We start from the raw sequence: 59,403 nt of genomic DNA, 5'->3' as shown, positions 1-59,403 counted from the left end.
ATAACTTATACAAAAAAGCAATTTCACCGAATTGCTTCGGAATTAATTTTTTTAGGTGTATCTCATCAAAATAAACACTTTTTCTCTCTTGATAATTTTTCGAAAAATACTTCCTTTTCGAGTTATTTGCATTTTTTTGTTGAAAAAATGCCTTAATTAGTGATTTTTGGGATTTTTTTTCTAAAAAACTACTAAATGAATTGCAATTCTACAAATAGCTTTATAATTTTTAAACCGTCGAGTACAAGTTAGAATATTTTGACAAGGATAATTTTTTTCTATCTTGCTAAAAACGTGGACCCAAATATTTCGAATATGCCTTTCGAGCAGTCTACCGCTAAGTGTGTACAGCGGTTGCGGCGATACAGGCGTGCGGCGCGTAGAAATATTTGTTTAAATTTAAAAAATTAATTCAATACAAATTTTACGTACAATTTATTAAAAAAAAGATATTTCTAATTATTTTTATATAGACGTATTATAATTAAAACAATTAAAATTAATTTTTTACAATGCTATAATAATGTAATTTTTCTTTTAATATACGTGGTAACTATATTATTGAATGTTTTATTACAGTGAAATACATTAAGCAATATATAATTAATTTTCATTGAAAAATATAATAAAATTAAAATAAAGCACGAATATTAATATAGAATTAATAAAAGCCGTCAAAGTGCTATACAACCAACCAATAATAAAGATAAAAGCGGGGACACAAATAACAACAGGATTTATAACATCAAAAGGATTAAAGCAAAGATGTTGCTTGTCTCCCACTTTATTTAAAATATACCTCGAAAGTGCTTTAAAAAGATGGAAACAAAAATGCAGGACAATGGGGATACCGCTCACCAATACTATGGTATATACGCTTAACTTTGCAGACGATCAAGTAATAATGGCTCAAGATTATGACGATTTAAACTATATGGCACGAAAATTAATTGAAGAGTATGATATATGGGGTCTAGAAGTAAATAAAAAGAAAACCGAATACCTGTGCATTGGAGCAGAACAAAAAGATCTCATATTAGACGATAACACTACGATAAAGCACTGCTGTGACTACAAATACCTAGGTATCACTATTTCACAAGATGGAACATTAGACAAAGCCATAAGAGAGAGAAATACGTCAGGGAGAAAAGCCATCACAATGTTAAACACCATTTTATGGGACCAATCCATCAGCAAAGAAAATAAAAAGAGGATATATGAGACTATAGTAAAAAGTATCACTTTATACAGCTGTGAGGTATGGCCACTGAAAGAAAGAACACTGTCAACGCTGAAAGCGACGGAAATGGATTTTTGGAGAAGAGCCGCAGGAAGATCTAGAAGAGAAAGGATTACCAACGAACGCATTAGAGAAATAATGGGAATCAAACGAACAATCACAGATGACCTAACAACAAAACAACTTATCTGGTTCGGACACTTACAAAGAATGGACGAACAACGAATGCCAAAAGAAATACTAAAGTGGCAACCAGAAGGAAAGAGAAAACGAGGTAGGCCGAGGAAAAGTTGGAGCGAAGGAATAAATAAAGAACTGAGAGAGAGGGCCATAGAAGAAGATCTATGGAACAACCGGTCTAAGTGGCGATTGGAAGTCGGAAAACGGCGGAGAACGTTATAAACCGACAAGTAGTAGTAGTAGTAAAATATAATATTAATTATACATCGTTTTCATTGTCAATAATTTGAAAATTTTCGTCAACAGCAACAGGATTTCCATCTAATAAGCTGATTTCATTGTCTTCAATAGAGTTGTCTTTAACATTTTTACAATTCTCTGGTGTACATGCACATACTGCGCAGCATTCTAAATTATAGGAAATACAATTACAATTTTTCGTAGAACATTTTCCGGTACATGAGCAGAAATACTTTTGTAACATATCTAAACTACTTTCGCCTTCAAAATAAATAAAATGGAAACAATTATTTTCCATTATCCAACCATGGGTTACTGGATCAAGAGATGAAATAATATTGTTTTTTGCTTGAATCCATTCATTTATTTGCCACTTTGCTCTTAAGTAATGTTGTAATAATGCTGGTTTCGAAGGTGGTCATTTTTCATTAGATGCATTTTTTTTAATGCAATATTATATCTTAATTCATTTATGGATTCATGATATTTTTTAAACTTATTTTGAGGGTCATACAGTTTAGATAAAAATAGAGTCAAAACTGTAAGTCCTTCATCTAAAGGTAAAGTAGGCAAATTTCTTAATTTTTCCAATTGACTATCAGTTAATTTCTGCAAAGCTTTATAAGCCTTCTTTTTTCCCATATCATAAAATGAACTTGTGGTATCACAACCTGTTATAGAATGCATTATTAGGATACTGTTGCACATTATTTTTCCAATTTCTTTTGCAATTTGATGTACAGGTATATATCGAGAACGATCCACATTTTTTACAATATTTCCTGTGTAAAACCATAAAAGTGGTTCACTTGTGAAATCATGATAATGAGATAAAAGTAAAATAAATATATCTGTGTCTGGAGATTTAACAATAATTTGAATTTTTTTATCCAAATGCTGCTGTTGTAATTTAAAAGCGTGAAAAATAACCCTAGTATCTGCTTCTAAGTTATTACATTCTAAATTTGAATCATAATACTGATTATTTTCTATCACATATGCTTTACTTCGAGGTTCGAAAGCACCAGAAATTTGGGTCCACGTTTTTAGCGAGATAGAAACCATTTATCCTTGTCAAAATATTCTAACTTGTACTCGACGATTTAAAGATTATATAGCTATTTGTAGAATTGCAATTCATTTAGTAGTTTTTTAGAAAAAAAATCCCAAAAATCACTAATTAAGGCATTTTTTCAACAAAAAAATGCAAATAACTCGAAAAGGAAGCATTTTTTGAAAAATTATCAGGAGAGAAAAAGTGTTTATTTTGATGAGATACACCTAAAAAAATTGATTCCGAAGCAATTCGGTGAAATTACTTTTTTGTATAAGTTATTTGTTAATAACAATTGGCGGCCCACTTGTAAAAATTTAAAAAAAATACATTTCATCTTGGAAAAATATATAGAATCGAATAAAAAAGGTTTGGTGCATTAGAAATGCAAAAAGAATTTTAGTCGGTTGATGCTCTGCTTATAGGGGTAAACCGCTCGCCTAATACAACTTTCATTGTTACTTAAGAATGTTTTTAATTAAACAAACTGACAAATTATATCTTTTTAGTACAAATCCCAATACTGATAAGTGGAGCTCATACGGTATGGAATTCGCCAACAATACCTAACATAATCTCAAATGACACTACAATAAATCCCTTGAATCAACCAGCGACAATCATGGATATATCGATGATAACAGGAATACCACATCTACCTGGCCTTGCAGGAACCCTTATATTGCCGAAGCTTACTGATTTTCTGGGACGAAAAAAATTTTTACAAGTTATGATATTGAATATTTTATTGGGATCAATATTGTTAACATTTAGCACTTCTGTAACTATGATAATAATCTCAAAATGTATTATTAGCATATTTTTAAGCGGTTCATTTGCAATTGTGCCAATTTATATTACAGAAATATGTGAAGATCATAATAGAGCAAAATTCGGTTGTTTTATAGGTCTGTTTCATCAAATTGGCCACTTTTATAGTTTCGTATTAGGTCCCTTGTTCAGTTATAAAATATATAATCTTTTTATAGGATTCCTTACTGTTCCGTTTTTATTATTTTTTATATTTTTCCCGGAAAGTCCTGTTTATCTGATTTCTAAAGGTAAAAAAGATGAATGCAAGAATGCTTTAAGAAGACTTAGAAGTAATAAGACTACTAACGAGATTAGTAGAGATATAGAAATTTTAGAGGCAAACGTAAAATCAAAACAAAACACTAAAAAGACCGTTACTCTAGTAACCGTATTTAAGACCAAAGAGGCCAGAGTAGGGATATTGCTAGCAATGTTACCACTTGCTGTACAGCATCTTTCAGGGGTTGCCGTAATTATGACCTTCCTAGCTCCATTTTTTAATTCAGCCGGTACTAGCTTCTCTGGGCATAAAGTAGCTGTAATCGTCTCCATAGTAAAAATGTCTTCCTTTACATTTACTTCTAGTGTAGTAGAACGAGTGGGAAGAAAAAAAATGTTATTAATTTCTAGTGTTGGAACAGGAATACCACTCTTTTTCTTAGGTTGCTTTTTCTATTTAAAACACATAAACTCTCCATTAATTCATCAATTTCAGTGGTTACCAATCATACTTATGCTCTCAAATGTTTTAATGTATTCTTTGGGATTAGGTCCAATACCTATGGCAATAATGCATGAAATTTTTACTCCAGAAATCCGAGCAGTCGCTGGAAGTTTTGTCATGACTATAGTCGGCCTAATAGTACTCTCTTTAACGTCCAGCTATCCCATAGTTGCTGCTACTATCGGCACCCATTGGGCAGTGTGGTTATTTAGTTTTAGTTGTTTTGTAGGTACAATTTTAATTTATAAATATTTACCAGAAACAAAAGGTAAGAGTTTAATAGAAATTCAAGAAATTCTAAAAAATTATTGAGTTTGTACAAATTTCCAATAAACATTTTATATCATTTGAAAGTTTATTATTATCCTGAGACAGCTTATGCAGTGTAAAGATATACTAACCAGACATATTTAGGACTTGGAAAACGAAATGGAAGATGTAGATCAAGCAAATAGAGGCGATAACCATCAATGATGGTTATCGCCATCAAAGTAATGATCAAACAACACAGGAGGAACACCTAAAATAATTAAAGAAAACAAAAGTTCAAAAGTTTTAAGACAAAATACGAACAAGATATGTAAAAAATAGGAACCAAATATTGAAACATTACTAAGGATAGAACCAAAATCCTTAAGGTTATCGAATCCTTTTATCGTGAAATTTATGCGAGCACCGACGAAAGGCAAGATCAGCCGCTGCACAAAATCATAAACTGGGGATCAGAATTAATGCCAGAAACAACATCACACAAAGTTAAAACAAATCCCCTGTCGATGACGGAATGGTTATCGAGGCGATCAAACTAGGTGAAAATAAAATTATCCAGATTTTGGCCAAACTTTTCATTGAATGCATCTTCCGAGGAAAAACTTCTTCTTAATAGAATAATGCAGGCATTGTTTTATTACATAAGTAAGGAGACATAACAGATCTAAAAAACTAGCGTCCTATCAATTTGCCCTCACACATATATAAAATTCTTATACACATTATCAAAAGAAGGCTGGACGGTAATTTAGGCTTCTATTTAGGAGAAGGAGAAATTTAATTAATATGGTTGTTTGTGTTTTCCTGTCTTAAATTCAATTTTCCTCGCACTCTTCTTTTGCTTTCTCCATTTTCTTGTACGTATCGTACATATCTTGCTGAATAGGGAAGGTTTGGTTGAAAGTTAAAAACTTTCTATTTCTCGGTTTTATCAACAGGTCGATCATATCTCTTTGAGTCCTGTCCCACCTCGTCAAAACTACGTTCGTTCTAATAAAACCTTGAACACTACCAGCAATTGATCAGCAATTGCCAGCATAACTATAGGAACAACCGAATAACTCCTACAGTAAAATTTGATAGACCTAGGATTGTTTTTGGTGGGATGTGTAAATAAGGGTCTGTAGGGATCACCGAGAATTTTATATATCCATTTTTCAGACATTATGAAAATGCAGAAAGATAAAAAATTTTACAGAAATTTTGATAAATAATATTTTTAAGTCACTACTGATCTGACAACAAAGAAATTATCAGAGAAATTTAAATCGTGTTAGAGACATAGTCAGGAGGAACATTTCTATACTTTTTTTTTATTTAAAGGCAGCCGCATCAACCATATGGGTTATTAGCGGATGAATTTAATAACAGTTCTATACTTGATCCATCAATGTTCCAAAACTCATCTGGATTCACACGATTACCTTTCAGACGTGCTGCGTAATAAATTACGATTACGAACAAAGTTATTTCTTATTGAGTCTATATATTTATTCGTACTTTACACAATGATTTCTAACATAGCATTATTCACAAAATATTTCCAAATATCACTGGGAGTCTTCAAGTTACGTGTAGGTAATCTCGACATCGGCAAACGTACTACGTAATTTTCTTGTCTTGTTCTAACATTTCTCGGTGGAACAGCCTTTTTCCATCTGGCAACTCCATTTTTTCCAATAAACGCTAAGATATTACTTCCACTTTCTTCTTCCTTGTCTGTCACATCTTGTTCCTATTTACTTCCGCCATCACGTTTCTCAATTTGATCGATTTCGTTTTCAATTCACTCATCGTCAAAATAATTTAATTTTCATCGTCGGTAGGAACCATTTCCCATAATTCCAGCAAACGTTTTTGTTCGGCATCAAAGGACGTCTATAAATAAGAATTGACAAAAACTTACCGACACAATGCAATATAGATGCTACATATTTACCGGATCTGCAATTTATGCCAATAAGTAATAGCCACTCCGTTAGTCGCTACGGAATCTCGCACCGAAAATATCTATAAACTTGTACAATCGTACCCAGGCAGATGACAATGTACAAGAACACGAAGTTAGTTGATAGGGAGAGATACACAAACTGGCGATAGAAAAACAATAGTTATTTGTAAACCCCGAATGAGTAATTCTGTCGTCGGTGTGTGACACCGATAGCGACTAACGGAGGGTTAAAAAAATAAATGAATGAAATAAAATATTTGACTAAAACTATAGTTTATTTTTATGAACGAGAGAGTAATTAGCATAATTTTAACTGGTAGCTCCGACCACTCCATGGGCGTGCTCAAGATTAATTGAAAAATTACTTTGAATAATTGTAAAAAATAAATGAATTATTTCAGTGTTATAAAGTGTTATGTGTATGTAAACAAAAGTGACCTCTTTTATCACACACTATATTAGAACTAACTGGCCTACATTAAAAAAGGTTTTAAAAAATTCACATTTTTTTTAATTTTTAAAAATTACAAAAGAGAAAAAGAGTTTTTAAAACCGTCTAAGGTATGTTAAATAGATGAATAAAAATATTAATATAAAACTTACAGCTACTTGTTACAAATCCAAATCCGATTCAGAAGATGAACTTTCAGAACCAAGATTTATAATAACTGGCTCGATCATTTTATCAGTAATATTGTCCAGCTTCCACATTTTTTCCTCTTCTTTAATAGTGTGATTTACTGCCTTTTCCCAGTTTTCAGGTTTTACATTATTTACAGCCTCCAAAAACAACTGTTTAATATCATGAATTTTAAAAGTGGTATTTTTTCTTGAAACTTCACTCTTTATCTGTGCCCATACCAGTTCAATCGGGTTTAATTCACAATGATATGGTGGGGATCTAAGTACTGTCATTCCACGATTTTTGGCAATTTCATCAATTTTTTTTAACCACTTGGTTGTGGGCAGTCCTTCTATAAGTCTGGAGTGATAACTTGCATTATCCATTACTATTACACAGTTCTTAGGAAGAAGATCTATCATTTGTTCGAACCATTCTTGAAAGACATCAGCGTTCATGTCTTCATGGTAGTCACCGGTACGAGTTGATTCAAAAGTTAATAAACCACCTTCAACAAAACCGTCTGAACTGCCAATGTGTACTATTATCAGCCTGCGTCCTTTCCTGATGGTGGGTTTAAACCAGTAGATAAGTTATTTACAAAAGCGTGCCTTTGACTTGTAACAGTTTTATCCTGCCAAAATTTATTTGGTGTATGACTCTCGTTGATCCATGTTTCATCAAGATAAAATATTTTTCTTTTTTGGTTTCTCATTTCCTTTATGGTTCTTAGAAAATGTCTTCTCCATATGACAATATCGCTTCTTTCTAATAAAATAGACTTTCTGGGATTCTTTTTCCAGCGGAAGCTTATTTCTTTTAAAAGTTTCCATAATGTACTTCGACTCATTTCTGGGTAATCCTTATCATCTCGAACTGAGACAAGAACTTTATCCAATGTTGGAAATTCTTGTCTAAAGAAGAATTCATGCACTTTCCGTCGAAGTCCTTCTTTAAAATGATATTCTATTTGAAATTTTGGTTTCCCTGGAGCATTAAGTGGCATTTGAAAACTACCACATTTCTCTTCTTTAATAACTCTGTAAATCGTAGATTTCCCAACACCAAGTGTACTGCTAACTAACTCAACGGTCTCATCAACACTTTCACATAAACGTTTGTCTGTAAATGATTTAAAACAATTAAATATTAATGTTTTTTCATTAACTGTTAGAGGACCAATTTTTCGGCGTTTACACGGCACTTCCAAATTTTCCATAACACTAGTATACACAATAAACTGCACCTTGCAACTGAAGTACCTACTTTTAGTGAACTGTTAAGAATTTTGAATACGCCACTTGGACCTTCCTATATACAAAATGGAAAAACCCACTATCACATTTTCTGTGGAATAAGTTTAGAAGGTAATTATCTAGTCAATTACTGTCGTAGATTCCTGGAATTAAAGAATTAAATGTTTGATTGTTGAAACCCTTACTTCGTGGAATGCACTCATTTCAGATAAAATAAAACGTTTTATTTTATCTAAAGAAATAAACTTTATTTTGCAAATAGATAAAATAAAACGTTTTATTTTATCTAAAGAATTAAACTTTATTTTGCAAATAGGTAGGTACTTATTAAACTTTTATTGGTTATATATAACCAATAAAATAAACATCTTACATTTCTTGCAAATTCATTAGTACCTGTTAACCTCCATCACTCCGACACTGGCAACCTTATTTAGGGATTAGTAAACCTCACAACTATTGTATTCTATTCTGCTCCAACCTTTATACCTGGTGGTCATACTCAATTTAAAATTGTTTTCCTATATACTTCTGTAAACTTGTTGACAAATATCTGTTTTTCATTGAATCACCCGTATCAACAGTTTAGGGATTTGCATACATAATTTATTGTTTTATTACTCTCTCATACATAAAAATACACTATAACTACTAATAATTATTGAAATAAAAATATTTGCTGCCACTTTTTGACTGGCAACCTATTATCAATGTACTCTCCTAATTTTAAATGTATCTAAAACTGTGAGTTTGTTGAACCACGTTATGAACGTAGTGATCCTTTAGTGGGATCTTGTACTAATATATTTAATCACTATTTTGTGAATATTTCGAACAAATATAAATCTCTGAATTGCAAGTAAAACGCATGAAAACATAATAGTTTTTACTCAAAACGAGGAAAAAGCTATAGGTAAGCATAGAAAGTAAAATAAGCATTAACACACTGCCTTTTTGGCAACTTTTTATTTAAATTTTTTAATTTAAATTAAAATTAATTATTTTATGATTTCGTTATTTTTGATTTAAATCATAAGTGTCTTGAGTTATATACTATTTGCTTTTAATATTTACAAAAAGAAGAAGAACTGAAAATCCGGACTGTAGTAATCAAGGTCTTACGAATTAAAAGTTACATAATTCATAATATCTTCAAAACTGTAGGAAAATAATTAGTATTACCTTCAGTAGCAACGATGCGGCAACAATAAATCTAAATTAATATGTATATATATATGAATATTCAGTACAAATACTGCGTATATTAGCAATATATCATTTAATAAACAGATTATTCGGAAACGTGTTTTACTGATTTTTTTGTAAAATTTACAAATCTATCCCTTTGCCTATTATAGTCCAACAATCAAGTAAAGAGGGACTCATTGTTAAAAACGAAATCTTATACCGTGAACTATTGGGCAATTCCATAATTTCAGCGCCGTCGTTGTTTTATTATTTTTTAGGATTGCACTATTTTTTTACGACTGAATTATTTTATTAAAAATTTATTTTTAATTAATTAGAGACATCGTGATGACTCAAGTCTAATAATTTTTAAATCTAAAAAATTTATATTGTTCTGAAGCTATATTCTTGTGGCATTTTAAAATTAATTACTATTTAAATGGGAATAAGCCACAATTAAAGGTTAAAATACGTTTATTGACGTTTCAATTTCCACTTCGGAAATCGTTCTTAAAATACAAACATTAGTAAATTAAACAAATTTTGTTTTTTGTTTCTTAGTGAAAAATTCTTCTAATAATTTAATTTTTTCTGACTCATCTATATTGACAATTCAGACATACATTATACATTTTAAAGTAGACAAATTTAAAATGATATTGCCAATATAGTTGAGTTGCGTTCCTGGAACGACTTTACTTATAAGATAGTTCATTCGATTACATGAAATCAACTTTAGCTTGAGAATATCCGTCAGAAAAGATCATAACATGTAATTCGTCCTTAAAAAGACAAATACATGCCATGATGACAGTAAAATTTCCTGTTAGTGATTCCATAGTAAGTTATGAGGGAAAAACCAGGAGAAAACCTCATAATACTATCCCGACATGGTAAGTATTTGATAGTGCATTTAGTTTACCTTCAATAAACACCAAATTCCGATTTTATATGTTTGTTATTTAAAAAACATAAATGATGTATTTTCTATATGTTACTGACTTACCAATACTGGTATTTTCCTTTTAATAACTTCCTCTTTAAAATATGGGTAACCAGATCCTACTACATTCTGCCGAGGAATTCGCGACACAATTGGTCTCATTTAGCATAATTAGAGCCGCTTCTTTGATTTTTCTCTTTTTACCATCCGTTTCTTTTAGGACTATATTTGAATCATTCCATTGAACCCTATGTTCATTATCCCATGCGTGTTTACATATTTGAGATCTATCCAATTCTCTATTTTTAATATAGGATTGATGTTCACTAATTCCAACATTTAATGGCCTTGATGTTTCACCTAAATAAAACTGATCGCATTCACAAGGTATTTTATAAATGCAATTTCTTGTCCTTTCTTGTTCATTGTTAGGTTTGGTTTTGGACAAAATAAATCTCAATTTGTTGTTTTGAATGTTGTTGAAATGTTGAAATTATTTCCTATCCTTTTAAGCTTTTTCGATAATCCTTTTATGTATGGTATTGTTATTTTCCTCGTATTATTCCTTGTATATGCTGTAGGATCTCGTTCTAAGTTGTTTTGTTCTATTCATCGTTTGTTGGAAATTCCTTATTTATAAACGATAAAGGATGATCATTTTTTAATAAAATAGATGTTAACAAATGTTTTTCCTCCAAGAATGAATTTTCGTTAGAACAAGTAATTTTGGCTCTATCGTATTAGGATTTAATGATTCCCTTTTTAATATTAATATTGTGATTTGATTTGAAATTTAAATATCTGTTGGTGTGTGTTGGTTTTCTATACAACTGAGTTTCGTATCCAGTATCGTTCTTAGAGATTAAAACATCCAGAAAAGGTAATGTGTTATTATATTCCTTTTCCATGGTAAATGTTATTGTCTCTTCTTTATCGTTTATATCATTTAGGAATGTGTCCAACAACTCTGATCCATGAGGCCATATTGAGAATACATCATCTACATATCTCCACCATACTAACGGTTTTAAATTTTGTTTAGAAATAATATTTGTTTTCTTCTATTTCTCTTCGTATAAACTTCTAGATTATAGAGTTCCACCTTTAGGTGCTTTGTGTACCACCAGTGGTACTCGTACCACAGTTTGAGTACGGTGCACGGTACGGTGATAAGTCGTGCACTGTTATTTGCATATATTTGATTAATAAATTTAAAGTAGTCCTGATTTATGCAAATTGCAAGAAGATGTAAAATTACAAATGTAATTATTAGATTTGTAATATTATGGTCTAAAAGGTTTTTTTACTGTTTTACAGTTTATGTAGGAGGAATACTAGAAAAAAAGATTTTTCACGTCAAATAAACTTAATCTGGGGTTTTTAGGTAATTAAGAATGTTGTTTTTTGTATTTTTTACGGTTAATTATAATAAATTTTGTGCAAAATAAAAGAAATCAAAAGGAACAAGTAATTTACTGCATAAAACTTTGACTGCATAGATAATGACGTATGAAATGTGTATAATTAAAAAATATTATCTTGGTAATCCTCCCTTCTTAGTATATATCGTAGAATACATAGTTAATCATGAAAAGTCTACTATTTTTTAGTTATAACAATGAACTTCAAAATATGCAATTAATATTTTGCAAACAAAGCTAAAACGAGATTTAATACTATTTTTAAATTTTACAATAAAAATAGTTAGTTTGGTTTAATACCAGTTACCTGAACAGACATGTTAACTTCCCATAACTAGTGCGATAATAAAAAAACATATAATTTAACCAGGACTAAAGGTTAGTCTATATTTTCGTTTCTTAAGCTTTTTGAATTATATTTTTTGATTTGTGCAATATGTTAACTGTAAATTGTAAGGAAATAATTGTAATTTTGCAATTGCTCTTCTACTTAACGATGAAGAATGTAAAACTGTGTTAAAAAGAAGTACATCCAATGCAAAGAGAAAGGAAGTAGGAATGTGAATACAGGACTTTATACAGAGAATTAATTGATGACGATAAAAAATATTATGGATATTTTAGAATGAATAGGATTCAGTTTAAATATGTTTTAAATTTAATTACACCTTCAGTTAAAAAACAAAATACTACATTTAATGAAACCATACATATCAAACCAAAAAGTATTTTTAAAAAGAAGAGGTATCACTTCCGTACAAAAGTCCTAATAAGTTTTATAAATGACAAAATAGCCTCGAAAATTATTTTTTTAAATACTCTGTATCAAAGTCAAACAAAGACCTAAATAAATAACTAGGGGAAAACGACGGACATCTAATTAACATTATCCTTACAAACCGGTTACGACTCGTTACGTAGCCGTCGGCATCAGTAAAATATTGTTTTCGAATATACTGAACGGAAACGTTAAGTGTCTGAAACGCTATGTTCCGGACAGTGTGCGTTGTTCATATTTAAAACCATTTAAATTATTTTTTTCGGAAACGCTATGTGCTGGAAACGCAACGTGCACGATAATATGCCACGACCTTTAGTGTCACAGAAATGTAAGTGCTGTTACATTTCTATCTTACTATGTTTTCGTACTGTAAATAAGATGATATTGAGTTACATTTTTGTGGCATACATTTTATTGCACTGAATAGTGGTTGCAGGTAGCAACTATGGATTTGATAATTTGTTTATTATGTTTAGCAGGGTGGTCCGTTGTATTTACAGTTCCGTAACAGTTGTGAAACACGTGAATTAGTTGATAATTTGTTTATTATATTTAGCAGGGTAGTCTGCTAAATTTCCAGTTCTGTTACAACTGTGAAGACATAAATACGTGAATCAGTTTTAAGTTAATTGTTGTAGAGATTGTTATGATAATCGTTATAATACTGTTTTATAATTTTATTATTACACAATAATGGATTCAAGAGGAAAGAAGTTAGTTTTGTTAGCTCTTAACAAATCGGTACGGGATAAGTAAGTATAGTCATAATTTACCGCTCTCATCACAACAAGTGACATATTCAGACAGTGCCTCTCATGTTTCTACCAATAAACCTAATATATCAGGATATGAACAACGTGAGGATATATTTTTTGGTGACTATTAAGAATAAGTGGCACATGTGGTGGCCAAAAGCGCAAAGTAAATGTATCCGCTGTTGATTTACGCTATTCAGACATTAGAGACTCCAAAAATTGACCATTGCTTTTTTGAACCTGGCCATTCGATGATGGAGTGTGACTCGGTCGATGGTTATATTGAGAAAGCATAAAAAAATGTGAACAGATTTGACCCCACTGGCTGGTACTCCATTGTAAGAATGGCGCAAAGAAATCACAATAGACTGTACACGAGATTGTACAGGAAGAAATTTATGACTTCAAAGCTTTTGCCCCAATTCTAATAAAACGCAAAAAAGTGGACATCGATGGTATGTAGTAGTATAAATTCGCTAAAATTAACATGGCTGCAGTACACAGAAACGATAATAAACATATATTTTTTAAATAAAAAAAGGAAAATGAAAATTTTGGGTCTTTTCAAGTCATCCGAAAAGAAACTAGGAAATTTTCCATGTCAAACTTAACAACAGCATATGAAGGATGGGCCAATAAAAGTGGAAAAATGTAAGAATTTAGAAGAGCTGTGCAATAAAGACATTCTTCCTTTCCAGTATCATCTCTTCGTCGTTGTTCACCAACAATAAGGACAAACAATCAGATGTGCCAAGTGATTGACACAATTAAATTTATTGTTTGAAAATGTTTTCAAAGTTTATGTTTAATTAAAAAAAAATATTTTATGATTTTAAATAAAGTTATAAACATCTCGATGGCAATAACCACAAAATATTTATTAAAAAAATAAACTTTATTGACGTTTCGACTTCAGAATTCAGACTAATTCAGAAATCGTTGTCTAAACATTTTATAAAGTTTCTTTTTTTAATAAATATATTGTGGTTATTCCTATCGAGACGTTTAAATAGTATTCATTGCCACAAGAAAATAGCTTCAGAACAATAAAAAAGTTATAAAATGAAATATGATTATTATTTTTATTATTATCAATAATAAATTGGGCAACCCTCAGTTGTGAAATTAGATTATAATGCTACAGCAACAAAGAATTACAAGTAGGTACCATTTCATTTTAGAAAAGCTTAGTCTTAATCCAACTACAAAGTCATTAATTTGTATTTAAATTGCGTGGTTAAGTTTTTGGACCAGGTAAAGATTAATAAATTTTAATCTATTGTACTTTTAATTATTATACCTGCCACTCAGTATGTTCATCTGTTTATTACTCAAATTTATCGTTATTACTCAAACACAAATGACTTTGTAATAGAATTAAGATTAAGCTTTTCTAAAATAAAATGGTATCTACATAAGTCTCTATGTATAATAATAGACTTTTCAGTTAGGGACACAAAAATGTATCTCCGCTACTTTATCTAATTGTTGATATTTTGAAAATACAATTTATCCATTGTTGCGTATGATTGTATTATCGTAAAGAATACATTTCTAAGATTAATAATTCGGAACAAAAAAGGTGAGAATAAACTACAGGTCATTACAAAATGTAAATGATTTTTTTAAAAACCTTAAATAAGCTCTCCTGAAAAGTAGTCATTTTTGAGATACATTTTTGTGTCACTAAACCAACAAATTGTTTGGTCATTTCAGAACGTGACTCCTATAATAACAAAGTTACATCTTTTTTAGAAGATAACAATGTCACATCCTTATCTGTTGATCCTTCTAAGAGATTTATTTCTAAACTTGTAAAAAAAAGATAAAAACAAATTTCTGATTTTTTTTCTAACCATGATGCACCATATTGGAAAATACCTAGTAACCTGTTGATCGCAAGGTTGTATGGGTAACCCAAGACACACAAAGTTGATATTCCTATTCGTCCCGTTGTCAGTTTCATCAATACTCCAATGGCTATTTTATCTAAATTCCTTCTCAACACTATCAAAAACTTGACTAACTTCACTCCACAATTCTCAGTACTAAACTTTTACCAATTGGTTGATAAACTGCAACGCATTAATCTACATCCTGACATTATCATGCTTTCTTTTGATGTAAGCAACTTATTCACTTCAGTAATCAAACAAGAAGCAATTGGTCTGGTAAAATCACTCTTAATTAACAAATCCATTCAGCCTTATATTATTTTACAGATAATAGATATTACTAACTGATATATTAGATTACCAACTTGGCTTCTATTGGATGTAGAAGGTCCTTTATTTGGTTGAATATGTATATTTAAACTAGTTTTTGGCCCAGCTAATTAAAAATGTATACTGGAAAAAAATTAGAAGTTCTAAAACAAAAATTTGATTTGATTATTAGCTAAAAATACCACTTTTTTAACGGCTTATTTGAAGGCATTTTTTGTTTTGTTTTACTTATATTTTTTTTATGCAAAAATTATTAACTTTAATTTGAAGATAATTTTTTTGCCATTAACTTGGCACATTATTAATAGTTTGAACCTTAAAAAATTCAAATTAGCCGTCTCTTCATAACATAATAGATTCTTCATACAAACGGGGCCGGGACAAATCCTTTGGTAGGTAAGGTATGGAGATGTGGTGCTACCGTCGAATGGTGAAGATAAGTTGGATTGAAAAAGTCACAAACTTTAAAGTAATGCGAAGGATAGGAAAATGCCCAGAAATTTTGTCAACGATCCAACGAAGAAAACTCGAATATTTGGGTCACCTGATGATAGGACATAAATACGCATTACTTCAAAATATGATGCAAGAAAAAATAGAAGGAAAACGAAATTCAGGCCGTAGAAGAATGTCATGGTTGAGTTATTTGAGAGAGTGGTTTGGCTGTACCACTAATGAACTCTTTAGGTCAGCTGTAAACAAGGTCAGGATAGCCTTGATGATTTCCAATCTCCAATAGAGGTGGCACAAGAAGAAGAAGAAGAAGGTATGGAGGTTGCACCAGTTAAATCGTTTAAGTATTTCGGAGTCTAGTTGTCGGAAGGACTAAGCTTCGGTGTACACATCCAAAAGACGGTAGAGAAGGCGAACCGAAATCTGGAGGCGTTGATACGGCTGATGACAAACATCGAAAGCCCAAGTAGCACCAAAAATGTGTGCAAAATGGAGTTTGCCAGTAGGTGGTGTATCGTCCTGGCAGCAACAATAAAGGAGTGACAGAGAGTGGAAAAATGATAGCGGAAAGGATAGGTGGAGAAAGGAGCTTATTCCCGATCTGAGGCCGTGGTAAGAATGTAAGTTCAGGAAACTAGACTACTTCCTGAAGCAGTTTTTGACTGGACATGGTAGTTTTGACACCTTTACAAATAGAATAGGCAAATTTGCCCACGCAAACTGTACCGTTTTTGGGAAACCGGGTGCTACTGCCCACATTTTTAACTGCCAGAGATGGGCAAATGAGAGGTAGACTTCGAGAGGCGAATGCGTTACAGGATAGATGAACGAAACATGGTAAACCTAATGATGTGAGGAGAGAAAGAATGGAAAGAAGTACACTGTCTGATCTCTGAGTGATAAAGAAGAAGAAGTAGGAGGATAAAGGAGAAAATTAAACCAGCTTTTGTTTCTTTTTTCTCGAGAGCCAAGAACCGGTAAGTACCAAAATTAGTTGATGACCTCCTAACATTTTCGTTCTTTTGATTTATTTTGTTAATAGGCAATTCTTAAACAATTTTATTTCTGATTTACGGTGATGGGTATGGTTATTTGTAAGGTTTTCCTTAATATGATATAGTTATTTTTCTTTTAAAGTAACGGTTAATATAAGGATTTTAGTTGTTTATGGGTGGCAAGACCACCACTCTGGAACGGTGGTTAAGGTTTTAACGAGAGCACGGTTAATTCGGCACTACCCTGGGGTCTTCTGGCCTCGTATCATACTGGACCGAAAGATACCAGGTGGTCTTCCTCCGTGACGTTAGAAAAGATTTCCCCCTGCTGTTTCAGCCAGAATACAATGTATACCTTTTTAGTTTCTTACTGGAATCTGGCAAAAAATATTCTTAATATAAACATTGCGCCTATTATAATCAAAAAACGCTACAGGTAAAAAACTACATTTTTATACTTTAGCCTTTGTTTATAAGAAAGGAGGACCGACACGACAGAATCTCAAAATGTACTTTTCAATAACTATTTTCCCGCTATTATTTAAAACATTAGGTACCTGTAATATTTTTTTCACCAATTTTATTTTTATATACTGGGATATTTACCTTTATCGAAGGCTAATCCAAGAAATTATATTTTGACAAAAACACAATCTGGTAATCTTATTTTTCTCTATTTAAAAAAAATGTAAAAAGCTACCACTTATTATCAATTTTGTTTGCTTACACAAAACATAATAATTCTATAATATAAAAATTTTAAAATATACTTCCAGATTTTAAAAAAGTGGTATATTTTTAATTTCTTGTGATATTCACACATGTTTGCGATTGATCACGTTGCACCGCTCTGTATATGATCATTAATATTGTATAATCTAATACTAGCTGCATTAATAAATGCGCCTCATTTGTTTATGAAACTTGAATCTATAATATTTAATGATAAAGTAAAGTTATTCATATTAATATTTAAATTTAAAAATGAAGAAAAAATGGATGTTGTTTACAGAAGACTTAATCACTTTTGTATTTTGTTAAACTCAAATGCGCAATAAAACAAGTATGCAAATATATTGTGGTGGATGTTTAAAGATGTGGTGGCGTCATCGATTTTTTTTAATAATATGGTCGCCTATGTTTCCTTAATATCTTCTTCTTCTTGCAGTACTCTATCCTCATTGGACGTTGATAATCACTCTAGACCACAAAACTGTATTTAGGTATTCTTCTTAAGAAGGTGCCTTCTCCATTACTGAAGGTTAGCTATAATTGCAGCAAATTGCTTTCTATCTTGAGCTGTTCTTAGTATCGAATGTGTGTCCATGCCTGTCCAGTCTCTTACATTCTTCAACCAGGAGCATTTTCTTCTTTCTGGACCTCTTCTTCCTTCCACTTTCCCTTTCATTATAAGTCATAGGAAGTTATATTTTTCTCCTCTGTAAATATGTCCTAGATAACTTCAGGTATTACCATTAATAATTCCAAGGAAGTTTTTTCTGTCCACTGTCTTAAGTTTTTAATCCATGAAACAGGTCGTCCATCTGATCCCATTTTATTACCTTTGCTTTTCACAATAAGTTAAAAGGTATGGTATTGTTCGTTTCGCAATATCTGATCCAAGTAATATAAATTGTTTTTATATAGGGTAACAATACGATATTTGTAACATTCTGCGGTAGTACCGAGTTCCTAAATTTTCTTGCTGGTGCCTCTGACAAGGTCCAAGCTTCCATGCCATACTGGGCAATTTTAAACTATTGCTAATATTTCATTACTTCATGGTTCGTGGAAAAAAATGCATGGGTAATGGTATGATTGTTGCTGATGATCAATACATTGGTTTTGCTGATCTTAAACGAATACAATATCCTCTGCTAACAGCATTTCCTCTGTCAATTAACCGTTAAAGTCTGTCTGAACTGTCGGCAACTAAAACGGTGTCATCAGCGTACCTGAAATTATTTATGGAAATCCCATTAATTACTATTTCCTGTTCAATGTTGTCTAAAGAGATATTCAGAGTAAATGTTGAATAACATGAGCATAAAGCAAAAAACTGATAAGGGACCATAGGAAGGAAATGACTCAAACAAGGAGCAAGGCAATGATTACTGGTTATAATGAGTTGAAAAGTATAGATAGAAAAAATAATAGAAAGGAGGAAAAAAGATACCTGATAGAGGAGCTTAAAGAGAGAAAATGCACAAACGAAATAATTCTAGCGATCTAGAACATTAAAGGTTCTTTTTATGAGGGAGTGTTAAAAGAGCCAACCAATGAGATACAGAAATACAAAATAGACGTTATGGCTCTACAAGAAACTAAACAAATGGGAAATGAAATAACGGAAGTTAAGGAAACAGCGCTAGTTAAGAACGGTCTAAAAGACAGGATACTGGGAATAGGTTTTACAGTTGCAAAAAATTTTAAAGAGAAATTTATGTTCTTCATACTGATCTCAGACAAAATACGCGTAATACGAATGAAGGGTGAAAAAAGGAGTATAAGTATAATTAACTGACGGATCAATATAAGCATCTACCAAAACAAGACAAAAATAGTAATCGATGATGGCAATGCAAAACTATGTGTAAAGTAGTAGCTGGAATATATAGCAAGCATTAAGTGATAAATAAGACTGGCCAAAGGCTTATCAGTATTGCGATAAAAAAATATGGAGGTAAAAAGCACTCAGTTAGAACGAAAACAAATACATAAGGAAACCTGGATCTCTTCTGATGGAAAAACGGTTAACCAGATTAATCACGTTTGCTTAAAAAAACCAGAAGAAATTTATAAAAAATATAAAAACTATGGGAGGAGACATATAACCAGTATAAATACGGACCATTTTCTGATTAGAGCTATATGTGGAACGGTGCAAAAAGATTAAGAAATAAGAAAAAAATCTTTTGTTTCTTCTTCTTTTTCCTCTTTATAAGCAGTTCTGCTTTTTCACTGGCGGACTAATACCTCTATGGAAGGTTGTCACCCCATCTTTTGCGCAATCGTCCGATACTTCTTCTTCTTCGTCCAGTAAACTAAGTCCTAAGTCCCTCTTCTTGTAAGGGACAAGATGGCACCTGATATTTTTCACAAAATATCTATGAACGCACCGCTTAAAAATAGCCTAAAAACATTTATTTTATTTTGATTCGTTATTTTTTTTATTCTTGTTTATTCTTTCTATTGCCTCATTTATTTGCTTTATTTATGCTTTATTTTTGTCTACTTCTTGTCTACCAGTTTTCTCAATTGTTACTAAGGACTGAAACGTTTTCTTTCTGTTCCTGGACTTGGATATCCTCTCTGTCTTTTGCTATGACAATCGCTTCTGGTTTCCATTTGTTTATGTTTCTACCCGTAATAATTATTGGGTATGATTATACATATACTGTTTCATTTTTCTGCCATTTTGTAGTGCATATTGCAGCATATTTTGGCTTTTTTTTGTAGAATACAAGTTCAAGTTTTGAAAGAATCCATATTTTTTTTTATTGGTTTATGGTTTTTCTGCTTTGATAGATCTCTCATTCTTAAGATTCTAGAACTTTTGATTTTGAGATTTTGATATACCTCATACATTGGATCACATACGTCAACACCGACAGCCAACCGTTACCACGTAACGTCATCTGTTGAAGGCTAGAATAATCTTAAACCACTCTGGTACTCCAATGGTTAATTTTTTAAATAAACTTTATTTATTGCTATTAGTATTAACAGATATGTTTTTTATGAATATAATAGCCTTAGTGTTAATAAATTATATCTATTTCTTCAATGTAATTACTGCTTTACTTAGTAACTTAAATAATTACGCGTGTCAATATTGTATTTAAATTGTTATGTTTGTGTTCACATAGCTTTAATTTAGATTTGTTTCCAAGAAATAGAAATTCTTTTATGTAAAAACATATCTAATCCAATTATTAGCGATGTAAAGAAATTTTTCAAACTTCTATGGAAATTTTCTTGTAGTCAATTAGTTTTCTCTTGATATTAAATAACAGTGTATAAAAGCATTGAAAATTTTTTTATGACTGAAAATGGAATATTTATTCAAATGGTAATAATTTTCTGATCATTTTTATTTGGTATACCATTTAATTTAAATATTTGTAAATATTTGTTTACTCTGTTTAATTACGACACATTTAGATTTTTATCAATGGATTCAGTACTCACAAACTCTACAGATTTTTGTTTTTTATATTAGAACGATTCACATTTTTAGCATACGAACGATCCACACATACACACATACACACACACATATATATATATATATATATACATAGTGTGTGGAAACCGCTTATGGAATAAAATTATTTATGTCCTTATTTTAGAAAATAATAAAAAACGTTGAGATACCTTAACTTTTAAATTTAAATGTCCGCTTTTTAAACATAAATCTGAATATACAAGGTGATCCACGCAAGTCTGGCAGAGGCCATAATCTGTATTTTAAATGCAACATCCTGTATATTTTTATGTTTTTAAAAGCTCCTTAACAACTTGATCTCAACGAACTATATCATGTAGGGTCTATTATGAATAATACAAGGTGAAATTGTGAAATTAAGTAGAATTTTTTTCAAGACAACTAATTCATAGAATACACGAGGTAATTGATTGGATTACATTAAAATAAATGCTCAAAATATTCTCCATCTTATTGTTGGCAATAATACAAACCCCTATATAACTCTTCCCGAAATTTGTTTAAAGTTTGAGGTGAAATATTCCATATTTCTGTAGTTATGCTTTCTTTGAGGTCTTCAATGCTAGTTAGTTGTGTTGTATATATTTTGTTCTTGAGATAACCCTACAGAAAAAAAATCCAAAAGCGTAAGATCTGGCGACCTAGCTGACCACTCAATAGTACCCCTTCGTCCAATCCATTTATTGAAGAAGATTTCATTTAAGTAATTTCTCACCATTAAAGCATAATGGGGTGTTGCACCGTCCTGCCAGAACCAGACAGTTTCATGCGATAGGGTCGGATCTATTGGATTGGGATATAAGTTAGATAACTGAGGAAGAACATCGTCTCTTAGCATGCTTAAATATTTTTCCCCTATCTAGTTACCATCTACAAATAGAGGACTAATAATATGATCTCCTTCTAAACATTCAACTTTTGAGGATACTGAATGAGGATCCTCTGCTGACCAATATCTACACCTTTATTGGTTTACCTCTCCGTTCAATGTAAATGTTGATTCATAAAAAAAAAAGAATTGTGCCAAGAGTTATTCCATTTGTGTTAATTTTATCCATCATTCTTTCGCAAAAATCCATTCTACAATCTGGATCGTCTTCCGTTAGCTCCTGTACAAAAGTCAATTTATATGGATGAAGTTTTTCTTCATGGAGACACCTTAAGACATTTGTTTGACTCACATTATTTTGACGTGAAATTGGCGTTGAATTCTCTGCGATACTTAACAAAATATCCACTTTCACCTCATCTTCAATGAAGTTTGGTTTTCTTTTTAATAGTTTGATATGTCCAAGTTTTCTGAATTGTGTATAAATTTTAGACACAGTACCTTGTGCAATATTAGGCAACTGAGGATATCTCTGAATAAATAAGTTTGCTATTTCAACTTGACTTCTACAATTCTCCCCCTAACTGACCATCATTGTAATCTCAATTCTTGTAGTTGAATCTTTTTTTTTTTTGGCTAAACATATGTAATTTTATAATTTTAAATCAGATACTTAAATAAGAGACTTAAATAGATAAAAAAAACTTCCCTAAACCCATGCGTATATATGTGATACACACTAATATCCAATGTTTGAAGATCTGTGTTTGACTTGGGCTATGGCGACTACATTTTACGTTCAGTTCGAAATTTGGGGAAATAATTTGGCAACAGTGGTACATAATATTAATGACCTCAACAAGTGTATGTTTTGTCTTGTTTGAATCGATAGCAGTTATTTATTGCAGTCTGAAGAGTAGTCATTGTTCGCTTATATCAATAATTATGTCTAACAGAAAAAATAAAGTGCCTTCATCAAGGATACTCGAAATAATAGCTGAAAATTTAAGTGAATTTGAATTTGAGTTTGAAGACGATAATGATTCTATCAATGATCCCTGGCATTCAAATAGTTCAGATAATTCTGATGAACAAATATATAAAAAACGAAAACTTTCGGATCGTAAAACGTTAAAATATTATGCGGTATGTCAGATACAGAAGAACCAGAAGAGGTAGAGCAAGAAGACCAAATTCAAGATGAAATAACTATAGCAGAAACAAAAGAAATGATACAAAAGTTTAAGAAAGATAAGGTGGCTGGATTTGATAAAATCACAGCAGAAATGCTTAAAAACATGGGCGACAAGGGCATTAAACTGCTAACGAAAGTATCTAATAGGGCATGGAGTAAGAGCCAAATACCAAAAGATTGGGAAGTGGGAGTTATTCTAGCCATTTTCAAAAAGGGAGACAGACGCGAATGTAGTAACTACAGAGGAATAACACTACTGAGCATCCCATCCAAAGTATATAAGAGAATACTAGAAAAACGTCTTTTACAAGAAGTTGATTCTAAAACGGAACAATCACAGAGTGGATTTAGAAAAGGCAGAAGTATCCAAGATCACATTTTTACTATTAAGAAACTAATACAAAATGCACGGAACTCAAGCACTGAGCTATACCAAGCCTTTATAGACTTAGAAAAGGCATTTGATAGTACTCCAAGGAAGGTGATTGACATATTTGAAAAAGAAAGGTGTGAAAATCAAACTCAGGCAAGCCATCATGAGTATATATAGACATACAAGGAACAGAATCAGAACCGATAATATGGAATCCGAAGAGTTTACAGTAAATGAGGGTCTACGTGAAGGAGGAGTCCTAGGCCCCATACTGTTTAACATTGTCTTGGATAACATAATTAAAGAAACTAGAGCAGAAACATTGAAATTATATACCGGATATAGAAATCTAGATGCAGTGTGGATCTCAGAGTGTGCATACGCAGATGATCTAGTGATATTTGGGATAAATGAAGAAGCACTCGATCGAAATTTACAAATATGAAACGCTGCACTAATTAAACGAAATTTAAGGATCAATAATAAGAAGACGAAAGTATGGTATGTGGAAAAAATAGAAAACAAACGAAGATAAAACTTAACGAAAATACACTTGAACAAGTCGATACTTACACATATTCGGGAGTACAAATAGAGAACAGAGGAACTAAAGAACTACAGTAATCCTGTCCTCAGATCAATCAAATGGTATTATAAAGTAGGTATTGAAATCCTTACCAGTACCGCTGTTGTAACCGCACAAATCATTTTAAATGCAACTTTGAACACTACAATGGACCTAACGACGTTCAGAAAAAAAACTTGTTGCAGAAATGTGCCTACAACATGAATACGCAACAGTACGGGAGGTGTCACATAAACTTCAAGAATACGACAAACTAGGGCGTTGTGTTGTATACTACAGATACTTTTTTGAGAGGTACGGAAGAGCTCATACAACCAAGAATTCTAAGCAGTGTAATACCAAGTGTACAGGTTGTCTTGAGAAAGTGTGTTCAAATTGTTTTTCTTTACGACATAATGTTACCCTAAAATAGTTGCTTGCTTCATTTAAACATTAATGTGCAATATTTTTAATAAAAACCTGTGTATCAATTTTAATACACCTAGGCTATTTGGTTTGTAGTCGGTATTTTCGTGCCTTGTTAACCGTGTCTATCGAATTTGAACACAGCCTAAATATCCCTTAGAATATTAAATCACTATTATGTAGTGTAATATTTTCAGCTACAAGAAGAAAAAAAAATATCTCGGGCTGAGTGAATATTTTTTTAAATAGGCCTTGGGAGTCAAAGTGTTAAAATCTGATTAAGGATAAGAAACACCAAATTTTTGACCCAGATACAAATTTCAGATATATTTTTTGTAATATTAACCGAAGAAAAATGTTTAAACTATTTACTGTTGTCATTAAATAACCTATCAATACTAGGAGTGTTGTTAAAGTACAATTTTTGAAATTTGTTGATGTTTTTTGTCATAACATTTTCAAACACACAATCAAAAGATTACTTTAAATTGGCTACGAAATCATATAATTATATGGTTTGCAACGGTAAAATATTCTGGAGTATAGATCTAACTTTACTAATCGATTAATGTTAATATATTTAAATTATTGCAATAAATTTTTATTTCTAAAGCTAAAGTTTTTCACATAATTGTTTAATGAATGTATCTACTGTATTAATCATAATTATGTTATTACCTGTATATAGAATTATTTGAAGATTTTTATAGTGTTCTAAACGTGGTTAGGAATAACTTAATTAATTTTACATCTTACATCTTAGTAAGAATATTCTACTGTTGGTCATTTTAGCAGCTTTAATTTAAACTGGTCCATCATTTCATCCACTTGTTATCTCGTTTCTATACATTGATTGAAGTTTTTGATAAAAACGATTATTGATTTAATCGATAATCTCACCAGTTTTGCTCTATATCTTTATATATTAAAATCTCGTGTCACGATGTTTGTCCAAGCTAATATTCAAAAACCATTGAACCGATTGCAATAAAATTTTGTGAAAGTGTATTTGTATATTTGGGTTAGGTAAAAGAAACGAAAGAGGAGACAGACTAGTCCAGTACTGCCAGGAGAAAGAATTAGTCATAAAAAATACATACTACCACCTACCCTTACGAAGATTATACACGTGGACTTCTCCAAAGGATAACAACAACAATATAATCGGAAACCAAATAGATTTTATAACGATTACCAAAAGGTTTCGTAATGGAGTACAAAGTGCAAAAACCTATCCAAGCGCAGATGCAGATACAGACCATAATTTATTACTAGCAAGCGTCAACATTAAACTCAGAAAACCGGAGAAAAAAGTTAAAACCACCAAAATAAACATCAAAAACCTAAAAGACGACAACTGCCAACAGCAACTAAACGCAGAGATAAATAAATTAACTGAAGGAAGCGTTGAATGGGCAGATATGAAAAAAGCCATACTAAAAGCGGGAAAGGGGGTCTTAGGCGAAGAAGAGAAAACCACTAAAAAAGACTGGATAACACCGGAAATAGTTGAGCTAATAACTGAAAAAAGAAAATACAAAAATAAAGATAAAAATAAATATAAAACCATCAAGAATAAAATCAAATATGAAATCAGAAAGGCTAAGGAGGAATGGATGAACAAGGAATGTCAGGAATTGGAAGAACTCAGCAACAAACATGACACCTCAAACTTACATAAAAAAATGAAACCACTTACAGGCAATACCAGACAAAGAAGAACACTTATAACAAGAGATAATAATGGAGGAATACTTACTGAAGAGAGCAAAGTAAAGGAAGTATGGGAACAATATATAATCCATCTGTTCCATGACGAGAGGGAAAATGAACAAGATATAGGTGAAGAAGAACAATACCTAGAAATTTTACCCTCAGAAGTAAAGAATGCCCTACAGTTGAACTGTTAAAAGCCTTAGATGACGGTAATATAAAGAGACTCATCCGAATTCTCAACCACATATATGTAGAGGGCAACATCTCGGAAGAATGGCTTAAATCGGTATTTTTACCTCTACCAAAAAACAACAATCCCAAATCATGTAATGACTATAGATTGATAAGCCTAATGTGCCACCCTTTAAAGATTCTTTTGAAAATTGTTCAAAACCGAATTTATAAGAAATGTGAGGAGCAGATAGATGAAACTCGGTTTGGCTTCAGAGGAGGCATGGGTACAAGAGAGGCATTTTTTGCGTCTCTTACAGAAATGTCGGAAATATAACAAGAGTGCATATGTATGCTTCATAGACTTTAGGGAGGCCTTTGACCAAGTGCAGCATATAAAGTTAATAGATGAATTAAAAAACATCGATTTTGACAAAAAAGACATTGAGTTTATTAAAGCTATATACTGGAACCAGAAAGCAGTAGTAAAGGTGAACGATATAGAAACAAATAATATACCGATTGCGAGAGGGGTTAGGCAAGGATGCTTCTTGTCTCCGACGGTCATATTCAGAAAAGCCTTATGAGAAAGAAAAGAGGGAATAAGAATTGGTGGAGAAATCATAAACACCATGAGATTTGCAGATGACACGGTAATTATGGCTGAGAGTATAGAAGAACTACAAACTTTACTAGATGCAATAAATAGTGAATGCATTTAAATGGGACTTGACATCAACACAGATAAGACCAATAAATAATGAACAACTAACTCTTGGTGGACAGCAAATAGAGAGAGTGACAAAATATAGATATCTGGGAGCTTACATCAACACAGAATTAGATCCAGACCAAGAGATCAGGGTACGAATAGAAATGGCAAGGACAGCGTTCTTAAAATTCAAGCAATTGTTCTGTGACAAAAATCTGAATACTGCGCTGAGACTGAGGTTTGTTGAATGTTACGTCTGGTCGCAACTATTGTACGGGGTAGAAACATGGACATTTAAAGCGCAAATAGTTAAGAAGCTCGAAGCCTTTGAACTTTGGATATACCGGAGAATGTTGAGAATTCCATGGACTGCCAGGGTCACCAATGAGGAAGTGCTGAGAAGGATGGGTCGAGACAAAAAATTGTTGAGAACAATAAAAGTACGCAAGACTGTATACCTTAAACACATACTGAGAAATGATAAATATAGTCTTCTGCAGGTCATCATGCAGGGTGGAGTCGATGGCAAAAAGGGAATAGGCAGAAAGAGGAAGTCATGGATGCGAAATATTCGAGACTGGACAAACTGTCTGTAGACGAATTATTCCACGTTGCAAAAGACAGCGAAGCTTTTAAAAATGTGGTCGCCAACCTCCGTTAATGAGGACGGCATAAGAAGAAGAAGATTTGTTGGACCAACTTAGTAGACCAAGTAGATATGATATTATTTCTTTCGATGAATGACCCTAATTTTTTTATTGTAAATTGGAAATGTTTTATATGACTTCACCACTATATTTTTAGTTTATTTGATCCGATTGTTAAACGTCATTTCATGATATTTTATAACTACATATCGTCTTCTAAGAGTGATAAGTTACTCCATTTTTTTGCGAAATTGACATTTCGATATCATTGAAAAGAGAAAAAAATCCTGCGTGTATACATGTACCATACTAACCACAATAAAGGACAAAGATAACATGATTATGGGTCAATAATACTTGCTAACTCCAACATGCTTAAAATTCTTATGAAAATTTTGCTATCTCTCAATTTGGCGGCAGTTTATTACAAGCAATAAGACTTGCTTGTAAGAAACTGCCGCTAGTAGTATAACTAAAATTTATAATAAGGTTATGTGCTGTTAGAATTCGTACGTAGTTTCTTGTGTTGTGTGTAACTAAAATTTATCATAAATGTAAAAGTATAAGTTACAGTAGATTCAAAATAATAATATTCAAAGTTTATTGACTAAAAGCGGATATAAGAGAAATACCTAATAACAAAAAACGAAAGGAATTAGCCACTTTTTCAATATACCTATTGTGTGGTAATCTAATATTTTTAGAGGAGATAACAATATTTATTATTTAAATTCCAACGGTTTTTGGTTCTAAAATTATTTTATTTGTTTAAAATTGTTTGTGATTACGCGAGAATAAAATGTTTCTTAAAATTCAAAGTTACAGACATTTATTTTTTGATTGGTTTTATTTATTTATTAATTTTAACAACTATCATTCAGTAGGGTAATTCAGTATTCGCAAACTCTGCTTTTAAAGAGGACGGCGAGAATGAACTCACTTCTCATATTATTATTTTACAACCACCGAAACCGTACCGTTCGCGTCATAAAAAACTGGTACAACTCTTATAATCGAAAATCGTATTTTTTAAGTTGTGTAAATTGAGCTTTTCACATGTGTCATTCTAATTTCGAAGGCAACGTTGCCAGTTCAACGAAAATATTATATCAAACCAGCTAAAAGCAGGGCTGTGCGACAGGTCGCAAGTTTTTAGTATATTAAAATCTAAAACAATATCGAGCGTTCTCGATTAGTCAGTCACATTTATATTTAAACATTTATTTAAACATACATCTCAAAAAATTCTATTAATTTTGAAATTTTCCATTATCTCAGTACCCATACATTGATTCGTGTTTAATTATAATTTGTGAAAATATTTCATTTTGACAAACTTGTCAAATGTGACTGATGGCAAGCAATATTTTTTATGTTTAATCGTTCGGATATGTTCGAGAAGTTTTCAGTTCTGTTATAAGAGGATTTTTTAAGACAGACGATGATATCTTACTCCGCTTAATTTTATTCTCATTATCATTTATACACCGTAAATCATTTAATTTTGAAAAAAATATGCATGTCAATGGGTAGGTAAATGTTTTTTGTTTACATTTTATACATAATAATGTAAAAAAGTAATAGTCTCTTTATAGATAAAAACGGATTACAATTAGGGTGTAGATTCAACCTCCATAAGGAACATTACAGTGAGATATTGGATTGTAATATAATACTGTCACGTTTTGAAAAGCATTTTTCTATGTAGGATAAAGTATAATGTTAGTTTTTCACATTTATCGTTTATGTAATAAATAATAAATTAATTTAAGTAGTTTGCCTGTTACTAAACTTATTGACATAACATACAGTCAACAGTTTGTGTTCGGTAAGTAATTAAGTAAAGTATAAAATTACAGTAGATGCATTCCAATGTTTCCTGTGCCAATACCCTACGTTTAAATATCGTTCAACATTTTGGACATTAACTTAATCCTCTCTCCGGTTTTTAAATTTATTAGATACGGTTTTTTGTTGTTAATAATAAAAATAATACCTATCTAAATACTTTATACATTTTTGAACGTTATTTTTTACGTTTTAAGTTTTATTTAAATTTACTGAAATTTCGTTATCTGTGATGGCAACAACGAATTAATTCACGAACCATTGTGTCCAGTCTGAACACAGGTTTACATTGGGAAAAAAAAGTGTACCAGTTTTATATGACGGGAAGTGTACATAGTGGAAAAAAATGTAGTTATAGAAGTTCTAGAAAAAACCCGCAGTAACTGCAGTATCTGAAACAACTAACTCGGAAAGCAAAGTTTTGTCCTTAAGAACCAATAACTTTAGTTATACTATTGATGACAATAGTAATAATAATACTAATCCTTTAACGAGGGAAAAACCAAGACGGTATATTTTGAGACAAGCTATACGTTGGCTTTGAAGGCGCTGTCTTAGTGGCCCTTTCGCATATACTTGAAATTTAAGAAAATTCTACGACTTTTGTGGCTAAGTATCTAATTGTACAATTTTTGTGGCCAGTCAACATAAACCAGTTCGTTCAGAATGTCCAATCTGGCATGGAACTGTGTGACAGGTAGCGCTGTCCTGGTGAAATTACGTGTATTTAAAAAAGAACATGTGATATATAAGATAAGGATAGTGTTAAATGAAGGCAAATGGAGGGATATACCAAATGTTTCCTATAATACACAGATAACAAAATTGTTTTGTTGACCATAGGAATTAAGATTTATTGCAATCCCATCTCTAGAGTATATTTATTATTGTGCTCTAAAACTAATTTTTTGGTAATTTTTTAGCATTAATAGCAGTACAAATAAATAAGTAAGTAAATAAGTAATATACTTTGTTGTCACTGATAATTGTACAAATTTTATGAACAAAGCTTATAACAATAAGACAAGAAAGAAGAAAAAATCAGAATAATAATCGTTTTTACTTTTAAATAAAAAAAAAAAAATAAAATTCTTCCAAACTTAAACATAAAAAATACTACCTAATTAAGAACCTGCAAACTTCGTAAAATGTACCTAACAAAAAATAAAAATTAGAAAAGGAAATTAATGCATTAAGGACTCAAATATTCCACCTCCTTGTGCTAAACAGTAACCAAATCTGTCATACAGATTTCTCCTCATATTTTGGAGTAGAGCTAGTGTAATGCTTGCAGAGAAATGAAGTATTTTTGCCCTTAATTCGACTAGGTTTGTGGCCCTTTCACACTGATGCCTATAAATGTTTTCTTTGAGAAAACCCTAAAAAAAGAAATCACTAGGACCTAAGTCACAGGATCTAGCGGGCCATTTAATTGTACCATGTGCACTTATCAGTCGATCAGGAAACGTTTGATTGAGGAAGTCAATAGTTGCTCTAGAGTTGTGAACTGAACATCCATCCTGTTGGAAATAAACCTCCTGAAAATTAACGGGAAGGCGCCTCAATATCCCTGTTTTTATGCTCCTCATCGACAGGTCTAACACGTGGTTCATTACCTTCATGACACTTTTTACAACTGTTTACACATCCCGAAGTTTGAAAATGTTTAATGGTATTTTTAACTATTGTAACACTTGGTGAGGGTCTATTTTCGAAGGCAACAATAAATAAATCAAATTATTTCGCGTATCGCATGACTCTGAAAGTACCATGTTATGAGTTGTACTTTTTCTTGGACGGTATACAACGTAATAGGCATTTTATTAATTATTTGTTTATTCTTTCAGAACTTCGTTTGAAATTTTTAATGTCAATGTGACAATTATGACAATTCGTACCTACTGTGAAGTGAATATAGAGGTGGAAACGTGTAACATGTCAGCGATTGCCATTGTGTTGTATGGTCAATAAAACAATGTCGTGATCGGTATGTTAAACGTGTAGTGTATTATAAGCAGTGTATTTGAGTTAAATGGAAATGCCAGTTGTTTTAATAACCATATCTTATTCATTACGTATGAAGTTCTGGCTTAATAAAACTAACAAATTAATGCATATAAGTATAATAATATTTGCTCTCTTTCTTTTCAGCTAATTAGTAAAGATTTTATGATAACAGTCTTTGTTCACACAATTGTGTAGCGAATATTTTAAGTTTTGGGATTAAATTAGAAAATAAAATTTAGATAAATTAGAAATTCAATATTTATATATGACTTGCATTATTTAATAAAATAAACGATTTTTCAATTTTACACACGTGTTACATTATTAACCCTTTCTTTACCAGCGACGTATATATACGGTTTGGGGAAAAGTGCTACTGCTCGCAGTAACGTATATATACGTTCTAGAGTGAAAACGTTTTTAATACCGTGTCGTTTGTATACGGCATCAAATTTTTTTTTGCACCTCTGCCAGCCCCATTGCCGCATCTATCCGGCATTTTTACAGTACCATCAGCCCCAATCCCGTATTGGTACGTTCGAACATGCATTGTGATGGATCCACTGCCGTATTGATGCGGCAGCTTGATACATGGCGTTTCGGTAACTGCCAAGTATGGTAGAGTTTTTGGTGTATTTTTAGCATGCCTCTTGTACCGCAAATATCACGTTAGCACGGACTACGTAGTATTCTGCTGTTACTGTTGCAGTGCAAATGTATTGTATAATTTCAAGAAAATGTTGGATTCGAGAAAAAGAAGGCGCTTATGCGATACAGGTGGTTTGTGTGGACTAACGCAAAAAGAATATGATGATATACTGGCATGCTTGGATTCCGATGAAGAGCCTTTTGTAGAAAGTGCAAGCGATTATGTACCAGATAGCGATGATTCAGAAGAGGAGGAGATTGTTAATATTATTTATAAGAATGATAAAGCTATTTTTGACAATGAAGGTGCTGATAAGGACGAAGCCGAAGTTGTGATTGCAAATACATCGAGAAATGAAAGCAAAAGAGCTTTAGTGGATCGTTTTAGTATACAGTGGGATAAACAGCAATTTGTTCCTGTCGTGTACGAGTTTGATGACATAAATTCAGGTGCCTATTTAGACAATATTGAGAATTCTTTCGGGGAAATAGATTGTTTTCTTTCCTTTCTAAATCCAGGTACCGTTAATTTAATTATACATGAAACAAATAATTTTGCTGCAGCGGAAGTTTGCAAAAATAAAAAGATTGCTTGGTCGCCACTTACAGAAAATAAATTTTTACATTTATCGCTGTGCTATTGCTCGCAGCAAGCCATAGAAAAACCAAACTTACAGAAAATTGGACAACAAACGATTTGGTATATACACTCGTATTTTCTAGTCTAATGTCCCGGAATCGCTTTCAGTCTATACTAAGAATGTTACACTTCGCTGAAAATGCTGATCAACCTCAAGCGTATTCTTATGTCAAGGAGCGAGGCATTTTTTTGCAGGTAAAAAACTCATTTGGTAATAATTTTATGCAATTCCAAAATCTGGTAATCGACGAAAGTTTGGTTCTATTCAAAGGACGGCTGCAGTTTAAACAGTTTATAAGAATCAAAAGGGGTTGGTTGCTTGGGTGTGACTATGAAACGGGTTATGTGTTAGAATTTATCGTTAATGTAGGTAAAAACACCAAAATAAATCATTATGAGGAAACGGCCTCTCAGGATCTGTGGTTGCCACTCTTATGAAACCCTACTTGGACAAAACTCACTCGCTCTATAACTGGTATACGTCTCCTAGTTTGTCAAGATACCTATTTGACCATAAAACTAACTTTAGTGGAAGAGTCAGGGTCAACAGAAAACACATGCCTAATTTAGCAGAAAAACTACAAAAAGGTGTAACTTCCTCAATGTCGAGTTGCAATATGTTGGCCCTAAAATGGAAGGATCGAAGAGAGGTCACTATGCTTACTACCATGTACCAAGACAAAATAGCAGAATTGGCTAAAAAAGACAGAAAAAAAACGAGTTCATTAAAAAACCGGCTTGTGTAATAGATTACAATGTGAATATGGGAGCAGTGGACAGGACTGACATGTTACTAAGTTCCACAGAAAGCGTCAGCAAAACCGTCAAATGGTATAAAAAGCTTTTCTTTAACATATTGGACCTTTCTATTCTAAATGCACATGCATGTCTAAATGCACCTTACACAACATCCAGAGCAAACACCATTGGCCCAATTTAAGTTGAATCTTATTCGTCAGCTTCTAGACAGGTATGTGGATCTAATCTTGAAATTATCTTGTTACAATGAGATGTTATTTTTAGGTATCATTTAGCAAAACATACAACTGTAGTGCCTGTGCGAAACGTTTTTCGTCTTGTATGTAGACATTTTCCTGATATTGTCCCCAACAACAAAGTTCGTAGATGCACTGTTTGCTCAAAAACAAAGACGCAAGCAAAAAAACGGCGCGAATCAAGGTACATGTGTTGGTAATGTGACGTGGGTCTCTGCGTACATCCTTGCCTTGGCATTGAGATAACTCAGAAAGTTATTATAATATATCTTTTAAAATTTCATTATCGGATTTGGTGTTAGTTTCTGATTGTATGGATTTAAGTATTTTGTTTTGAAGTCTAGTGCATCTATTTTTTGATTTTCTATTTGATAAATTTTCATGTAGTTGATTTAAAAGTTTAAGTAGATTTTCTAGATCATTTGTATAAATTTTTATTAAGCTTACTGGTTCAGGGGTATCATGAGCATTTTTCAGTATATCTGCTAATGTTTCATAATATATTGAATGGTTTACTGAAGTATCTTTATATATTCGTCTAGCTGAATTTTTTATATCGTCAGTTACTTTAATGCTTCCTATGTCTGTGATCGAAGACTTTGGCGTTTTTAATTTAGGGTCTGGAAAGGGATTATTTACAAGAGTATCATTTGGTGAAGGGGTTATAATTTCAGAGCGATTTCGTTTGTTTGAGGAAGGATCGTGGGACATTTGTTGAAAATCAGTGCTTTCTGTAACATGAGTATATGGTAAAATATGGATATCTGGTTTAGTCGATAGTGTAGGAGCCGAGGAAGATATGTTATGCGTTAGGGGAATGTATTCATTGTCTATTGGATCACTTATTTCGTTAGTAGTTAAGAAATCTCCAGCCGAATGTGCCGCTTGCCTGAAATTAGTACATAAATCCTTCTTCATTACGAGAAACATACGATATGATGTCATTTCTTAATTCACAATTATTGAGCCGGGTATTGATGAGACTAGGGGAGAAATAAAAGTATGCCTTCTGAAACTGAAAATGTGTTTGTAATTAGGATTTGATGTACCAATTTTTAAAAAATTTATTGGAGTTACCAAAGTTAATCCCAAATTAGAAAGTGAATTTTTAACAATTGAATGTGGGATTGAAGGACCAATATTAGATATCGATAATCTTTCATTTGGTGACATTATTTTACAAACCTGAATTTTTTGGTGGGTTACAGTTATTATCCCTTTGTTAATTTGTAGAAAATTGTTAACTAAAGTTTCGCTTGTTAGATAAATGCAAATTCGACCATTTGACATTCTAGAGGAGAAGAGAATATTTTTTGGATGCATTAAATCACCAACTGCAAGTAGATAGTCTTCCAACTTTGTATTTTCCAGCACAGGAAAAACTATTGCTTGTGTTTTGGATGGTACTTTTTGATTTGTGACAGTTGCAAAAGATTGTTTCATATTTGTATTTGATGAACGTTGATCCAGTTCTTGTTCAGGGGCCCCAAGAGGGGGAAAATTATCCATTTTTAATTATTATCATCGATAAGTCTCAAAAACCTAGTCCTGTCCTGTCCCCTCGATATCAGAACTGATAAACGGTAACAGTAAAAAGTTGTTACTTTATAACCAAAATTGATTCCTGTTTACGTGGATTTAACTTAAATGTTAATTATTTAGATTAAATAAATATTTGTACTCACAAATTTTATACTTGTGGTGAGAAAAATCACTTAGATTCACTTTGTAAGTAAAACTGTAATTGTTTTGATGCTTTCTTACTCCTAAAAACTGGTTTTATGTGAAGATTGTTTTTAACCTGGTTCTACTTCAGAGGTCGATGAAAATTCAATTTTAATAATTAAAATATCAATTTTCTTCATTTTTATCAATCCGACGAAAATCAAAAGGAGGCACCCAAAAACGCATTACCAAATGGCACAGATGCTTTAGTTCTGTTGAAGTAAATTAATTTTCTGAGCATGTTAATTTTGGGACCCAAAAAAAAATATGCAAAAAAGCTTTAGATTCCTACCCGCCGGCTTTCCCCTAAAACCACCCCCCCTCGTAGGACAAAAAACCGAAATCGATTTATCAGAAATCTGCAAGTCGTAAAAAAAATGCTTCAAATAAAAAATATAGCTTCGCGCTGGTCTACAGTACCGCCTACTGTACCAGTTTTTTTTTAATGTAAATTGAACGTATCCTTATAATAACTAAACAGATTACGTGTAAACTGGAAAAGTAAAAGTGTTTTTGGCTTTGCTTTAAAATTTCTGGTAGTTTATTGAAAATATTTATAGTTTTATGTCATTTATAAAAAAATATATCTCATACACTTGTAAGTTTTTTTTTTGGCAAATTTATAACATACAATTTTCTTTTCAGAAATATCTAAGCCTAAAATAATATGGGTAAACTCAATAATGAACCAGACAAAGAAAGTGGCCAACAAGAAATTAACTACGTGCCTTATGGAACAGAAAAGATTCAGTTGAAACCTGAAAATGACCCAAAAAAAGTAGACACTTTGTATATGTATTTTACAGTATTAACATGTAAGTAAATCATAATCATTTTGTTTAATATTAATCGCCCTTCTTCTTTACGTGCCATCTCCGCGACGAAGGTTGGCAATCATCACTGCTATTCTAACTTTTGACACTACAGCCCGAAAGAGTATAGTTGAGCTGCATCCAAACCATTATCTGAGGTTTCTCAGCCAGGACATTCTTCTTCTACCTTTGCTGCGCTTTCCTTGAATCTTTTCCTGCATTATTAGTTTTAGGAATTTATATCTATCACCACGTATTATATGACCCAGATATTGAAGTTTTCTTATTTTGATGGAATGCAGTATCTCTCTGCTGTTCTCTATTCTTCTTAGTACTTCTTCATTGGTTATTCTGTCTGTCCAGGAGGTTCTCAGCAGTCCTCGATATGTCCACATTTTAAATGCTTCCAATTTATTAAGACATTGTTTATTTAAAGTCCATGTCTCCACACCATACAAATAAACAGAAAATACATAACACTTTAGTATTCGTTTTCTAAGATTTAGGCTGAGGTCAGCTGAGGCTCAATATAATATTTATTTCATATTATTGACTGCAGTTCTAGCCTTTTATATTTTAACTCTAATTTCTTTGGTATAATCGTTTGTTTCATTAATTTTTGCCCCCAAATTGTTATAATTCTGAACTCGTTTTATCGTCTTATTATTGACGTGTAGATTGATGTATCTAATATTTTTCTTTGATGTAACCATGAATTTTGTTTTCTTTATGTTTAGTGACAGACCAAATTCTTCACTCGCTGCAACAACCTTATCTAAAATTCTTTGTAGATCTGTAATATTTTCTGCTATTAGTATTGTATCATCAGCATATATAATTTCACGTATGGGTAGGCCATTTATTTTTATGCTCGCTACTTCATCCTCTAATGTTTTTTTGAATATTTCCTCTGAGTATGCATTAAACAGTGATGGCGACAAGAAACAACCATGTCTAACACCTCTTTTGATTTTTATTTTATTAGTTTTTACATTATTTATTGTTATAACAGCTTCTTGTCCATAATACAGATTATTTACATATTATTCTTATATCCCGTGTGCCGATATTCTTTGTTTTCAGTAGTTTTATTAACGGATTATGTTTCATTGTATCGAATACCTTGTATAATCTAGGAAGTAGACAGAATATCCTGGTTTACATCTAAACATCTGCCTTAATCGCCCTGTAAAATTTCAAATACAATATAAACGGACTTCTATATTTATTATTATTGACAGGTTATAGACTAAAATTTCACTCTTTAATAACATGTTTTATATTTCTGTTACTTTCCTTTATTGTATTGATTGTGGTTGCACAACGATGCCTAAGTCGACATACAGTCGGTATTGACAGTAGTTTGCCAGAAACATAAGCTATCCTCCGAATAGACAACAATATTGTGAAACAAGTGACGTCCTTTAGTTACTTGGATGCACTATTGAACAAGAATTGCTATTCAACGACAGACATGGTGTCTAGAATTGAACAGATTTCTTCCTATCTGTGTATATCAATTACACTATCCGGCCCATTTTCTTATCATCCTTCAAATACCTGTCCCGCTTTCTTAATTTTTAAATTCTTTCGATCTTAACAGGCCTTATTACTCTCATAATTCCTTTCTGTAAAGTTTTTTAAAATATTTTCAAGTATTTTAATAGCAATATCTCTAATATTGGTAGCCATACTTATCCAAAATTTATTAAGAGTTTCTTTTACTAAACAGCTCATTATTTCTACTATTTTGATGCTAAATAGACCTCCTTCCCCACCTTTTAACGTTTACCATTTGATTTTATTTGGTCCTATGTATTGATGAATCAAATGCAAGAAGAAAATTAGACGTAACGTGAGATTTAAATTGGGCAGAAACATCAACATAAGTGGAAACTTCTTCAAGGCTCTAGAAAAAGTAATACGTATGTCACAAATCACAACCACTGGTTCAATATATAATAAATCAGTACAAATTCTGGCCTATACTGATGACATCAATATTCTTGGGAGTTTTAATAATGAACACCAACAAAACGACGTATATGAGTATAACCACGCAACCACAAACCCTACGACTACTTGTTATATAAAACGAAGTCATCAAAGCAGTGAACGGATTCGTATACCTGGAAGCGCTCCTTAATACTGAAAATAATACTACCGCAGATATAAACTGCAGAGGTTGCACGGCCAACAGATGCTATTTTGAGCTCAATGTCCTCCTGAAATTCACAGATATATAGAGAAATACAAAAATAAAACTTTACAAAACAATAATACGCTCAGTCTTAACATATGGTTCAGAGACCTGGACTTTAACAAAAAATAATAAAAACATGTTAGGATGTTTCAAAATAAAAGTACTAAGACGAATTTATGGAGCAGTGAATGACAATGGAGTGTGGAGAAGAGAATACAACTGCGAACTTTATAGAATATATCAGGAACCTGATATCGTAAAACATATTAAGATAGGATGTCTGAGGAATGTGGATCTGACCATTATTTGGTTGCGGCTAAGACTCTGATTCCATTTAACCGACACGTTGAAAGCATCAACACTCCAAAAGGAACTGATATAAATCTGAAGAGATATAATGTCAGAAGCCTACAAGAATAAAGCACTCAAATCTTATACCAAAAAAGATTAAATGAAAAATTACTCGAGGAATACCTAACTGCTGAAACCAACCAATTATACGAACATATAACTGACTGTATTCACCACGCAGCCCAAGAAGCTCTTGGCGAAGAAACCAGAACAGTCCACAGATCAGCGGGAAAAATCACTTGGAATACACCGCTTGAAGAGCAAAGCAATAAGAAACAGGAAGCGTACAAAAGATGGCTGAACACTAAGAATCTTGAAGATAAAGAAATATACAAAGAACAGCAAATAATATTTAAAGATATGGCAAGGAACAACAAAAATGAAACACGGGATGCAAAATGTAAAGAAGTTGACTGTTACATCGGAGGAGCGCGATCTTCAGCGGCATGGAAATTAATAAAAACCCTGAAAACCGACACATCAAATAAAAGTCGAATACAGCCCATCCAGATAGATACATGGAAAGATCATTACGAAAGGGAACTGAATGAGACAGAGATATTTATAATACTGACTCACCTCAACGAATACGAGTACAAGGTGAATATGTAAACATGGATGAAGAACAAATACAACAAGCGCTTAAATCGATGAAGAATAATAAAGCATCCGGGCCGGAGAACATACAAGCAGAACTTCTAAAAAACGGAATACCAAAACTAATAAGCTATCTTAAAGTGCTATTCACAAGATACTTAAATGGGGAAGAAATCCTGAATAGTTGGAAAGAAGCATGGATTACTCCAATTCACAAAAAAGGCCCAAAAGATATTTGCGGAAACTACAGATGTATCTCTGTCACCAGTACCTTTAGCAGGCTGTTTGGTAAAATCTCAAAAAACATGATTGAGAAAGAATTCGAACCTCATTAAATTGAACAGCAATCAGGATTTAGAGCTGGAAGATCTTGCGTAGACCACATATTTACCGTAACACAACTGAATAAAAAGAAAGTTGCAAGAAACCAGGAAATACATCTTTTATTTGTGGATCTCACAAAAGCATATGACACGATTCCTGTGAGAAAGCTGTGGCAGTCCCTTAAACGATCTTCATTAAATAGCACGATCATCGCCGCAGTCAAACAATTATACAATAAAGCATTATCAAAAATCAAACTAAACAACACATCAGAAAAATTTCCAGTAACAAAAGGCTTACGACAAGGATGCTGCCTCTCTCCAATACTATTTAAGATCTATTAAATGAAGCACTAAAACACTGGAGAAGATCATGTTCAGGAATGGGGATCCAACTTGACGACGATACAACATTATACACTCTACATTTTGCGGACGACCAAGTAGTAGTGGCAGCAGACAAGGAAGATTTAGAATTCATGACGAGACGGTTGTTTAAAACATATGAAGAATGGGGCCTCTCTGTAAATAGAAACAAAACGCAATACTTATGCATCGGGAATGAAGTAGAAGATCTAATGGTCAACGAACATGAAACAATCAAGAACTGTGAGGAATATATATATTTGGGAACAACAATCAACAAGAGTGGGCGCACCGAAAAAGAGATAGAGCAAAGAATTGTGAAAGGAAAAAGGGTGATAGGATGCCTAAACCCGATGCTATGGTCAAAAGAACTATCAAATCAAAAAAAGCATCTCCTCTTTAACTCCATCTTTAAAAGTATAGTGCTCTATGGATGCGAAACATGGCAACTTACTAAATCCCTTGAGCGACGCCTACTTAAATTGGAAATGGACTTCTGGAAAAGATCAGCTTGAAAATCAAGGCTTGATAGAATACAAAATGACCTTATTCTTCTTCATATTATCCGGTCCGGATGTTGGCGATCATCAAGGCTATCATGGTTTTGTTGACTGCTCTGCGAAACAGCTCCGCTGAGGTCATCCCAAACCATTGTCGGAGATTTTTTAACCACGAGATACGACGGCGTCCCGGTCCACTTCTGCCAAATACTTTACCCTGCATAACAAGTTGAAGAATTCGATATTTTTCTTCGTTCCGCATCACGTGGCCGAGGTACTCAAGCTTACGTTGTTACAAAGCTACAAAATGACCATATCAGAAATATAATGAGAGTCAAGTCAACCATCATTGACGAAATTCAAAGAAGACAACTGATCTGGTATGGTCATGTAAAAAGAATGGACGATGACAGGCTGCCAGACCAAATTTTAAAATGGACGCCAAGGGAAAGAAGGAAGAGAGGAAGGCCAAAACAATCCTGGCTGGGCGGCATTCAGAAGGCAATGTCGGAAAGAAACTGGGAACCGGAAGGCGGAGAACGCTATAAAAAAACGAGGATAATAAAATAAATGTCTGAGGTGGATAGGGCATGTAATGCAGATGTAACAAAATGACCCAGCTAGAAAACGCTCATTGATAGACACATTGGTTAGAGAAGAAGAGGAAGACCCAGAACAAGGTTCCTTGATAACATCCATAAAGACATGAGAAATATGGGAATACGTGCTTGGCAGAGAAAGGCGATGAATAGGGACGACTGAAGAGAAATTCTTGAGGGGGCTAGAACCCACGCAGAGTTGTAAAGCCAGAATGATGATGATGATCTGATTACTTACTAGTCATTTTTTTCTTTGCTTCTCTTATCAACGTTAGAAGTATTTTTTCTATTTATTTATCACACTCTAACAATGCTAGGTCTTCAGCCTGTCCTAGGATTTGTATTGAACTTTAAATAATTTATTTTTCCAGCTCTGCGTCTCTGATTACTCCTTCTAGTATGATAATAAATAGCGCCGTTGACAGACTATCTATTTATCTTACACCAAATTCTATATTGGTGTCGTTTGTATTCTCTTTGGGTTATTTTGACACTTGCCGATAAGTCCTTCATTGTCATTCTAATCAGTTTTATTTACTTTGCTGATATTTCCATCGTTTTCTTTTAATAATTGTTGTCTGTATATTCATCAAAGGCCTGTTGGAAGACGATGATGAACAATATGTGTAGTTCTTGTTGTTCATATTCGTCTTAACATATTTTTTACAAATACATTCAGTAAAACATTAGCAGCAAACAAATAAAAAGAGATACAAATTCTTTTGAACAACGTGGGCCCAAATAATTGCTTGTAACTAAAGATTAACAAAGAACAATTTTGAGGGTTTCTGGTAACTTTTAATCTAAAAATGTTATAATTATATTGTATTTTAATACATTTTTAATTTTAGGTCAGCTGATAGTGTTTGTTGCAGGAGGAGCAGCAGTATGGACGTCGCCCACAATACCGGTATTATTGTCAAACAACACATACATAAATCCTCTTAGTGTACCTATAACTCCTGTGCAAATATCCATGCTGGTTGGATTTCCAAATATTTTAGCAATTGTGGGGTGTCTATTTTTGCCCAAGCTATCAGATGTCATAGGACGAAAAAGATTTTTGCAAATTATGGCCATTTTAGTCTTTGTTTCTGGTATTTTATTAGCATTTAGTAGGGAAGTTATCCTATTAATTACAGCTAGAAGTATTTCCTACATGTTTTATACAGCAGCGTTTACAGTGATAACCGTATACATTTCAGAAATTTGTGAGGATTTTCAAAGAGCCAAATTTGGATGTTTTCTGGGAATGTTTCATCAAATTGGTCATTTTTATTGCTACGTTATTGGACCGTTTTTTAGCATAAAAATATTAACAATTTTAATAATGTTTCCCACTATTCTATTTTTTGTCATCTCATTTTTCATACCAGAAAGTCCAACGTTTTGTTTATTAAAAAAACGAGAGGTCCAATGTATGAAGTCTTTATCAAGATTAAGAAATCACAAGACTCAAAAAGAATTAGAGTTAGATATGAACAAAATAAACGAAGTCATTAAAGAAAGTTCCGAACAAAAAAGTCTAAAATTTTTATTTCAAACTAAAGAAAATAGAGTAGGCTTTATGTTAGGTTTACTTCCTTGTATTGCGCAGCAATCCTCTGGAATATCTGCAATCATGATATTTTTAGCACCAATATTTAATTCAGCGGGAACTAGATTTTCAGGAAATCATGTAGCAATGATAGTTGGTATGGTAAAAATTACTACTTTCACATTTACTTCTTTTGTTGTAGAAAGGGTTGGCCGCAGAAGGATGCTACTCTTTTCCTCATTAGGAACAAGTTTGTCATTGTTTTCCTTGGGTCTTTTCTTTTTCTTAAAGCACATTGAATCCCCTCTTGTGGCTCATCTTCAGTGGTTACCTTTTGTTTCAGTTATCTCTCTTGTATTCCTTTATTCTTTAGGCCTTGGTCCCATTCCAGTTGGGATAATGAACGAACTATTTGCACCCAACTATAGAGCAGCAGCTTCATCGATTGTGATGGCTTTAACAATGATCGTAGTAACCGTTATAACATCAGCCTACCCGTTGGTTGCACAAAGTCTCGGTCCTCATTGGTGTATTTGGATGTTTAGTTCGAGCTGTTTAGTTTTCTCACTATTGATGTTTATTTACCTGCCAGAAACAAAAGGTATGAGTTTAAAAGAAATCCAAGAAATGTTAAAAAAATATTAGGTTTATTGAATTTTTAAATCTTTTGTTTTAAAAAATGTGTAATAAATCGTTGCCAAAAATTAAGATCTATTAAGGATATATTTGTTTGTGATATATTTAAATTAAATTTTATTCTAAGTTTAAAAACAATTAAAGTAATTATTGTTTAAAAAAACTCTATTTATTTTCAATAAAACCCTAAATCTTGTTTTTTACTAATGGTTCGACGTACGTTACCACAAATTTGCAAACCTAATACATAACTTTAAGCTAACGCTAATGATATACAGACGGACCTAACAATAACAACAATAAAGATCATCTGTTAGAAATTAATAGAGAGCGCAATGTAATATCCAACATAACATTACAATTTGTCAAACATAGGAAGACGTTTGAAAATCTTACAATCGCCACGCCCACCTGATGCGCACTAAATTAATCGGAAATATACTAGTCGAAGTCAAAAATTCAACGTGTCAATGGTATTAATGTGAAGAAACATCAAAAAGGCAAACATCAAAAATTAATCTAATAAATACATCAGCAAAAAAAACACAGAAACACAGAACGCCGGAAGATTCCCAATTTACGTAATTTTATATTAATTTTTTTAATTTAACTTTTGACAACATTGATTGATTATAAAATCTATCAAAAAATGTATTTGTCAATTATGAAATGTTATATTAACAACGCCACGGCTAGGGTTCTTGACTGTTATGATAATATCATGCAAAATGAAGTATTTGAAAGCTCGAATGTCAGAACTGACAGTCAGCTGGTGAGAGTGAAGGAAAAGTTTTGTAGATGTAGATAAACATTGAATATCATAAAGCACTATAATAAAAATAAAACAGATTTTTGTTAATAATTATGATTCACTTGATTTACAATAAAGCGATTACTGAAAATATTTATATACGTTTTATTTCATTATTCTTTACTACATCGGTTATTAATAATAATAACAAATAATTAATTATCTCTATGTTTTGTCATTGAAGCACCCACTTTATAAATATTTGTCATCTTTCTTTCAGTGAAGAAGTCTTTAGTGTAAGAATGACAAATCGAGATATAAATGATAAATATTAAATTTTATTTTTAAAATATATTTATTTACTAATGAAGATAAAGAACACCTCGAGAATTGTTAAATAATCAAAATCAAGTTTGCCTCATTTTGCACGTTTTCAACGTTATGTTAGTAAGAGATAAAGTGGATTTTCTATGCAAATATATATTTTATAAATCTTGCATAATTATTGAACTTTTGACGACATTTCATATAGTTATGCAAAATTAGCAGCAGGCGATAATTAAACTGTTACTATGTTGAGTTAACAGGTATTTAGGAATATGATCACAAAAGCGACCGCGGTGTATCAAATTGATCAAGTGCCTATTAGCCTCTGATACCTTGTAAATAAGTACAATTTAGTATTATGTATTTTTTATTTATTTACCTTAAATTTAAAGAATTCATTTCGGATACTGGTCTTCCCCAGAATCCGCCTCCTGGCAACCTTTTCCTTGGCTGCTCATTTCCAGTTATCCATCCTCAATATCTCTTTATCACCGGTTTTCACTTCGTCTATTCACCTCTTCCTTAGTCTTCCTATTAGCCGGTCCCAGCATAGTTCTACTAATCGTTCTACTATGTGTTCTATTATTATCCGTTCTTATAAGGTAAGATGTTCAGTGTAATCTTTGTATTTTTGCATAATTTGTTATAGACGATTCTTTGAAATATTGATATAACTCGTAGTTGAACCATATTTTCCGCATAACATTGTTACAGATGAGTCCAGATATCCTTCTCAATATATTTCTTTTAAAATTATTAATAATGTTTATTGTCTTTTCTATCGCGATCCATGTTTCTACGTCATATGTTGCTATTGGCTGTATGATACTTGTATAAATTTTAAACTTTACTTTTTTATGGATGTCTTTGGATATAAACACCTGCGATAGACAGAAGGATGCTTTGTTAGCAAGCATTATCCTTTTCTGTATTTTATCCCCCTCGCTACCATACTTAATTATCTGTACGCCCAGGTCTGTTTAATGTTTCTGTTGCCTATTGTCAAATTTTGCAAGTTTCGTCGTTTTCTTGCTTGTATTAAGGCTTTTATTTTATGTACGTTGACGCTTTCCCTCACCATTTCTTTCGAGTTTTCTTTAAGCTCCACATAGAGTTTTGTAATGTCTTTTACGGTTTGTCCCATTAACCTTCTAGTGGTAGCGTACGGTCTACGAAACCGACGTAGTAGATTTTTCGCGCTAAAACTCAAATGTGCATATTGTTTTAACCGCTAGGTAGTTTTCGAATCGTCATCACGCTATCTTGAAAAATCTGTGGCCGAGTACGGATAGTTCATATGTTATTGGACCTGACGGTGTGAGCGACCGAGGTTACCATTTGTGTTATGCTCAACGGTAAGTTTTTGTCGTTTTTGGTCCATAGTCAGTTTAAATAATAGATATTCATTTTAGGAGTTGTATGTGTATATATTAAAGAGAACAAATCAGGTTGCAACAACTCTTTGACGAAGTTGTTGCTAATTCCGAACCTGAACCAGAAGATGACGACGCAAGTTTGTAAGATGATTGTTCAGAAGTTCTAGAATATGATACCAATTTAGAGGAGGATTTCTGTGATGAAGAATATGTCGAAAATCATATACCAGTAAAAGTAATATCGCGCATACCACGTGTGTTTGGGAAAGATGGAACATGGTAAAGGAAACATCATAAATTTATTCGTAACGTTCGAACTCGTACTGAAAATCTTCTACCCAAACTAGCAGGACCAAAAGATACTATTAGGCAAAAATTGGTGATAAAAGAAATTTGGGAATGTCCTTTCACTACAGATATTCTAGAAAAAATAGGAGAATATACCAATAAGTTCATAGCATTGAAATGCTATGACACAGTCAATAACAGAACGGCTAGGCCAATTGATCTTCTAGAATTAAAAGCTGTTTGGGCTGTTGTACATATCTGGCGCTAACATAAGCAATCATCAGAATGCTGATGATTTATTAAAAACAGATGGAAGGTCAATGGAGATTTATCGCTTTACGATGTCGCTAAAGAGGTTCCAGTTCATTTTAAGACATATTCGGACAATGACAAAAGTACTAGAATACAAAGACAAGAATTCGACAAGTTGACCGAGATACGTGAGATTTTTAAAGCTTTTAATTCTAATCTACCGAAGCATTATAATCTTTTGGCATATACTACTATAGATGAAAAGTTAGAAGCCTTTCGCGGCAAATGTTCATTCAGGGTTTACATACCTTTCTTTCTAGGGTTTTCTCACTTATTTAATCCATGGACTAAATCAGCTTATCAAACGCTTGAAGGCAAACAAGATAATATGTGAAATGTATTCAAATGTTAAGTAAATTTAAATAAAACTTTTACTTCTTTTACTTCTTGGAGATCTTTCGATCTGTTTAATAATTCTAAAACTGCCTCTGGTCAATTTCCTGGGAGGTAGATTGCCAACTATCCCTCCATCTTTTAGGTGGTCTTCCTGGAGGTTTTAAACTGGGCGGGTTGCTTTCTAGGGCAATTTTTGGGAGTATATTCTCATCCATTCATCTTACATGACTCTACCACATTCTTTTACGCTGCCTTTCCCATCTTACAATATCTTGAATTTTGCACTACTCTCTAACGTTTGTATTTCTCACCCCGTCTCTTCTTGTTTTGCCACTATTGTTCTTAGGGTTTTCATCTCGGCAACCCTTATCATCTGTTTCATTTTGTTGGTATCTTCGCGCACTTCTATGCAATATGTCATGATCGGTCGTATGCAAGTCTTGTAGATTCTAATTTCACTATTTGTGCTCATATACGGATTTGACCAGACTATCTCATGCAGACATCTCGACACTGCGGATGCTTTGTTGATCTGACTCCTTAGGTACTTTACTAGGTCGTGTCTGCTTGATATATCTATGCCCAGAATCCGAATTGAATCACCTGTTCTATGGGGTTGTTCTCAACCAGTAACTTACATCTGAGCGGATCTTTTGCTATTGTCATACAAGTATGAGAGACATGGTGTAGTGTTTTATAAGGCTTGCGGACGCAGCAAGTGAATTAAGACTTGTGGTAAACGAGGAAAAAACCAAATATAAGTTGGTTTCTAAAGACCACCGAAATATCCAACAGAGAATTCAAATCAACAACCATACCGTTGAGCAATTCAAAAAATTTTTATATCTTGGATCACTAGTAAACGCAAAAGTAGCATAGCAATAGCAAACAGAAAACTGCTGTTCACGATCTCCCAAAACATTTAAAAAATAAAAATTTAAAACGTGCATTAAATCTCAATATTTACAAGACCTTAATAAGACCGGTTTTGATGTATGGGACTGTGGGTCTTAACTCAAAATGATGAAAGACTTATGAAAATTCTTAGAAAGATTTTTGGGGCCGTACATGAAAATAGGCTATGGCGTCGAAGATAGCAACTTTGAACTATATCAGTTATATACCGATCCCGATATTGTATTGCACTTTGACGAATTATACAATTTGTCAAAGTGCAGAGACTTAGATTGGCTGGTCACATTGCTAGGATGTCCGATCACGAATACACGAAGAGATTAACATTTCCAAAACCAGAGGGCACAATAAGAAGAGGAAGACCACAAAGGAGATGGATTGATGATGTGGAAGAAGACCTACATATTCTAAGGGTTAGAAGATGGAGGGAAGGTTCCAGGAACCGACAGGAGTCGCGACTTCTTTGTGAGCAGGCCAAGATCCACAACGGATTGTCAAGCCACTTATGATGATGATAATGATGAAAAATAATCTAAAGCGTTAATCCAGAAGCAAATTCATTAGAGATAATACTATTTCAGAAGATGTAGGTTCTTCAAAATATTTTACATCAAAACCTCTATCTTTCCCCGTAGATGTTACTAAATTATACATGTAACCAGAACAACTTTCATATAATGCATAAAGTTTAATCTCAAATCTTTTGCGTTTTGTTGGTATATATTGTTTCCATACCAAGCCTCCTTTCCACCCTATAAGGCATTAATCAACTACGATGTCTCTTTCTGGTATGTAACACGTCAAAAACTTTTCTATTAGTGGATTCAAAAAAGAAACAACTCTTGCAAGTTTGCTTGTTCTATTGCGTGTGGCTCATCAGCAAAATGTTAAAACTTAAACAAAAGATTGTTTGTAAATAATAATAATAAAGTAAGATGGTAAAATAGTTTTACTTAAGTTTGTACGTATTACACTTACTGAAAGTAACAATAAATATGTTTGAAAATACACTCCACCAATATTATCATATACTCTATAGAATATACCAGGAACCAGATATCGTACAACATATTAAGATAGGACGTGTGAGGTGGGTAGGCCATGTAATGCGGATGGAGCAAACCGACCTAGCTAGAAAAACGCTCCTTGATAGACCTATTGGTCAAAGAAGAAGAGGAAGACCCAGAACAAGATTCCTATATAACATAGACCAAGATATGAGAAATATGGAAATACGTGCTTGGCGGAGGAAGGCGATGGATAGTGACGACTGAAAAAAATTCTTCTTGGGGAGGCTAGGACCCACACAGGGTTGTAAAGCCAAAATGATGATGAATATTTCCTTCATAGAGATTAAGACCTTTCGGCATTTCCTAATTTCTCCAGATATTTAGAAAGCATAAGAGCTCTAGAGATTACTAAAAGAGAAATGAGTACCTGAGAAGTACGTAGAATTAAGTGGTAATAAGGGATGTATGAGGAAGCGTTCACCAAACTAAGGACTTCCGTCGGTATTACTGAGTTTTCCAGAGATGATTGTATTAAGGATCTTCATTAAGTCGAGACCTGTTTATTCTTATTATGGATGTACAGACAGAGAAGGTAAGGGAGAGGGCACCTTGGTTAATGATCTTTGCAGATAATATCGTATAAGCGGAGGATAGCACAGAAATGTTGGAGGGTTGGAAAAGGGCCATTGAAAAGGAAGGGGTTGGTGTACGGCGGTCAAGTTTATCTTTTAAAGAGATTTCAGGAATAAAAGGTGGACGTCGCTGAAATGAAAATGTTACGGATGAGAATGAGGAATTGATTAGGGAAAGAGCCAGGGTAACCACAGTCTAAAAAAAAATCAACAACAAAGATTGCAACGGTTCAGTTATATGAATGGTTCAGTTACAATGAAGTAAAAAACCAGTAGTAGTTAAGAAAAAAAGAGATAGAGGAAAACCGAGAACCAGATGGACACTGTGTGGCAGTGGAATTAAGAGAGAACGGTTTAAAAAAAGAAGTCATGATAAACAGAAATAATTGATGAAGAAAAGTAAGAAGCAGGGACCACTAAAAAGCGAAAATCCGAGAAAAAGAAGAAGAAGACTGGTCCATAACTCATGACAATCTATATTACCGTCCGTTTAATATAGTCCTATTTATATATAATTTAATTTGCTACAGTAAAACATATTTAAGATCCAATAAAATGATAATAATCCTAATACTTTTTGTGTTAACTATGAAAAGCATAAAATATCAATTGACAAATATTTTATCAGATTAGGATGTATCAGCGTTTTGGGTAAATGTTGACTTTTTGTTAAAAACAAAATTTTTAAACTAAGTTGCGCATACATTTGAATTGTTCTAGTCCAGTTAATCCTACTTAAACAAGTAATATAAAATGTGTTTTTCATTTTAAGTGAAATTAGTGTTACGATTCAGATCCCTACGAAGAAATAAATTACGTATTTTTTTTATTTAAAAATACAAAAAAATGATGACAAATAGTGAAACTGGCAGTACCGCAGAGAAAAAAAATATTTTGCAAGAAGTGAAGTACATTCCAACTGGATCAGAAAAAGATGAACCTTTTCAGCCAGAAGATGAAATTAAAAGATCTGATACTCTTTTTCTACAATTTACAGTCATGACAGGTAGGATAAGGCTAACTGTCTTTTTTGTTCTAACTGGACTGTTTTTTTTTTTGGTTTTATAAAACTTTTTTAGTCCAAATGAATATTTCCACGAATGTGTATAAAAAATTGTATTTTATAGAATGTGCAGATATCCAAATATTGACAATAAACTTAAAAATCTTTTATAAAAAGCTATAACACAAAACATTAGAATAAAATTGTGTTCGATTATTTGGATTACATATAACTAGCGGACCAACTCGACATCGAGTTTTGATGTAAGTTTTGCTGATATTTAAGAGGGGCGGAGTCTAACGATCCATCGTTTCCGTCGCCTGGTGTAAATGCTCCAAAAATCCTAAAAATAAACTGTATCGACGCCAATTTTTTTAAATTGAAAATCGATACAGTAGTTTTTTAAGATTTTCAGGAAGATTTACATTAGGAAACGGAAACAATATGATTGTTAGACTCCGCCCCTCTTAAATAAAAAACGGAAGTAAAACCGGAAGTAACTTTTTTTTTGCATATTTTAGATTGTAAAATGCCACGTTTAAGAAAAAGAAGTCAGTTTGAGAACTCTAACTAACTAAATTTATATTTAAATATTATTTAAATTTAAAAAATACAGAAAACAGTATGATGCTCCGCGCTAGTCTACACTACCGCCTACTGTTCCACTTTTTTGAGAATATGTCACAATTTTACTTTATAATGAGTTTATTTTTTATTTATTTATTTAAAATAAACCTAATTTAAAGTAAAATTGTGGCTTATTCCCAACAAAATTAATAATACATTTTTAACTAATAAATTAAAAACAAAGTAATGCTTACCTCATTATTTAATTCTTCAAGTATTAAACTCAAAACGTAGTCTTAATCTCTAAATATCAATCACAACACCTCACACACGCTGCACTTGTTGGAAATAGAATACTTTCTAACTAAACATAAAAATAAAAAAATACCAACTCATCAGATAGTGTAAAACAGACCCCATAAATTAAAATCGGTGACAGGAGGATCCCGAATTTTGAGTGGGCATTATGTATTCCTATACTTTACTATAGGAAAAATTCATTTTATGGCCGCCATTTTTAAACCGGTTCGAATTTTTTAAATTTTAAACCTTAGGGGGAATCTACTCAACAATATGTTTAATTATTCGAAAAAATTATTCTCCTATCTATCGCCGTTTAGGAGGAGTATTGCGCACAAGAAAAGGGCTTAGCCTTTTAGTATATAAGATTTTCTACTTTTTTTCTGTGAAAAATTTTACGTATGTTCAAATTCATGCCGTCTGAATTTAAATGATTGACATACTAGGTGGTATATAAATAACCTCCTTTGACATGAAAAACATGTTTTATCAGAAAAAAATTTTTATTTATTCGATAGAGTTTTCTTTCAGCTCAAAACAACGATTCCAGCGATATTACAACTTCTTTATCCCATTCGCATAACACTATTCTGGAAGTACTGTCAAATAGGCGTTTGTTTCATCAATCATATCTTCGCTTAAGCTGATATTTTTATTTAAGAGCAACCTCTTCAGATTTTGGAGCGGCTAAATCAGGAAAATAAACTTGAGAAGAAAGCAAATCGAAGCATGAGTCATAAATTATTCCATTGTCATAATACTCTTGTGAGTCGGTGCAGTGTCTTATAAAGAATACTTTTTTTCTGCTGTATATGGAGTTCCTGCTTTAATTTTCCTTGCACAATTATATTTGTACTAATTGTTTGATCTTTTTCAAGATAATAAATTCAAGCTTCACCTTTGCAATGTCAAACTAGAGTGGCCATAAACTTTCCGACCCATTTAGCCACTTGACTGCTTCAGAGCACTTTTGCTGCCGTTAGTCCACTGCCATATATTCATTCTATTCTCTGCTGTATAGTAGTGGATCCATTAAAAATTATTATTCGACGCCAAAAACTTGACGGATTTCATTTCATATGGCCCAAATACTGCTGAAAAATCACACGATGAACATCTGTAAATTCACAGCTAATAAAAGGTTCATTTACACTGTTTACACATGTCTTTATATATTTCTTCTAACTTTTGTATTTTATATATTAAATTAATTAATTTACATTAATGTAGTCTATGTCAATGTCCAACTAATTTATACTTTTATTACTTTTTAGCATTATTAATTTTTATGGTTGGTGGAACCACAATAGTATGGACCTCTCCAGCGATAGTAAAGATGAAATCTAATGACAGTAGTATAAATCCATTGGGAAGACCAATACAAACATATGAAATATCTAAATTTATGGGTATAGTAGGAATATTAGCGTTAGGCGGTTCGCTAGTTTTACCGAAACTGGCCGATGTGATGGGAAGAAAAAGAAGTTTGTGGATTATGGCGTTTTTTATGTTTGTAGGAATTGTAGGATTGGGTTTAAGCAGAAGTGTTAATGTGATGATTATATGCTCTACCATAATAGCCCTATTTTTCGGCGGAGCCATGGGAATTCTTCCCATGTATTTAACAGAAATATGCGAAGACCACAACCGTACAAAATATGGTTGCCTTATGTCAGCCTTTATACCTATAGGACAGTTGTATACGTATCTAATTGGACCCGTATTTAGTTATACAGTTTTTACAATACTAACAGCAGTTCCAATGATTCCGTTTCTGGTTATGTTCTTTTTTGCTCCAGAAAGCCCTGTATACTCTTTAGAACATGGAAATAAAGAAGAGTGCTCACGAGCATTAAAAAAACTACGGTCTAATAAAACTGAAACAGAGTTAGATAACGATTTGCGCAAGATTAGTAAGGCCTTGGAAACGACAAACAAAACAGAGGGAAATAGTGTTGGAAAACTATTTGGTACTAAAGAAGGGCGTGTAGGAATGCTATTATCTTTATTACCACTATTTGTTCAATATTTTTCTGGAGTTCCTGTTCTAATGATGCTAATGGCACCTATATTTAACAACTCTGGATCGTTTATATCAGGTAGCACGATTGGTGTTTGTGTAGGGGTCGTAAAAATAATACTTTTTACCACTACTTCGTTGATTGTTGAGAGATTCGGAAGACGTCCTCTCCTACTAATTTCAGCTGGTGGAGCTGCATTACCTGTATCTTTACTAGGTCTATATTTTTATTTAAAGCAAATGAATTCCCCTTTTGTTTATCAATATCCTTGGATACCTCTGGTTTGTGTTTTGACATTTGTTTCATTTTACTCGATTGGGCTTGGACCAATACCAATAACTGTAATGGGTGAGATGTTTTCTGCTGACACCCGATCAACTGGTTGTGCTATTGTAACCACTATTTCATCAATGGCTCTTACTATATATGTTTCCGCGTATCCTATTTTAGCAGAGTTGGTCGGAACTCATTGGTGTATGTGGATGTTTGGAACTTGCTGTTTTGGGGGTGCGTTGTTAATTTACTTTTTATTGCCAGAAACAAAAGGTAAAAGTGTGGTAGAAATACAAGAAATTCTAAAGAATTATTGACATTTGATAACGGTTTTAATAAATTATAAACAAACTGTTTTTTTTTTCATTACCTATATCTTAGAATATTATTTGTTTTGAGTTACTACCTATAATTGACTCATGACTTTCAGGTAGTTTAATAAGACTATATTAGCGACACTAAGAACACTAATGGAAAGAACAAGGAAAAGGAAAAAATTACCTAAAGTACATGACAAACTAGACAAAACAAGCGTACAACAATTACAAGAGAATAAGAAATTAAATACACGCAATTGAAAGAAGAACTAAAAACGAGCATTGGGAACGCTTCTCGAAAGAACTGAACTATGATTTTTATGGATTACAGACATAATTATGGTGCTTTATAAGAAGTTAAATAGTGAGGAGGAAAGAACTAATGGACTCGAAATACAAGCATGGATTGACTATAATAAAGAACTTATATACAGAGAAACAACAAATACCGTTGGAATCACAAACACCAAAAATTACCATAAAGAGCAGAAACGCTGTAGATGAGATAGGATAACAAATTAATTATTGAAATACGGTAGGGCAGCAATGACGGATCAACTGACAACATTATTAATTAACAAAATTATAAGACACAATAAAATACCAGAAGAATACAAGCAAGTTAATCCTATTATTTAAAAAGGGTAATAGGAAATAACCAGAAGAATTAATAAATCAGTTTATAAATTTATCAGGTGAGCGACAGTGTTTCAGTACGAAAAGGCTGTGTACAGATGCAATACTCGTGATAAAATAAATACAGGGAAAGCATTAGAATACGTAAAGAAATAGTTAATGTACAATAAATATAGTAACAATATTCAAGAAATAAGATACATCAACGAACATATGATGCTTTGCCTTAAACTTCACCAGACGATACTTAATATTATCCCCGTATATGCCCCGGATAACAGCGAAAACAAGGAAGACAAAGATGCTTTTTATAGATAGCTCCAAGATCTACTGGACACCACAATAGCCACCGATAGTAAAACAATAATTCTCGGCGACCTAAACGCCAGTTTTGGAGGATATGACACATGTCATCCCAGGGTGCGATATACACATGCATTTATCCAAAATACAAAAAAAATAATAAATGTATTTTTATGTCTTCTTTCGAGGTTTTAAAATTCGGGTCATCCATATCCCCACGATAGCAGTTATGTGTAAGTAAATACACGATAGTTCAGGAATTCAAGACTAGGATAAAATATTTATATTTGTACTAAAACTAAGCATTTACTATGATTTAGTCTATTAATAATGTTTTCCCGTATAATAAATAAATAAATAAATCTGGTGTTAATCACAAACAGACCCATGTTAACAAAAAAGGCAGGGAGTATGGATTAGAAATAATGAGATAAAAAATATATGGTGCTAAGAGGAAATCTAAATCATTTAGGTCATTAATAAACAACAGTAAAGGAAAACAAGAAATGATGTTATGTAGAGCTTGAAGAAACTATCCAGAGCTGCAAAAATACGAAATTATACAACAGTTATCCGACCTACAGTACTTTGTCAAGCAAGACCAGCATACATAATAAAGATAAGGTGCTAAAATTAGATAAATGTAAGCAAGAGACAGTTAGAAGGATATTTGGAGAATTAAAAGATAAGAATGTTTGGCGAAGAATAATCAATAACCAATTAATATAAATATATAGGCAACAAAAATAGTTAACATCTTCTAGTATCAAAAGAGATGGTATATTTCTAAAATTATGTCAAGAAATAACCCACTTTGTAAAAGTTTGATAGAGGCCATTTAATTTTGCGGTGTGTTGCTTCCTATAAATTGCTGGATTGACGTGGCAATGGAAGAATTATATCGTTGGTATACTGCGAAAACCAGGTAAATGACAAATTTTAAAATATTGAGTTAAGTATACCAAAATCCTCAACTTTTTGCGCTCTACATACAGGTAAAACCCAATAAATGATACGACTTACCTTTCAGCAGATAATTTGTGTAATAAACGAATAAGTTACACCTAACCAACTTTTTATTTTCAAATAAAACAATATATCGCTGCTTACTTCCATAAAATCAAAGTTCTGTTGCATGTATGTAAAACAAAGTAAGCCCACATATATTATTATGCCGGACAACAATATATTTCTACTACTGCGCACCATATTCAGTAAAAGGGTGATAAGTGTCTTTAATACATTTTACGTGTATGATTCATTAAAATTTCTCTTTCATATCTACAAGTAAAAAACCTTTAAGTACACTTACTTCATTCTACCTGAAAACGGGGTGAGTTAAAATTTAGAAATGATTACTCAGCTAAAACCATAAATGATCTTATAACACATACACAGATAGAATAACTGAAGACAGCAGTTCAATTCTTGATGTTTCTCAGAACAATATAGTCTCAATGATGGAATCCATTTTTGATAGTGATTTTTCAGATGCAGACCCCACATATCAGCCAAGTGAAGAGGGATCGCTCTCTCCAGGAAGTCTATATGAATTACTGAAAAAAGATACTGAAATAGGTGTACCCACGAACAATTTAGTGGCAACTGAAATAGCTAGTTGGATATTAAATCTACTTCTTGACAAAGTATGGAAAGACGTACGTCCACTAAAATGTTGGAGAAAAGCTAACTCCAAAGATTGGGCATTATCGCAAAAAGGAGGCGTGCTGAAGGTACCTTTTGAGATAAAAAAAGAATAGACCAGCAAAATTGCCAAAACCAGATAATTGTTCAGAGTGCTTTTACAAATGTGCCAGTTATTTCAGCGAATATTACAGACAAAGACTATGTCATGATTATTGAAAGTCAGAATGTATAGGCCAAAAACATTTTCTTATTGCAGGTATTAAAACGGAGCCACCAAAGAGAGTCGTGGCAGTTCGTCGAAGTTTAAAAAACCACGTGCATTTTCCAAAAAGTGTTACTTTCTTTGAATGATCAAGACATACAGGTATGTGAGAAATTTTTTGTAAGACACTTTGTATATCAGCATCGTTAATACAAGATGTAAGAAAAACTTGTTATGCAGATACAGATAAAAGCGGCAAGCATACACCGCCAAATAAAACAAGCAATAAATCCTGAAAAATCGTGAAGGCTCATATTGAGTCTTTTCCAACCATGGGCCCACATTATATTCGGCAAAGTTCAAAGCGTAGATATTTGGACAAAAATTTAAGTATAAGAAAAATGTACCAACTTTATATAAATGACTGTGAGCAGAAGAAACTGGTTATTAGCGAAATTACATATCGAAGAATATTTTCTAACGACTATAATTTAAGCTTTTTTGTTCCTAAAAAAGATCAATGTTTCCTCCTCCTAAGTGCCTTATCTGTTGAGGTTAGCATTCAATATGGCAAATTTCTCTCTGTTCTGGGCTTGATAAATTAATTCATTTCCTTTTGTGTGCCAAATATTTCGTAGCCAAGATTTTTTCTTTCGTCCTATGCGCCTTTTACCTTCAATCAAATTCCCTATGGCGCATTATATGTCCTAGATATGACTTCTTTCTAATTTTGATAGTATGATACTATATTTTGATCAATGTTTAGTTTGTAATAAATATGATAGGGCTAATCCAACTGACAAATCGGATTTAGAAGACAGTTACAGAGAACATCAGAAAAGAAAAGAAGTATGTAATCTTGAAAAATAAAATGATAAGAAAAGATCTAATGAACAACGGGATTTTGTTTCAATTACTTTCGATCTACAGGCCGTACTACAGATTCCAAGTGGATTGACTGGACAACTATATTATTCTCGAAAATTATGCATCTAAAAGTTGTGTGTATATGAAGCCGCATTACCAAATGCAGCTTACTGTTTTGCCTGGTCAGAAATTAACGGTAGACGAGGAAGTTCTGAAATAGGAAGCATTGTACTCCACTACTTATCAAAATGTGTTCCAGAATATGTAAGTGAAATAAGTTTATTTTCTGATACCTGCAGAGTACAGAAACGTAATTAGCATATTGCAGCCTTACTATTATGGGCAGTTCAAAACAGACCATTTAAATATTATTGAACACAAATTTTTAGAGTCTGGACATTCCTATATAAAAGTTAACTCTATGCATAGTAGTATCGAAAGCGCTAAAAAACACAGATCTATCTATGGGATGCCAGATTACTTGTCTGTTTTTCAAAATACAAGAGGAACTAAAAATATCAAGGTTGATGATAAAAAAGTATGTATAGAACCATACAAATATAAAGAATTTAAATACTACGACTTTTATAATTTAAAAAATTTGTCACATACCTACTTTAATTAAAAACCGGAAAAAAGACCAAAACGGCGAAAAAATAATGTGGTTGAAGATAAAAAAATGAGATTCGTGAAAGGAGAGACAAACAGAATCTATTTTAATTATGACATGTCAACAAGCTTCAATTATATGCTTACTGATACTGCACGACAGTCAACAAGAAAAAAGCACGCCTAGTTATCAACTAATACAAGCAATTTTGAAGAACTTTAGCGACTTTATGATGCACATTTGCCAACTAGCATAGCAAAAAAGAGAGATTTGGTACAGCTATGTGATAAGGGAGTGATACCGGAGGAATATCACGGGTGGTATCAGTTATTTGAAAACGGGAAATGATGTAACAGACATCTTGCCAGAGCCTGCTTTCAGTGACGAATCGAACGAGGAAGGCCCATAATAATAATATTGTTATGATTATATTCGAAATAAATTTGTTTTTTTCTATAAAACGGCCTATCATTCATATCAATAATAACTACAACTACAAACAGCTGTTAATAAAATTTTCAGGAAGAATCAGTTAAATGTCATTCATATCGACTAATACTTAAAACATTGCTATTACCTAGTAAAAGCCTCATATCTCGATCACCAAACTGGAAAATATTATACTTGGTTTATTATATTTGTGTTAAATATGTCATAGAAGAGTAATTGATTTATTTAGATTTACAGGTAAAACCAGGTAAGTGACAGCATTTCCAACTTAAATTTAGGATTAGTCAGATAGGTGTCTCAACTTTTTCAAACTAATGATAGAATATCATTTCAAATATATGCATCTTTCAGTAGAATACCTAATATCAAAAACAAGCTGACTGCTTAATTCACAATAAAAAACTAAACGTTAAAAACGTTTTTTCTCGATTTCGGTATTCCGACATTTACCTCGTTTTCGCAGTATACCGACGATATATTCACGTCTCTATATTTAT

The 59,403-nt window shown here is 32.5% G+C and overlaps 3 protein-coding genes across 3 annotated transcripts in view; all 3 read left to right on the top strand.

Annotated features, from left to right (window-relative positions):
- Window positions 1-4,590, top strand: part of LOC140437602 (facilitated trehalose transporter Tret1-like) — a 7,103-nt gene extending 2,513 nt beyond the window's left edge. The window contains exon 2 of the mRNA XM_072527210.1: window positions 3,227-4,590. Within this exon, the coding sequence (XP_072383311.1) occupies window positions 3,227-4,566 (1,340 nt within the window). The 3' untranslated portion in view covers window positions 4,567-4,590. The remainder of the gene's footprint in view (window positions 1-3,226) is intronic.
- Window positions 4,591-12,129: 7,539 nt separating this feature from the next.
- LOC140436242 (facilitated trehalose transporter Tret1-like) lies at window positions 12,130-43,926 on the top strand. The gene is made up of 3 exons (XM_072524941.1): window positions 12,130-12,283; window positions 36,485-36,654; window positions 42,442-43,926. Exons 2-3 carry the CDS (start codon window positions 36,507-36,509, stop codon window positions 43,770-43,772), a joined length of 1,479 nt encoding a protein of 492 aa, XP_072381042.1. The 5' UTR covers window positions 12,130-12,283; window positions 36,485-36,506; the 3' UTR covers window positions 43,773-43,926.
- A 6,555-nt stretch (window positions 43,927-50,481) lies between these two features.
- On the top strand, window positions 50,482-54,226 carry LOC140437601 (trehalose transporter 1-like protein). The gene is made up of 2 exons (XM_072527209.1): window positions 50,482-50,716; window positions 52,855-54,226. The coding sequence occupies exons 1-2, from the start codon at window positions 50,557-50,559 to the stop codon at window positions 54,189-54,191; spliced, it is 1,497 nt and encodes a 498-aa protein (XP_072383310.1). The 5' UTR covers window positions 50,482-50,556; the 3' UTR covers window positions 54,192-54,226.
- Window positions 54,227-59,403: the final 5,177 nt, after the last annotated feature.

This window comes from Diabrotica undecimpunctata, chromosome 3 (genome assembly GCF_040954645.1).
Source record: "Diabrotica undecimpunctata isolate CICGRU chromosome 3, icDiaUnde3, whole genome shotgun sequence".
Classification (NCBI taxonomy): domain Eukaryota; kingdom Metazoa; phylum Arthropoda; class Insecta; order Coleoptera; family Chrysomelidae; genus Diabrotica; species Diabrotica undecimpunctata.
The sequence above is the reverse complement of the archived record's forward strand: the minus strand, read 5'-3'. Positions and strand labels throughout refer to the sequence as shown.

Bases quoted from the DNA above. Each gene is read 5' to 3' on its own strand.
- LOC140437601 (XM_072527209.1), top strand. From the start codon at position 50,557: ATGATGACAAATAGTGAAACTGGCAGTACCGCAGAGAAAAAAAATATT. The intron at 50,717-52,854 runs GTAGGATAAGGC...ATTACTTTTTAG, and splicing joins ACAATTTACAGTCATGACAG to CATTATTAATTTTTATGGTT.
- LOC140436242 (XM_072524941.1), top strand. From the start codon at position 36,507: ATGGGTAAACTCAATAATGAACCAGACAAAGAAAGTGGCCAACAAGAA. The intron at 36,655-42,441 runs GTAAGTAAATCA...TTTTAATTTTAG, and splicing joins GTATTTTACAGTATTAACAT to GTCAGCTGATAGTGTTTGTT.